This window comes from Bos grunniens, chromosome 3 (genome assembly GCF_055505025.1).
Source record: "Bos grunniens cultivar Pamir isolate PY7600 chromosome 3, Bosgru_T2T1.0, whole genome shotgun sequence".
Lineage (NCBI taxonomy): Eukaryota > Metazoa > Chordata > Mammalia > Artiodactyla > Bovidae > Bos > Bos grunniens.
Genome location: NC_141167.1, coordinates 15,651,506 through 15,723,594, shown reverse-complemented (window position 1 = coordinate 15,723,594; position 72,089 = coordinate 15,651,506). Strand labels below are relative to the sequence as shown.

Sequence of the window (72,089 nt, the reverse complement as noted above, 5' to 3'; positions counted from 1 at the left end):
GTCATAACACTGAAATACTGGTTTGGAGCTGAGTTAACCACTACTATTTAGGAAAACCTCAGGCCAGGAGCAATAAAGAACTCCAGAGACTTTTTACCCAACTGCCTCCCCAACAGATGCTTCTGCTCAGATGTCTACATTCCTTCCCACTCTGGAGGATGGTGCTCTTCCTCCCTCCCACCCAGCAGTCTAGTCTCACCTTCCTCTTTAAACATCTCAGTCACGTCCTCCCACAGGGGTGCCCCCACCACCGTCTTCTCTGGATGGTGCAGCTTCACCCAGGTGCTGGCCTCAGTGGGCAAGGTGATCAGGAGTCACTGTAGGATGATGACTTCAGCACTCCTTTCTGGGGAACTCTGGCTCCACCCACAGGGCAGAGTCCTGACCGGGCTTCTCCACTTTCTGATGAGGAAACTGCCAGAGTCTCTGACAGGAGGCTTTACAACTGCACAGGTGTCCTCCACTCTCAGGAACCCAGGGAACAAACAGCACCAAAATCCAGAGTCTGGACAGTTTTACTCTCTAGGCTCTCAAGGAACACCTCCCATCCTTGCCTCCATCTATCTCCTCAGCAGGCAGCTGGAGGCTCCAAGTATTTATTCCCAATCACCACAATGGGCAGAAAACATCAGTGTTAGTGAAAGGATCTAGGAAGTTCAATCACATGGTCAGAACTTATACCAATCAATGAAAATTTCTTTTACAACAGATACACAGAGATCATGGATAGACACAACCCACATGGTCCAAAACACTGCTGATGTCTAGAAGCATAAAGGAATTAATAAAATCCAATTATTTGTTTAGGCAGTCCTACCTTTAAAGTTATTTAACTTAGTTAACTTCTATGCAGAGTACATCATGAGAAACTCTGGGCTGGAAGAAGCACAAGCTGGAATCAAGATTGCCGGGAGAAATATCAATAACCTCAGATATGCAGATGACACCACCCTTATGGCAGAAAGTGAAGAGGAACTAAAAAGCTTCTTGAGGAAAAGAAAGAGTGAAAAAGTTGGCTTAAAGCTCAACATTCAGAAAATGAAGATCATGGCATCTGGTCCCATTACTTCATGGGAAATAGATGGGGAAACAGTGGAAACAGTGTCAGACTTTATTTTGGGGGGCTCCAAAATCACTGCAGATGGTGACTGCAGCCATGAAATTAAAAGATGCTTACTCCTTGGAAGGAAAGTTATGATCAACCTAGATAGTGTATTCAAAAGCAGAGACATTACTTTGCCAACAAAGGTCCGTCTAGTCAAGGCTATGGTTTTTCCAGTGGTCATGTATGGATGTGAGAGTTGGACTGTGAAGAAAGCTGAGCACCGAAGAATTGATGTTTTTGAACTGTGGTGTTGGAGAAGACTCTTGAGAGTCCTTGGACTGCAAGGAGATCCAACCAGTCCATTCTGAAGGAGATCAGCGCTGGGATTTCTTTGGAGGGAATGATGCTGAAGCTGAAGCTCCAGTACTTTGGCCACCTCATGCAAAGAGTTGACTCATTGGAAAAGACTCTGATGCTGGGAGGGATTGGGGGCAGGAGGAGAAGGGGATGACAGAGGATGAGATGGCTGGATGGCATCACTGACTCGATGGACATGGGTCTTAGTGAACTCCGGGAGTTGGTGATGGACAGGGAGGCCTGGCATGCTGCGATTCATGGGGTCACAAAGAGTCGGACAGGACTGAGTGACTGAACTGAACTGAACCTTTAAAGTAATTTGGAAATTATAAATTTGGAAAACTCAGCAGTGGCCACAGGACTGGAAAAGGTAAGTTTTCATTCTGATCCCAAAGAAAGGCAATGCCAAAGAATGTTCAAACTACCATACAATTGCACTCATTTCACAAGCTAGCAAAGTAATGCTCAAAATCCTTCAAACGAGGCATCAACAGTACGTGAACCAAGATATTCCAGATGTACAAGCTGGACTTAGAAAAGGCAGAGAAACCAGAGATCAAATTACCAACATCTGCTCTTGGGCTCAGACCTAGGTTGTGTTAAAATGGCGAAATGCACCAAGAAAGTTGGAATCATGGGCAAATACACCACCCGTTATGGTGCCTCCCTCAGGAAAACAGTGAAGAAAACTGAAATCAGCCAGCACGCCAAGAATACCTGCTCCTTCTGTGGCAAAACCAAGAAAGAGATGAGCTGTGGGCATTTGGTACTGTGGTTCCTGCATGAAAACATTGCTGGTGGTGCCTGGACCTTCACACTTCTCCTGTCACAGAAAAGTCTGCCATCAGAAGACTGAAGGAATTGAGGACCAGTAGAAGCACCACCATTTGATAACGTTGGTAGCCTATAGTAAATGAGTTGATTTATGTAACTAAATTACTTTGGCTTGTTAATTAAAAAAAAAAATTCCCCAACATCCACTGGATCACAGAAAAAGCAAAGGAATTCCAGAAAAACTTCTGCTTCATTGACTACACTAAAGCCTTTGACTGTGTAGAGCACAACAAACTGTGGAAAATTCTGAAAGAGATGGGAATACCAGAGCACTTTATCTTCCCCCTGAGAAACCTGTATGCAGGTCAAGAGGCAACAATTAGAACCGGACATGGAAAAACAGACTGGTTCAAAACTGGGAAAGGAGTACATTAAGGACTGTATATTGTCACCCTGCTTATTTAACTTATATATGCAAAGTACATCATGCGAAATGCCGGGCTGGATCAACCACAAGCTGAAATCAAGACTGCCAGGAGAAATATCAATAACTTCAGATATGCAGATTATACTACCTAATGGCAGAAAGTGAAGAGGAACTAAAGAGCTTCTTGATGAGGGTGAAAAAAGAGTGAAAAAGCTGGCTTAAAATTCAACATTCACAAAACTAAGATCATGGCATCTGGTCCCATCACTTCATGGCAAATAGATGGGGGGAAAGTGGAAACAGTGACAGACTTCATATTATTGGGCTTGAAAAGCACTGCAGATGGTGACTGCAGCCATGAAATTAAAAGATGCTTGCTCTTTGGAAGAAAAGCTATGACCAACCTGCTGCTGCTGCTGCTGCTAAGTCGCTTCAGTACTGTCCGACTCTGTGTGACCCCATAGACGGCAGCCCACCAGGCTCCTTTGTCCCTGGGATTCTCCAGGCAAGAACACTGGAGTAGGTTGCCATTTCCTTCTCCAAGGCATGAAAGTGAAAAGTGAAAATGAAGTCGCTAGACAGCATATTAAAAAGCTGAGACATCACTTTGCTGACAAAGGTCCATATAGTCAAAGCTATGGTTTTTCCAGTAGTCATGTACAGATGTGAGAGTTGGACCATAAAGAAGGCTGAGCAATGAAGAATTGATGCTTTTGGACTGTGGTGCTGGAGAAGACTGTTAAGAGTCCCTTGGAAATCAAATCAGTCAACTCTAAAGGAAATAAAACATGAATATTCATTGGAAGGACTGAAGCTGAAGCTCCAATAATTTGGCCATCCAATGTGAAGACTGGATACACTGGAAAAGACCCTGATGCTGGGAAAGATAGAAGGCAGGAGAAGGAGGCAACAGAGGATGTGATGTTTGAATGGCATCATCCACTCAACGGACACCAGTTTAAGCACACTCCAAGAGATAGTGAAGGACAGGGAAGCCTGGAGTGCTGCAGAGAGTCAGTCAGACAGGACTTAGCGACTGAACAACACTTTTAAAGTGGTCTGCGATTTGTAATCAAAAAGGATCTGGGTTTGAATACAGCTCCTTCACTTGTCGGCTGTGGCAAGCCACGTAATCCCACTGATCCCGTTTCCTCCTCTGTAAATGGAGATGATAAACCTTTCTCCAAAGATGGACCGGTCTGGCCCAGCCCTCGCAGCCTTTGTGTGAGCCTGACTCAGAGGCTGGGAGCACACCGCGAGCCACAGATGACATCGGGCTGGGCGGAGGCGGCTCTTACCAGTTTGTCCGCTTTCCAGACCCAAGGGAGCCATGGCTCACCCGTCTCACCTGCTCTGACCGCACTCCCTAGCCCTCCGGCGGCCGTGGACCGGTCACCGCGCAGGGACAAGATGCTCCCACGTAGCGCACCCGTGGCCGATGCGCCTGCGCGACAAGCAGCCTCGGCGCGCGGTTCCCAGCGTCCTCCGGGGCTGCGGGCGCCTGAGGGGATGCTCTCCGGGGTGCGCCCCGGGATGTGGTTCCATCACTCTGGTTTGTCTGCAGCCTGGGGCTAGAACCCAGCGTAAGGCAAGCCCGCTCCTGTGGAAGGAGACAGAGCCTGTCTTCTCGCCAGCCCGGACTACTGAATAGAACCAGCTCTCCTCTGCCGGGCATAGACTTGTGAATGTTTCCGCGGGAATATTTGAAACCCTTGACAAAGGAAAACATCTGTATCTCTTTTTTGTAGAAACAACATTGGTATAAAATGACCATACCACTTTCATTTAATATGTACATAGAAAAGACTGAAAGTGGAATGGAATCCAGTGTTTCATTAAAAGAGTCAGACACGACTTAGTGGCTGAACAACAACGATTAGTTTTTTGTTCTAGTATTCAAGAAGTCCTTACGTTAATTGCTTTCCTTATATTTCTGAAATACCACAAAATACAAAACAATTCTTACCTATAATTTCACCAAGTAGGGTAACCATTGCTAACTTTTGGTGCACAGACTCACCTACACACACACACATACACACACCATTTTTTTCATGTCTTTTATGTATTTTCTGCAGAAATGATTATACTCTAATGCTGTTTTATCTTCTACATCAATAGCTTACAAAAGCAACAATTTAGAAAACAGAATAAAGCAATGTCATTGCTAGCTGTTAAGAACTGAATGTCTGTCTCCCCAACCAGTCCCACAAATTCATATGTTGAAACTCTAACCCCCAGAGTAGCTATATTTGGAATAAGAAAGTACAGACCTTCCTAAGCTTATGATGGGATTGCATCTAGATAAACCCATAGTACATTGAAAAATACCGTAAGTCAAAAATGCATTTAATACACCTCACCTAGCTTAGCTTAGCCTACCTTAAATGTGCTTAAAACACTTACATTAGCCAGAGTTGGCCCAAATCATCTAGCACAGAGCCTATTTTGTAATAAAGTATTGAAATATTTCATGTAATTTACTGAATACTGTACTGAAAGTGAAAAGCAGAATGGTTGTGTAAGTACAGAATGGTTGTGAGTGTATTGGTTGTTTATCCTTGTGATTGTGACTGTCTGGGAGCTGAAGCTCACTGCCACTGCCCAGCATCACGAGAGACTATGCTAGCTCAGGAAAAAAATAAAAATTCAAATTATAGTTTCTACTGAATGCATATCACTTTCACACCACTGTAAAATTGAAAAATCATAAGTCAGGGAGGGACTCACTGTAATTAAGACTAAATGAGATCATAAGGGTGGGACCCTGATCCCATAGGATTAGTGTCCTTTTAAGAAGAGACAGCAGAGGGCTTAATCTCTCTCTGAAGGCAGGCACTGAGGAAAGCTAATACGAGGATTTAGCAAGAAGTCACTATGTACAGCCAGGAAGAGAGCCTTCACCAGAAAGTGATGCTGCCAGACCATGATCTGGGACTTCTAGCTTTCAGAATTATGAAGAAATAAATGTCTGTTGTTTAAGCCACCCAGTCCATGATATTTTGTTATAACAGCCCAAGCAGACTAACACACTAGCATGTAGTATTTAGAGTATGAAGCTTTGTTCCAAGTGCATTATATATTTTAACCAATGTGGTCCTCGTAACAACCTCCTGAGGTAAATGCTATTATTATTCCCAATTTGCAGAAAAGAAAACTGAGGTTTGGAGAAGTTAAGTAACTTTTCCTGCATCATACAGCTTGCAAGTGATAAATCCAAGCAGTCTGCTCTTCTACCTGCTACTCAACAAAACCGTGGCACAAAATATAATAAAACGTTAATGGTAAAGTCTAGGTAGTGGTACATGGATGCTCACTGTAAAGTCTTTCAACTTTCCTGTATGTTTGAATGTTTTCATAATAAAATATTGCTAAGAATAAATAAGAATTATGCAGGACCTTATCAATAAAGTCACAAAAATTACTGATTTAAATGGAAAGAATAGTGATGTACATCATGTTCATGGATTGGAATAGAACTTTCTAAATATGTCAGCTTCCTCCACTTTAATGCTCCCCAATAAAAATCTCAACTTTTCCTTTTAATAAGTTAAATGATTCTAAAGTTTACCAGGAACGGTAAGTATTCCAGAATGGCCAATAAAATTTTCCAACAATAATGATGTCAGACTTGATCTACCAATATAACTTATATAAATTGTTTTACCAATATAATACAAGGCTTGATAATCAAGATAAGATAAAACCAGCACCAAAATATACTCTTAAATTAATAAAATTAAACTAAAACCCATTTAATATATTATAAAAGTGGAATTCAAATTAGCAAACTGATGATGATTATTCATTAAGTGTTGTGAAGACAACTAGTTAGCCATTTAGGGAATTAAATACCAAAATTGGATGGCTTGTTGTTCAGTCGCTCAGTTGTGTCCGACTCTTTGAAACCCCATGGACAGCAGCAGTCCAGGCTTCCCTGTCCTTCACCATGTCCTGGAGTTTGCTCAAACTCATGTCCATAGAGTCAGTGATGTTATCCAATCATCTCATCTTCTGTCACCCCCTTCTCCTCCTGCCTTCTATCTTTCCCAGCATCAGGGTCTTTTCCAATGAGTTGGCTGTTCACATCAGGTGGCCAAAGTATTGGAGTTTCAGCTTCAGCAAAAGTCCTTCCACTGAATATTCAGGGTTGACTTCCTCTAGGATTCACTAGTTTGATCTCCTTGCAGTCCAAGGGAGTCTCAAGACTCTTCTCCAGCACCACAGTTCAAAAGCATCAATTCTTCAGTGCTCAGCCTTCTTTATGGCCCAACTCTCACATCCTTACATGAAAGCAAAAATGAAAGATGCTCAGCCATGTCAGACTCTTTGCAACCCCATGCACTATACAGTCATGGAATTCTCCAGGTCGGAATACTGGAATGGGTTACCTTTGCCTTCTTCAGGGGAATCTTCCCAACCCAGGGATCAAACCCAGGTCTCCCGCATTGCAAGTGGATTCTTTACCAGCTGAGCCACAAGGGAAGCCCAAGAATACTGGAGTGGGTAGCCTATCCTTTCTCCAGGGGATCCACAAGGGAAGCCCAAGAATACTGGAGTGGGTAGCCTATCCCTTCTCCAGGGGATCTTCCTGACCCAGGAATTGAACCAGGGTCTCCTGCATTGCAGGCGGATTCTTTACCAACTGAGCTATTGGGGAAGCCCATCGGTACATGACTTCTGGAAAAACCATAGCTTTGACTATGTGGACCTTTGTCAGCAAAGTGATGTCTCTGCTTTTTAATACACTGTCTAGGTTTGTCATAGCTATTCTTCGAAGGAGCAAGCATCTTTTAATTTCGTAGCTGCAGTCACCATCCGCATTAATTTTGGTGGTATTATTTGCATATCTGAGGTTATTGATATTTCTCCCAGAAATCTTGATTCCAGCTTGTGATTCATCTAGTCTGGCATTTTGCATGATGTACTCTGCATAGAAGTTAAATAAGCAGGGTGACAATATACAGCCTTGACTACTCCTTTCCCGATTTTGGACTAGTCCGTTTTTCCATATCCTGTTCTAACTGCTGCTTCTTGACCTGCATACAGATTTCTCAGGAGGCAGGTAAGGTGCTCTGGTATTCTCATTTCTTTCAGAATTTTCCAGTTTGTTGTGCTCTACACAGGCAAAGGCTTTAGCATAGTCAGTGAAGCAGAAGTAGGTGTTTTTCTGGAATTCCTTTGGTTTTTCTGTGATCTGAGGAATGTTTGGAATTTGATCTCTGGTTCCTCTGCCTTTCTAACCCAACTTGTACATCTGGAAGTCCTTGGTTCATGTACCACTGAAGCCTAGCTTGAAGGACTTTGAGCATAACCTTACTAGCATGTGAAATGAGTACAACTGTATGATAGTTTGAACATTCTTTGGTATTGCCCTTCTTTAGGATTAGAATGAAAACTAATCTTTTCCATCTGTAAATTTTATTCAAATCACCATTGCTATTCACATTTCTATTACAATGTTTGGCCTTATTCTTTAGAATTACCATTTTCACCACTGATTTCTGATAGGGTCAAAAAGAAATTAACATTATGACAGAGTGAGGCCCAATTTCAATTTATAATTATTTAACTTTCTAAGTATTTTCCATCACAAATAATTGTCAAGTTCCAGCAGAAGAATGATGGAAAAAATGCAGGAGGAATCTATGCTAGCACTCATAAGTATCTATACTATCAGCGCTTCCAAGCACTTACAATGGTAAGGAGCTGATGCTGTTTGTGTCGTATGCATACCTTTTAGACTTTCCAGTGTGCTTCAGCGATGCCAGCTGCCTGTATTTGCATCTCTGCAGCTGGGCAGGGAATTAACACTGATTACCCTCCAACTACCCCCACCACCAGGCTTCCCAGGTGGCTCAGTGGGTAAAGAATCTGCCCGCAATCCAGGAGACACAGGAGGTGTGGATTCAGTCTCCAGGTTGGTAAGATCCCCTGGAGGAGGGTACAGCAACCCACTTCTTGCCTGGAGAAGCCCCATGGACAGAGGAGCCTGGCAGGTTATAGTCCATGGCGTTGAAAAGAGTTGGACACGACTGAGCAGACATGTAAGCACCCCCACCAGCAGCCTTCGACCAATGATTCTCATCAGTTGGTTTGACAGTACCCAGACTGCTCACCACTAGATGGCATGATTCTGAGGTTATTATGCAGTTTCCCAGAGTTTCAGTGAGATTAAACTCCAGTATCCTACAGAGGGGGCTTCCCTGGGAGCTCAGATGGTTAAGAATCCACCTGCAATGCGGGAGACCTGGGTTCGATCCCTCAGTTGGGAAGATCCCCTGGAGGAGGGCATGGCAACCCAGTGTTCCTGCCTGGAGAATCCATCCCCATGGACGGAGGTGCCTGGCAGGCTGCAGTCCGTGGGGTCTCAAAGAGTCAGACACAACTGAGTGACTAAGCACACAACACTCCTACAGAGGTAACTAGCTTAATAATGTACCTTTTACTGGCTACCTTTCTTTCCACCTTCTTCTCCCATTTCCTATTGGTATTTCCCAAATAAACTACTTGGGCCCAATCCTTTGTCAGAGTATGTTTCTGAGAGAACCCAAATCAGACAGTCACTGAAGGCATGAACAATGATCCTACAAGTCATACGGTCTTTGTATTTTCTGTTTTTGTTTTGGCCACACTGTGTGGCATGTGGGATCTTAGTTCCCGGACCAGGGACCTAATCTTCACCTCCTGCAGTGGAAGAGCAGAGTCTCAACACCTGGGCCCCCAGGGCACTTCCATGCGGTCCCTGTAACGTGAGTGCCGTTCCGAGCAGAGTCTCAATACCTGGGCCCCCAGGGCACTTCCATGCGGTCCCTGTAAAGTGAGTGCCGTTCCAGTGCACATTACCCTCATCCAAAGCAATAAAATCCTATATTCTGTATTTAACATACCAATTCTATTCCTCCTAATACACATGAAAAATAAATACAAGCACATTTACAATTTGTGTACTTTCACATATGGGCGAGGGGGGAGGGACAGACAGGGAGTTTGGGGTTAGGAGATGCAAACTATAACATATTGAATGGACAGACAGCATGGTACTACTGTATAACACAGGGAACAATATTCAGTGTTTTGGGATAAACCATAATGGAAAAGAATATCAAAAAGAATGTATAATCTGTATTACTGAGTTAATTTGCTATGGAGAAGAAATCAACACATTTTAAATCAACCACATTAAAAAATTAAAAATAAAAATTGTCTTTCAGCATCACAGTCACCCCAGGATTGAGCTTCTGCTTCCAATGAATTTATTTGGTTTATAAATGAACTTGTCACTCCACTTAAATAATTCAGGATTTTGCTGGAGTTCTTTCTCCTCAAAGGAACAACCTTCACTAACACATGAGAGTAAATAGATGATCCTCTTTCTTCTCTTGTCCTCTCTGGAACAATCTTCCAGGATCTATTGCTTTCGCTAGGAGGGTGGGTACTCAAAGTTAATGCCCTTTCTCCATTCTGGGAGATAGTGGGACAGAATAAAGCCATCTTCTTCCTGCTTTCCTTAAACCCTCACAGGATTCATAAACCAGACTGAACAGTTTTATGATAATTTTTATAGTAGAGTCAGGGAATTCTCAGAATCACAATCGTAATTAACTTGACCTCTCTTAAAAAGAAAGTACTTGGCACTTTGAACTTCACAGGGACTGTAGTCACAACCCTCATCCTACAGGTGTTCTTTTCCTTGAGGCTGTCAGTCCATGACTCTCTTCCCTGGGAGAACTACACCCCTTTCCAAAAGAAGGGTCTCATCCCCTGTCCTTTCTGCCTTCTTAGTCCTTGTCATATGGTCTTAAGTTCTAGTTAAAGGGAGCAGATGGAACACATGTATTTAGCTCCACTCCCTCACAAAAATCCCATCATAGCTGCAGAAAAAAGGACTCAAAACCAAAGGCATAAACCCAAGGATACATTGAATGCTGCTGCTGCTGCTAAGTCGCTTCAGTCGTGTCCGACTCTGTTCGACCCCAGAGACGGCAGCCCATGAGGCTCGCCTGTCCCTGGGATTCTCCAGGCAAGAACATTGGAGTGGGTTGCCATTTCCTTCTCCAATGCATGAAAGTGAAAAGTGAAAGTGAAGTCACTCAGTTGTGTCCGACTCTTAGCGACCCTATGGACTGCAGCCTACCAGGCTCCTCTGTCCATGGGATTTTCCAGGCAAGAGTACTGGAGTGGGGTGCCATTGCCTTCTCCGGATACATTGAATAGAGAAGAGAAAAACAAAATTCTGGCAACTGAAGAACGAATGGATGAGTGCTGACAGCCTTATGAGTCCTGAAAAGGCTGAATCCTTAGTGAGCAGCAGGAAAGCCAAGAAGCAACCTAATTTACATTCCAGAACCTCCAAAAGCAAACAAACTGGTTGCCTAGGGGTCCCTCTGAAAATGGGGAGTTCAGGCAATGCTAGCTGAAGAACACTGGTTGTAAAACTGTTAGAAGCGGATTCTCAGTGTCTCTACACTACTCCAGTCAGGTGACTGTCCTTTGACCATCTCTGCAGGAGACTGGAGGAGTCCTTTAAGGAAAAGATAAAACAGAGGGGTCTCTGAACTGAAGAAGAGCAGGCAGAGTTGAGGGATGGGCACTATGCTGGGAATACAGGGAACAGGGCAAGGATATGTGAACATTTACACACTAAACTTGAGACTCCCAGTCTTCTTTCCAGAATGCTTCTACCCAGGTCTATACTCCCTGGGCAGCAAATTTGAAAAACTTCTCCAGTGACTCCACCCGGCCAAAGAGAAAAAGATATAAAGATACTGACATTGAAGGTTCTCCAAGGATATGCAGGCAGACCATTACTCGGTTCAGTTACGGGCAGCTCTGGTCCCATGTGCTGTGTGTGCTTAATTGCTGAGTTGTGTCCAACTCTTTGAGGCCCCACGGACTGTAGCCTGCCAGGCTCCTCTGTCCATGGAGATTCTCCAGGCAAGAATACTGGAGTGGGTTGCCATGCCTTCCTCCATGAGATCTTCCCAACCCAGGGATCGAACCCAGGGCTCCCACATTGCAGGCAGATTCTTTACCATCTGAGCCACCAGGAAAGCCCATGGCACCTGGGATCTCCTGATCTGGCATTCAATCCACACCAAGGCCAAGTAGGAAGAGTTGCTTGCCGAAGAGAGCTTAGTTTCGAAAACCATAATTGCCTCCTTGGTGATTCTTTTTTATTTCAAATATTTATTTCTGTGGCTGCACCGGGTCTTCGTTATGGCATGCAGTATCTTTAGTTGCAGCATGTGAACTCTTAGTTGCCTGACCAGGGACAGAACCCAGGCCCCTGCTTTGGGAGTGCAGAATCTTAGCCACTGGACCACCATGGAAGTCCCATTATTGGTTCTTTACTTAGGGCTTGTAAGAGGGTCCACACAGTATCCTGATCTACTACTGATCTACCGAATTGCAAGAGCTGAGGGAAGAAGTGCCTGTAGCCTGAATAAGAGAAACATCTGTCGTTCTGGGCTCTACTTGAAATAGGCAGCTTTTCATATCACTCCCAAAATCGGTTGGGTCAATACATCTGACAATGGTGTATGTGCTTCACAAATCCAAAGGGACTCATCTGGTGCAGCACTTCTTTTTTTAATACAGAGGACAGAAAACAACTTGTTCCTTCCTTTAAAAGGATCAGCCCAACATGCCTCAAATAATTCATTGATATGGCAGGATTCCTTACAGATTGGTTTATATGACAGATTGCCTATTAGTTCCTGCTTAAAACAACAAAAATATTTTATTGTTTCTCACAGTTTCTGTAAGTCAGAAATTCAGACAGAGCACAGAGCAGACAGCGTGTCTTTGCACCATGATGTTGGGAGCCTAACTGGAAGATGCAAAGGCAAAGAACTGGAATCATCTGAAGGTTATTTATTGTTACATGGCTCAGAGGTTAAAGCATCTGCCTGGAATGCGGGAGACCTGGGTTCGATCCCTGGGTTGGGAAGATCCCCTGGAGAAGGAAATGGCAACCCACTCCAGTACTCTTGCCTGGAGAATCCCATGGAGGGAGGAGCCTGGTAGGCTACAGTCCATGGGGTCGCAAAGAGTCAGACATGACTGACTCCACTTAGGCCTGGCCAGAGCCGTTGACCAGAAACCCACACGTGACTTCTCCATGTGGCCTGAGCTTTCTTAAAAATATACTGGCTTGGTATGAAGGGCAAGAGTCCTGAGAGAGAGAGAGAGAGAGAGAACCAAGAAGAAGCCACACAGCCCTTGTATAACCTTAGCCTGGGAAGTGAGGCAGTATCTGCCATATTCTGTTGGTTAAGGCAGTTATAAAGGTCTATTCATGTTCAAAGGAAGAGAAAATAGACCTCTTCAGTGGAAGGCCAATGTCATGATTATAAGATGAGCATGTGGGATGGGGTGTATGCCAGTGAGGCCATCTTTGGAAAATACAATCTCCTGTGGAGAGAGAACCAAAGCCTCTACACGCTGAATTACTGCATAGATCTAAGAGACGGCACATTCCTCAGATTGGGTAGTAAACTCACACTGCTGTTCTATCACGTGGAAGCAGATTGTTTCTGATATTTTTGTTTATCAGGATAAATTACTTCTCCCAAAGTATAATGTTAATAGACCTATGTCACACCTCAAGCATTATCCTGATTAAATTCAAAAAGGAGATGCCTTCCAGAATAGCACCTATAATGAGGATAGCCCAGTTTGGAGGTATTAACCCAGAGCAGTTTACCATAATTTACTGTCATTCTCCCAGACCCATCCATCTTTTGCACCAGCTAGACTTCAAGTTAAATGGACCTGTGGTCTCCTAAATTTCCCCCAGAGATGTAATTCTGTTATTGGTTTGTTATTTCAGTAGGGAAGAGTTCCAGGGGCTTCCTCTTCCTCCACTGTTTCCTCAACAGTCCTTACTTCGCAGGTCAGCAAGTCAATGTAAGAAATCTATCCGTTGCTAAGGACATCTTTTTCCAACTGGACACTCAGAAACTTGGGGGGAACTGCTACAGGAGGGGTTTAAGGTTCCACTTGGCCTATGGTGAGGCTGACTTAGGTCAAAACTCCATCATTACCTGATCACCACATGCTTCCACTCTGACACATGGACAAAAATACTCTAAGTAGGATGTAGCGAGAGCTAACAGTTAATGTCTAACTGCTGCCCAAGATTTGTGGTTTCCCTACTGTATTTACCCAGATAAAATGGTAGTGCATCCCTTGGGGGAAAGCCAGAAGATAAACATTACACATTAATAGGGCTTTTACAAGCTCCATCCTCAAGAATACCTGTCTCTCCATTATTCAATAGGCTGTGAACTCAGGTCTAGCAACAGAATATAAGGCTATATATCTATCTTATTGACATCTGTCTCCAAACCCTGAGAAAATTTGGCTATCCAGATCAAGTGGGGCTTTAGTGAGCTGCCATTTGTCTGGGTCCCTAGCTTCAATTAATTAATCATCTCCAAAAATCTTGGTATCCATTCCGATTATCATAAATTGCAGGTGGGCCACTGTTAAAGGCTATTATTGGAAATGCTCAAGTCCACTGAAAATCGGAAGTACACTTCACTAGTATTCTTGGCCTATAGAGAACACCTACTAAGTCATGTTTTCATGATTCTAGTACTTCTATAACAAAGTATGTCTCACCATTGGGTAAAGGGAATGCCTTCAGTGTTTTATCAGGTTGGGAAAAGGAATGACATATTTGGTAATTCGTCCCAGAATTCCTTGAGTTTTGGAATCTTTTCTCTACATTATACAAAGGAATTTCTGTCCTAGCTTTTAGGATTGGCCAATATAAGGTTTGTATGCATGCTTATATGTTTAGTCGCTAAGTCGTGTCTGACTCTTTGAGACACCATGGACTATAGCCCCCCAGGCTCCTCCGTCCATGGAATTTTCCAGAATGCTGGAGTGGGTTGCCATTTCCTCCTCCAGGGAATCTTACAGACCCAGGGATTGAATCCATGTCTCCTGTGTCTCCTGCATTGGCAGGTGGACTCTTTACCACTGAGCCACCTGGGAATACCCTAATATAATGTTTAGCTTTATCTATTTATAATATATCCAAGGGGACTTCCCTAGTGGTCCAGTGGTTAAGAATCCACCTACCAATGCAGGAAACCAATGCAGGAATCCGCCCTGGTCTGGGCGGATTCCACATGCCTTGGGGCAATTAAGCCCATGCACCACAACTACCGAGCCAAAGCTGGCATGCTCTAGAGCCTGTGCTCTGCAACGAAACCCACTGCGATGAGAAGCCCACACTCACTGCAACTACAGAAAGCCTGTTCGCAGCAACGAAGACCCGGCACAGCCAGAAATAAATAAATAAAGATATTTTCCCTTACTCTGAGATAAACTTTTCTTCTCTCTTAATTAAATCTTTTGATAGTTATTAATTTTAATCTAATCAAGGTATACAGATGGCAAACAAACATATGAAAAGATAGTCAACATTATGTATTAGGTAACTATAAATTAAAACAGCACTGAGATCCCACTACACACCTATTCAGTTCAGTTCAGTTCAGTTGCTCAGTCGTGTCCGACTCTTTGTGACCCCATGAATCGCAGCATGCCAGGCCTCCCTGTCCATCACCAACTCCCGGAGTTCACTCAAACTCAAGTCCATCGAGTCAGTGATGCCATCCAGCCATCTCATCCTCTGTCGTCCCCTTCTCCTCCTGCCCCCAATCCCTCCCAGCATCAGAGTCTTTTCCAATGAGTTAACTCTTCGCTTGAGGTGGCCAAAGTACTGGAGTTTCAGCTTCAGCATCATTCCCTCCAAAGAAATCCCAGGGCTGATCTCCTTCAGAATGGACTGGTTGGATCTCCTTGCAGTCCAAGGGACTTTCAAGAGTCTTCTCCAGCACCACAGTACAAAAGCATCAATTCTTCGGCGCTCAGCCTTCTTCACAGTCCAACTCTCACATCCATACATGACCACTGGAAAAACCATAGCCTTGACTAGACGGAATTTTGTTGGCAAAGTAATGTCTCTGTTTTTCAATATGCTATCTAGGTTGGTCATAACTTTCCTTCCAAGGAGTAAGCATCTTTTAATTTCATGGCTGCAGTTACCATCTGCAGTGATTTTGGAGCCCCAAAAAATAAAGTCTGACACTGTTTCCCCATCTACTTCCCATGAAGTGATGGGACCAGATGCCATGATCTTCGTTTTCTGAATGTTGAGCTTTAAGCCAACTTTTTCACTCTCCTCTTTCACTTTCATCAAGAGGCTTTTTAGTTCCTCTTCACTTTCTGCCATAAGGGTGGTGTCATCTACATATCTGAGGTTATTGATATTTCTCCTGGCAATCTTGATTCCAGCTTGTGTTTCTTCCAGCCCAGCGTTTCTCATGATGTACTCTGCATATAAGTTAAATAAGCAGGGTGACAGTATACAGCCTTGACGTACTCCTTTTCCTATTTGGAACCAGTCTGTTGTTCCATGTCCAGTTCTAACTGTTGCTTCCTGACCTGCATATAGGTTTCTCAAGAGGCATGTCAGGTGGTCTGGTATTCCCATCTCTTGAAGAATTTTCCACAGTTTATTGTGATCCACACAGTCAAAGGCTTTGGCATAGTCAATAAAGCAGAAACAGATGTTTTTCTGGAACTCTCTTGCTTTTTCCATGATCCAGCGGATGTTGGCAATTTGACCTCTGGTTCCTCTGCCTTTTCTAAAACCAGCTTGAACATCTGGAAGTTCATAGTTCACATATTGCTGAAGCCTAGCTTGGAGAATTTCGAGCATGACTTTACTACATGTGAGATGAGTGCAATTGTGCGGTAGTTTGAGCATTCTTTGGCATTGCCTTTCTTTGGGATTGGAATGAAAACTGACCTTTTCCAGTCCTGTGGCCACTGCTAAGTTTTCCAAATTTGCTGGCATATTGAGTGCAGCACTTTCACAGCATCATCTTTCAGGATTTGAAATAGCTCAACTGGAATTCCATCACCTCCACTAGCTTTGTTTGTAGTGATGCTTTCTAAGGCCCAATTGACTTCACATTCCAAGATGTCTGGCTCTAGGTGAGTGATCATACCATCGTGATTATCTTGGTCGTGAAGATCTTTTTTTACAGTTCTTCTGTGTATTTTTGCCACCTCTTCTTAATATCCTATTAGAATGGCCTAAATCCCAAAACACTGATAACACCAAATGCTGGCAAGGATGTAGAGCAATAGGAACTCACTCATCTCTGGTAGGAATGCAAATGGTTCAGCCACTTTGGAAGACACTTGACACTTTCTTACAAAACTAAATACACACTTATCATATGATTCAATAACCATGTTCCTTGGTAATTACTCAAAGGAATTAGAAATTATGTCTACACAGAAACCTGCACACAGATGTTTATAGCAACTTTATTTATAATTGCCGAAACTTGGAAGCAATCAAGATGTCCTTCAGTAAATGAATAGATTAAAATAAATTATGGTACATTCAGACACTGAAATACCCAGCACTAAAAAGAAAGGAGATATTAAGCCATGAAAAGACAAAAGTGCATATTACTAAGTGAAAGCAGTCAATCTGAAAAAGGCCACAAACTGTATGACTCTAGGTATATGACATTCTGGAAAAGCCCAAACTATGGAGACAGTGGGGGAAAAAAAATCAGTGGCTTCCAGGAGTTACAGGGGAGCAAGGGATAGAGAGGCAGAGCACAGAGGGTTTTCAAGATGTGAAACTATTCTGTATGATACTATAATGACTACATGTCATTGTACCTTTGCTAAAACCCATAGATTACACAACACCAAAATGAACCTTAATGTAAATTATGGATTTTGGATGATCATGATCTATTGCTATGGTTCATTGTAACAAATGTACTCCTCTGGTGCAGAGTGTCAAAAGTGGAAGAGGCTAGGTGAGGGACAGAGATAACTCTATACCTTCTGATCAATTTCATTGTGAACCTAAAACTGCTTCAAAAATATATATATTTTTTAAAGTCTTTACCACGGAAATTTCCAGAGCCATTTCTACTTGGATATTTACATTCTAGAAGTACAAGCGCTGATGTGACATGCGCTTTCCCAAGCTCATTGTAGCGTTTCTGTGCTGCACCTGTTAGCATCTCATGTGCCTCATGAGATACTCTTCTGAGCGGCTTCCTTTATCCCACCCCCTAGTAACTTGGCCCTTGTTCAGCTCTTGCCCTTCTCTGGTCCCCTAGATCTGGTCTTGTTTCTCAAACACGTTGTCAGCAAGGCAAGGGTGAGCTGCCTGAATCTCACATCTGACCGTGTCACTCCACTGTTAACCACAGTTCAGGCTAAACTCACTCCTGGGCTGTAGGAAGCCCCCCGTGATCTGGTCCAACCCCAGCTAGGTCCCTCCTCTCACCACACCTTGACTAGTATCAGACCTTAGAAACACAGAACTGCCTGTGCCTCTTGGAGTGTTCTGTGCTCTTGCAGGTCTCTCTCTCTGATCACATGGTACAATCTGCCTGGGCTGTTCTCCCCACCTCCACACCACTCGCTGGTTAACTCCTAACTTGCCCCCAGGACTCAGCTCAAGTGCTCTGTCCTTAGGAAGGTTTCCCCAACCTTCCTAGCTCCCATAAAGCATGTCTAAGAGATTCGAAGTCTGTTGCCCCGTGATTCTGTGAGCGTCTTAAGAGCAGGGACTATGATTCATTTTTTTCTCTTCAAAATGTTTTTCCTCATCTCTTCAAATTCTAAAAGCTGATGGACCTTAAGGCTCAGTCCTCTCCTCTTCATGCTTTCTCCTTAGATGACTTCACCTTGTCTCGTGGCTTTACACACCCTGATGATTCTCAAACCAATACCTCCACCAAACCATTTTCAATGCAGACGTCCACCTTTGCTCTCTTTTTACAGATCTCCACACAACTGGCTCCTTATTCAGGTCTCAGTTGAAATGTAACCTCCTTCTGACTGCTCCACCCAAATGGTCCCACACCCACCCTCTCCCCTAATCTTGCCTTACCTTGTATTAATACCACCTGAAATCAAATCATTCATTTACTTGTTTATTGTCCATCTCCCCTACCACACTATCCTATGAGAGTTTTGATTCACTGTTTTATTCCAGAGCCTAAGATAGTGCTGGGCACATTGAAAGCTTTCTTTAAACACTTGTTGAATGAATTGACATAGGCCTGGCATGTAGTATTTGCTAATATTTGAGGGCAAATACCCTGTGTGCTGAATGTACCACAGGAATTGCTTCATTTTACACAAGCCCCATTTTACACTGATACACAGGGGTTTAGTATCAGCTTTACACTGATACACAGGGCTTTAGTAGCCAGGTCACAGAGCAAGAAGGGATATGAACACTGGCAGCTTGGCTCAGAGCTTTCGGACCCATTGTGCTATCCTCTCACACCCTGAAGTATTCAAAAGGTGTACTCGAAGGACGGGAAGGGGGAGGGGTCTCAGTTTTTCTATTGTGGGGGGTACTTCTGGTTCCGATGAGTTCCGATGGTCCGGGACTCCAGCCGGTACGGACATCCAGAGTCCACTCCCTCACAACTCTAGATGCTACTGGAAAAAGGCCACCTTTCTGACTGCCTGAGTCTTGACCTGCCCCTTGGGTATGCTCCCTATGCTGTTGTTGTTTTTTTTTAATTAAAATACAGTTGATTTACAATGTTGTGCCAATCTCTACTGTACAGAAAAGTGACTCAGTTATACACACACACACACACACATATATATATTTACATTTTTTTCTAAATATTCTTTTCCATCCTGGTTTATCCCAGGAGACTGGCTCTAGTTTCCTATGCTATAGTAGGACCTTGTTTATCCGTTCTAAATGTAATCATGTTTTACAATACAGAAAGTGAGGGAATTGCCCCTGGAAAGCAGAAAACCGGGGCGGAACTCACCCTCTTCCACAAGTGACACACGGCGAGAGCGAGTGAGCGCTGCTTCCCTGCAATGTTTATTAAGGAATTTATACATACACAGGAGAAAGGCAACCAGGAGCTGTGGTTCCCACAGATGAAATCTTGTAAGCAACGTCTTCTTGTTTTAATTTTCAAGTGGGGTGAACGATGACTGAGAGGAAGGCTGCCCAGGCGCCCTGCCTCATACACCTGGACAGATGGGGGCGCAGGGCAGCCTGGACACACCAATACGAAACAGCAACTGGCAGGTTGGAGAGGGGAAAGGAGGAAGGGAGCTACCGATGAGATTGTAAATTTTTTAACTAAAGAAAAACTGGCAACAGTTTTAGGCTGTTGATAAATTAACTCCTCTCTGTTGTAAACCTAAAACTAAAAAACAAAAACAAAAATACCCAGCGCAGACGGGGAAAGAGTCGGAGGTGGAATCCACACACACACACACAAGCAGTACACACGTTAACTCTGCATTCCCACTGGAGGGGCTGGTCCTCCAGCCACAAAGCCAGATCCTACCAGATGAAGTCAGGGAACAGGGTGTGTGTCTTTGTGTGGGACCTTTGAAGAGTCTTTGGTGCTAAGAAAGGCTGACCGAAGCAGCAACTCCTGAAGTCTCAGATCCAGGAAACAATTCAGCATGAAGTAGAGTCATATTTTGCTCATCCTCGCCCCAGGGCTGGGGGCAAACTGCTCTAAGACTCCAGGAGCATTTAATTCGATTTCAGTACTTCCTTAATTTCCATAAATCAGGGGAGCATGATGCCTCCTTTCTCATCCCCAAAATTTAAACCTATGGAAATACTGGGTTGGCCAAAAGGTTCTTTTGGCCAACCCAATAATTTATCAACACATACAGAACGATCTCTAAACTCTCCCCTCTTTGCCTAAAACACAACCCCTACAGACCTTTCTGAGTGTGACAGGAAGTTTCACCTTGTGCGAAAGGTGCTCAAAGGTGTGCACGTCTACCCTGCAGTCTAAGTGCCTTCTGGCAACAGTTCCTAAGGTGCGGCTGCCAGGAGATAACCCGGCTGAGGCTGGGGAGGGAATCAGGACAGCTGGGGGACAGGTATGACAGAAAGCCACAGAGAGGTCTGCAGGTTTGGGATGGGGTTGGGCTAGGCAGGATGCCAAGTCCTAAGTGACCCGGATTGAGCGACTTCTAAACCAGAGAGAAGTAGGAGAGGGGGATGGGGAAAGAGGAAACACAAGGAGAGAGGTTGGCGGGGAGAGTGGTAGTCATCCAGGTGCGCTGTTCCTATTTCCACATCTGAGGGCTGAGCGTCTGATTTGCTGCCTGTCCGTTCCCGCCGTTCATGGACTGTCCATAGCTCAGCATGCCGTTGGTGCCACAGAAGTTCATCCCGGCCATCTGCTGGGTCATCTGAAAAGGAGAGAGGACGCTTTCAGACAGGCTGTGGGCACGGGGCCAATTAGAGCAAAGGGCGGGAAGAAGTCCTTCCGCCTGTGGGGAGAGGAGAGTGAGACAAAGGGGAGCTCTGTCGTGAACAGAACTGCCCTGAACGATTATTCTGGGGACACCAGACCACAGCGATGGAGGCCTCTGCAGAAGGGAGATGCTGTCTGAGACTAATGCTCAGGGAGGGGAAGGGGGAATCCTGGAGTGAGCTGACATAAAAGCGGCACAGGAGGTTATTCTATTTCCTTTCCACTCTGATTCTGAAAAGAAGGAGCCTATTGTGAACTGGCTGGAGCCAACCCTGAGAGTATAAAGAGAAGCCCCCAGCCAGCCAGCACTCCTGTCTTTTCTCCAGCAAAGTCATTATCCAGAGTGTCAGGGAAAGTGCTGTGCATGCTCGAGTAGAAAGAAGACAAAGAAAAGGAAACTGGACTTTTCACAAAGAACAAAGGCAGGCAAAAAAAAAAAAAAAAGACCAACATGTCTTCACTGCATGAGAAAGTAAGTTGCTGGGAGAAAAGGGTTGGTGGCATCAGGCCTGGGTGGGGTTGAAGCCCCTTTAGGAATCTGATTAAAAGACTGGCTCCTGGCAGTGAACAGACGAAACTATTTATCAAAGAAAAATGCCTTAAATTCCCCAAGTCTGGTACATTTTCTGTATAAGATCTTTTCCTTTAAGAGAAAGGCTAACTTTTTTTTCTTCCACCAACTTTTAAAGAAAATTTCAAGTTTACAGAAAGGTTGAAAGATTAGGATAATGAGACCCATACATCTTTCCTTAAATTCAACAATTGGTAACATTTTTGCTTTATCGTTGATATATACATATGTATCAGCTTTAAAAAATTTTTGATAGACACTGAAAGTTGCAGATACTGTGACGTTTCACCTCTTAATAAGTCAGGAGGCATCTCATAAGAAGCTTCCCAGGTGGTGCTAGTGGTAAAAAACCGGCCTGTCAATGCAGGAGACGAAGATCCCCTGGACAAGGAAATGGCAACCCATTCCAGTATCCTTGCCTAGGAAATCCCATGGACAGAGGAGCCTGGCGGGCTACAGTCCATGGGGTCGCACAAAGTCGGACTCTTAGGTCTCATATGAAAGAAGACTTTCCTAGTATCACAATACAATGATCATGTTCAAGATACTTCACATTAATACTATATTCTAATATACACTTCATTTTTCACCTCTTTAGCCTCCTTTTTAGAGGAGTTTCCCCGCCATTTTTTCCTAACACCATTTGAAGAGTCCAGGCCAGTTATTTTAGAGAAAATCCTTTAATTTAGATTTATCTCATGTTTTCTTATGATTGAATCCAAGTTAAATATTTTTGGCAAAAATTCTAATATATATATTTTTTGATGTGGACTACTTTTAAAGTCTATTGAATTTGTTACAATACTGCTTCTGTTTTATGTTTTGGTTTTTCGGCTGTGAGGCATGTAGAATCTTAGCTTCCCCGACTAGAGATCAAATCCACACCCCTTGCATTGGAAAGTGAAATTTTAACCACTGGACCACCAGGGAAGACCCCCAAAATTCTATGTAAGTGATATTATATCCTTCTTAGTATAAGATACCAAGAAATGCATAATACTAATGTGCCCCACTGTTGATAATTTTCGTTTGATCACTTATCTAAGATTGTATCCATCATATGTTCTTTCATTGTAATTAATAAGTAATCTGAAGAGTATTTCTTTGCAAATATGTGAATACCCTGTTCTTTCTATAATTATTAGTTGTCATTCTTCTGCAAAGAAGGCTTTCTCTCCCTCTATCCCACACCCATTAAAAAAAAAAAAAAAATGGACTCACGGATTTTTTTTCTTACCATACAAAGCCTAAAAGTTTACTGGGATATGATCGAGGTGACCATTCTGAGTCAGTTCTTCCAGATACACACAGTAGTTTCTTTCAACATGTTATTCAAGTCCTTTGTTTCTAGGAAACGTTCTTATATTAAGTTTTAAACATATTAATCCTGCTCCACTATTTTACCTTTCTTCTTTGTGTGGGTGCTCAGTCTCTTCAGTCGTGTCTGACTGTGACTCTATGGACTGTAGTCCTCCACGCTCCTCTGTCCATGGGATTCTCCAGGCAAGAACACTGGAGTGGGCTGCCGTGCCCTCCTCCAGGGGACCTTCCCAGGCGTAAGAGAACCTGCATGGCAGGCAGGCTCTTTAGCATTAGTGCCACCTTTGGGGGTCGCCAAACAAGCATATTTATGTTAGATCTTCTTTGCCTAAGTTCTTCCTTTCCTTCTTTCTTTTTAGTGCTCTCTATATTTAGTTTCCTTTCTCTGAGCTATTTCATGCCTTTCCTCTATGCCAAATATATTTCCAGTTGAATCTATTCTCCTCTGACTAACTTGTAATTCAGTCTATTTTTAAGATAATTGTGTTGTTTCTCAATTTGTTTCCTGAGTTTAGGAAACTTTCATTTCACAACTTTCAGTTATTTGTCCATTTTGCTTCTAAGTTTTTCACTTTTTGATTCAAGCTGTTTTGTCTTGCCTGCAAGTGTTTGTTAGAGGACATTTAATTCAGGATTGTGTAACAGTTTTCTTCCATTTCGTGACTGGTTTTGGAGAAAGAATTTTCATTCCTCAAAATGTTTAGATTTCATTTTTTTAGTTTCTTCTCATAATAGTTTTACATAAATGTCACTTGATACTTCATTTTGTGTGTGTATGCGTGTTCAATCGTGTCTGGCTCTTTGTGACCCCATGAACTGCAGCCCCTCAGACTTCCCTGTCCATAGAATTTTCCAGGCAAGAATACTGGAGTAGGTTGCCATTTCCTCCTCCAGGGGATCTTCTCCACCCAGGGATAAACCCCTCATCTCTTGCATCTCCTGCACTGGCAGGCGGATTCTTTGTAGTACCTTATTTTCCTGAATCAGCAATAACACACACAGGTGAAAGGATCTGGGGAGACTTACTGAATTTTTTAGTTCAAGAGCGCCCTCTTCCGTTAGTAAAGTGAAATGACTATTTGGTGGGGAGGAGGATAGTAGATCTGGTTTTGTCGTTCTCAATTTTTACTTCTTCACCACAAGGTCTCCAAAAAGCACCCCCTCATTCTAAGTCATCCTCATCTCTCCTAGAAACAATGCTTTGCCAAAGCTACCCCATATGGTCCTATCTATTTCGAGTCCTTTGCTTTTGATTCTCCAAGTAACCAGAGTTATACTGCACCAGGTCTCAGAACACTTAATCAGGGCAGGGCTTTCTCTTTCTTGGGAGTGTTTTATCTATGCTGTCACCTCTAGCCCCCTACTCCTTCTCCTCTTTTCACACGGTCTCTCTGTGGTGCTGGCTCTGCTTGATTTCGGTGTTTTTAAAAACTTATTTATTTTTGGCTGTGCTGGATCTTCGGTGCTGTGGGGGCTTTGCTCTAGTTGTGAGCAGGTGCTACTCTCTGGCTGCAGCGTGCAGGCTTCCCACTGCTGTGGCTTCTCTTGCTGCAGAGCACAGACTCTAGAGTGCACAGGCCTCGGTACTTGTGGCACTTGGGCTCAGTAGTTGCGGTTCCTGGGCTTCAGAGCTCAGGCTCAACAGTTGTGGCACATGGGCTCAGCTGCTCCTCGGGATGTGGGATCTTCCTGGACCAGGGATTGAACCTGTGTCTCTTGCCTTGGCAGGCGAATTCTTTACCATTGAGCCACCAGGGAAGCCCTGGATTTCAGTGTTATAACCGTGTAATTTGAGGTTTGTGATATTCTATTAGATCCAATAGTCATTGCTTATGGGTGCTTTTATTGGCATCTCTTGTTTATCTGGACAGGTTGTTTTGTTTTGATGAATGTGTGGAGAGTTTTAGAATCAGGCAATTTACCCTTATTCTACAGGAACCCAAAATACCTCAGAAAGTCTGAGGTTAGACAGACCTTCTGTTAAAATAAATAAATAAATGAAGCAAACCCAAGAATGTCTCTGGCGAGATCTCATTTACATTATAAGGATTCAAAGGATAAGGGGCAAACACTAAGTGAGACAGCCTTGAGGGAGGCTCAGAACTCTCGTCCTGAGTGAAATGGAGCAGCTTACCTGAGTTAGGTTCCACTGCAGCTGCTGAGCTGGCTGAACCCCATACATAGTCTGGGGCATAGCTGCCATGCCTGCCATGTAGCTGGCCTGCTGGGTGGTCATCATTCCGTTTGGCACACCCATCATGGAGGCCTGCATGCCTCCCATATAGCCTGCAGGCATGGCCATTGGGGCAACCATCCCAGAAGCTCCTGGCTGAGCTACCATGCCTACAGGTGGGGGCATCATGCTCCCCATTAGGCTGTTAGGAGGTGTAACCCCAGGGAAGCTGGGGTAGGCAGTGGGGTACGCCATCTGAGCAGGAGCCATGAACATTGCTGCCAAGAGAACAGACATACAGATTTGTGAAGGAGGAATGCACACGAGGTCAATACAAATGCTCACTGGCTGCTCCTGCCAGCTAGAATTCCGCAGACAGATTCTCTACAAGACTTGCTCTGGCTTCCAGTGGGCTGCAGAGCCAGGCACTCCCCCTTTAGGGTCCAGATCCAGACCCCGAGTCAGGCTTCACAGGGGCCAGACCCCACAGAAGCATGGCTCTGAGTTACATTAATATCTATCTCCTGATACTCAGTGGTTTCACAAGAAATGTCATGCTTAGGCTTGTTTGGAATATGATGTCAGGGCTCCCAGAGCAACTGCCCCTGGCACAACAAATAATTCCTGCATGGAAGGCCTCCCGTTTCCACCTGGCACACAGCCATGACCCCTGTGAACTCTACCTTGAGTGGGCATCTGAGGCGTCTGGGATCCATACAGCGACAGGATGGAGTCTTTAGACAGCTGCTTCTTGCTTGTTTCTTCTAATTTGCTCCCTGGCTCTGGAAACAGGTTCAGGTTTTCCGGAACTGAGCCAGCACTCCCTGGGGTTGGCATGGAACCTACAACCTTAGGACAAACGGCAGGGAGGAATTGGAATGGTCCTCCTGGGGTTCTCTGTAAGGACCTCCCTCATCTCTCTACTGTTTCTACCATTTGCCATGAGAAAACGTGGCTCGAGTTAGTAGCCTCCTGACACTTTTGCCATACAAACATCAGGAAACACCTGATAGTTACGCTCTGGTACAATTCTTGGCTCTTTAGCAAAAAAATGTGATTTGGTGAAGAACTAACAAATTAAAATGACCTACAAATGATGCAGCCAGAGAGAACTAAGGTCCCAGTACCACTGTTTACTGGTTGTGTAATGAGAGGCTAGTCATGTGACTTTTCTGAACTCTTTCCTCATCTAGAAGACCCATTTTGCAGGATTGTGGTGAATATTTTAAATCCTAAGGGAAATACACAAAATGATACACAAAATCACCTAGCACTGCGCCTGGTGTACACAGCAGGGATTCCACAAATGGGAGTCACTGACGGTCTCAAGCCTTTCCTGTTTACAAACTCTCTGGCAATAACTCAGGCTGAGGAGCTGACTTATAGGATTAGCCTTTACAATCTGACAATCTTCAACAGAAGTTCACATGAAGGGCCCACTCTTTTTGAGCAAGAGACAAAATGGAATGAATAGGCTGTAACAGAGATGACAGGGTTAAGGGAAGAATCAAGAAAACCAAAGTCAAATTTCACCAAGAACGCATGACTTGACTCCAGGATTAAGTTATCAAAAGCACCCTTTACAGAATGCTCTTTCCTCCTGAGTCACCCACAAGACTCACCTTTCTGGAAACCGAAGAAGAGGGAGATGAAACGGAGGCCAGAAGATCTAAATCCTTCTCTAGGGTATTACTGGTCTTACCATTTGCAATGGAGCAGGATACAGGAGCATCTGGAAAGAGAGGCCAAAGTTAAAATGTAGCCCTGCTTATTAAGCCCATTCCTTTCTTCTCTTCCAGACACAAAACAGAGAAGGCCCACATGCTCCAATCACAGACCCTGAAATCTAGGCTCTGGAACCATACAGCTTGGATGAGGCATCTCACAAGATTCCCGAGAACACACTGGAAAAGCCTGTAGCTCAGCAGAGGACAGGAGGAACTTGGGCTTGAAGGCTACATTAGCACCATTGCAAGGGAGCTGGCTGGCTCCCTTCTGGCTATTTGAGGGGCAAAGCTGTGTAGGATTTATTCTCAGAGAGAAATGAAAAGGACAGACATGAGAAGCTGAAGTAGCCAATACTCAGTCCACTCAGCAGGAATGGACTGAGACAAAGTACAGCCATCAGTACTATGAAAAGTAAGAATAGGCTCTGTTTCTGAAAGGGGCAGAACCATTAGCTCAGGGTTTCAAAAGTCTGGAGGAAAATGACCACAAGGTAAGGGGCCGTCTCAGAAACAGGATGCACCTGGAGAACGAGCGGGCTGGGGCAGGGCTCACAGGTGCTGGTCTAGTGAAGCTTGCAAACACTTACTGAATGCTCAGTGTGTGGGGCAAGGAGCTAAGAGCTTATTTATCTCATTTAGTCCTTCCCACAACATCTCTGATGTAGACTCATCATCCTCACTACAGGAGGAAAGTAATGTTGAGAGGCTGAGCAAGCCCCCCAAGAAGTGAGTGGCAGAGCTGGGACTCTGGACTTGACCACTTCTCTATTACTGTACTGTCTCCCTAAAGAATATCAGCACTTTTTAGAACAACTGCTCAGATGAAAAACACCAGGAAGAACAGGCGGGAACAACCTTAGTGATGAAGCCACCAACCGAACAACCCCATCTCTACCTATCTCCCCAGGATCACAGAGAATTCATCAACATTGGTGAGATTAGAGGAGTGGAAAAGTCTGGCTCTTACCAAGGCCCAAGAGATCCACCACAGGAGCTTTGGATTTCGGGGAGGTTTTCCGAGGTAGCTGTGGATCTTCTTTTTTCTGTGGCTAGGGTTAAAATATGTTACAGAAAGAAATAAGCAGGTGTTTTTGAAGCCTCTGTTCCCCTCTCCAACCATAAAGCCACAGGAATTCTTGTGGCATGGATGTTGTTATTCAAAGAGAGTTACCAAAGGAACAGAACTTAGGAACTGTTGTGTGAAAAAAAACCAAATCAGAAGGCATAGTGCAGAAATCAAACCTAAAGTGAAAAACAAAGCTGTCATCTGCACTTGTCTGGCTTTCTAAAGAGACAGATCTTTCCGAAACCAAGACAACCACAGACCAGGGTATTCAACAGAAGCAGTGGTTTTTGGTCCCAGGAAAAGCAAAGAATAAAGGCAGGTGTCTGATGGTACAAAAGGTAATGGCCAACACTTCTCCCAGTGATTAGAAAACCTTTAATACCAAAAGGGACTGTGTTCTGCAGACAATACGATTCAGAATGATGCTAAAAGACTCTCGAAGGAAAACAGTAAAAAGTCTTCTTTCCCAAGATTCCAAACATGTTAAGAGTCGTGACCCAGGGATCGAACCCATGTCTCTTACGCCTCCTACAATGGCATGAAGGTTCTTAACCACTAGCGCCACCCGGGAAGCCCCATCTTAGAGTATCTACTACCACGGCCATCAGGAGTCCAGTGGGAAAAGAAAGGTGCCTACTTTGAGAATACAAGAAGGGATGGTTTAAAATTAATTACTGTGGCCTGGCTTCTGGACTGTTCTTAACAGCAACAGGAAAACAAGGTACAGAAGGCCTAAGGAGAGAAGGACTAACGTAGCATCTGCTCAGAAGGTGTCACAGAGCCTTGGCCTTCTGCCATGAAACGTGCCTCTTGCTCAGACGGGACAGGTGCCGTTCCCAAGCTCCCATCTGGACCTCAGAGGGAGTGTGACAGAGCAGATCAGGCAGCAGCAAGGCGATGGGAAAGCAGCAGAAATGGCAGTGGGTGGTCTAATCTGAATGTGGCCCCCTTTAGTCCCAGGTGCAATGGTGCAGTGTGCTCGCAACTAGCCCGCCCCCTCCCCACCCCTCCCCTCCCGTCTCCTCTCCTCCACTGCCCTCCCCTCCACATGTCAACAAACCCTAAGCCATCCACACAGCACACATACTGCCCCCACTTACCATTTTCACTTTCTCAAAAACAACAGGTTCCATTTTTTTCTCTGGAGCTGGTTCGCTCCCTCTTTTCCACTTGTTATCTTTTTCTTTCTATGATGATTTAAAAAAAAACAAGACAAAGAACAGACCCCATGGTGACTAACAGTTCAACAAATTATAATTCTAAATGTCTCAAAAGGACACACAAATCCCTACTGAATCTGATGCAGGAGCCTGACGGACTGTGGGAGGGTCTTGTGTGGGGCATGAGTGCTGGCTTCTTCCACCCTGGCCTCAAGGCTGTAGAGAGGCATCTTTCAAATTTCTTAAGTATCTCCCTCCTTGTTCTGTCTAATCCACGTATGCCTGTTAGCGTGCAGACCGGGTTATCTATAGAGGTTAAAACGTTTCCCCAGTTCGCTGTCCCTTTTGGACCCAAGTTTAACTCGCTCATCTTGGTACGGTAGTGAAAAATGTTCATCTTACTTGACACGCAGCCTTCAATCAAAGGTTCTCTCCCTTACAAATACGAGCCAAGTGTCAAGTGTTTCCTTATATATCAAACGTGAGTAAGAAGAGCTGTGAACTAACCCCACAGGGCTAGCACCTGGATCAAAAGAATAACAGAATATAAATGTAATTTGCTATATATTAAAGGATACTGTAAAAATACAATGAATAAAGTTTGAAGTCCCCCATCTGCCTCTTCTAGCCAGGGGGTTTCGTTGTTTAGTCAGTCAGTCGTGTCTGACTCTGTGACCCCACAGACTGCAGCATGCCAGGCTACCCTGTCCTTCACTATCTCCCACAGTTTGCTCAAACTCATGCCGATTGAGTCAATGATGCCATCCAACCATCTCATCCTCTGTTATCCCCTTCTCCTGCCCTCACTAATCTTATTTGTAAAATGCAGGACAACTGGAGCTGAAGCTCCCAATACTTTGGCCACCTGACACGAACAGCCGACTCCCTGGAAAAGATCCTGATGCTGGGAAAGACTGAAGCCAAAAGGAGAAGTGGGTGGCAGAGGATGAGATGGCTAGATGGCATCACCAATTCAATGGACATGAACCTGGGTGAACTCCGGGAGACGGTGAAGGACAGGGAGGCCTGGCGTGCTGCAGTCCATGGGGTCACAAAGAGTTAGACACCACTTAGCAACTGAACAACAAATACACGTGAAAAATGGTCGGCCCTGATAATGATCAAAAAGTGAAATTTAAAATGCACTTTTGGGCGGAATTCCCTGGCAGTCCAGTGGTTAGGACTCTGAACATTCAATGCTGAGAGTACAGGTTTGCCCTCTGGTTGGAGAAATAAGATTTCAAGCCATGAGGCATGGCCAAAAAAAAAAAAAACATTTTGGGGAGGAGAAAAAAATCTTAATAGTACTATCTAATATTGGTAGGGATGGAGTAAAACTACTCATCCAATGCTGAGAAGACAGTATACAACAGTACAACTTCTAAAAAATATATTGGCAAAAGTACAAAGAGACAAATACTGAAACCCTTTGACCAAGACAATATTGTATCTTGTAATATACCTTAAGAAAAATAATCCAAAACATGGAGAAAGTTACATATGCCAAGCAGTTCATTCCAGAATAACATATCTTAAGAAGAACTTAGCCTTTATGCCGCAGAGGGGAATAGTAACATAAACTGTGATCCAGCTACTCACTGAACAAGAGGCAATGATTACAAGTTGTGAAAAGCAACAAGCTAACAGGTGACAAGTAAGAACATGATGTGCTAAGTTAAAGGAAAGCAGGAGACGTTCTATCCAACTATGTCACGATTATGCCTCCAAAAAGTAACTACACAGGGAAGAATGGGGGAAACACATGGATGACAGTCATTATGAAGGGAAGAGCAGGCATGGATTTTCCACTTTAACTTTCATATTATCTGTAAATGATATTATAATCATGAAGAACACATGCAGCTATGCTTGTTGCACACATAGTGTAATACTTTAATACAGAACACTTTATTTCTCGAAATTAAAAACATCTCAACTGTCCATTTAAAAAGAATACTCTTCAACAAAGCCAGTTTCTTTTAGATTTGATATTAAATGCCTTCACTTAGCAAATATTAATTCTTGGCATATACATCTTCACGAAGATATTTTTTAAAAGTCTAAATACATCAAATAAAAAGTTTTGAAATAGCTCTTTGGCACACAGGAAACATTTCCTTTCTAAGTGAAAGCATTTAGTGAGTAAAACAGGCTGCTTTCATGGGTATGGTACAGCAGCAACATAATTATGAATGAATACCATCTATTTCCATACAGCAACTCTTTCCTCTTCTCCTACCTTCTGAATTACCTCAGATAACCTTTTGTTCGACCTTGTCTGATTTCATATGTTCTTGTACAATGAACAGAGCTAAGCAGACAGACTACAGTTTTCTACAAAGGAAAGGAAAGGTCTGTTTCTTTTGGTTTCAAACTCTTCTTGATGATGCCATCCAAGCTGTAAATGTACGCTGGGTTAAGTCTTTCTTGGAAGAGTTATGACACATCCCTTTTCTGGATGAGTGTGATGTAAGAGTCCTTCATACAAAGCTGAGAAGGAATTATCATTACCTAACTGCATGTATTGCCCTGCACTTACTTGCCCACATTGAAATCAACTACCGGTTAGTGCCCCTCTTCACACAAGATCAAAAAATCAGTCTTGAGCTAATTCCAATTAGTTTGACTTTATCTGCAAGGGCTTAGAGCCCTGTGTACATGTAATGATTTCACTGGCTAGTACATCTTCCAACAAAATAAATAACACACAGAGGACAGATGATAGGTAGATAGGTCTTTTGCTAGAACTGGAGAATCCCATATTCTCCATACTTCCTTAGCTAGAGAAACAGTCGATTATTTCAAAAATTTATTAGTCTTGTCAAAGGCTTTTTGAAGGTTTAAGTTAGTCATATTTATAGGTTCCCCGCTAGCTGTCATTAGTCAGGCGTATTTTCTTCTTCCAGAAACCATGTTGTATTTCCTCTTGTACACTGTATTTTAGATTATAGCCACATGCCTAGGATGCAAAGTGTATTTGGCAACTGGGCGTCTCCTAAAACTCCTCTCAAGAACAAGCGTTCCATTGGCAGTCAGTTCACTGACACAATGGAAATATATGCTGGTCAAATTTAAGGAAACTCTGGTGATATAATTACACCAATTTAGGTGACTTCATTTACAGAAAAAGAGATGCACACACGTATGTATGCACACACATACTATTCTGTTTGATCTAGTATGCCCAACATATCCATATAAAGAAGTAATTTGGAACTGGGAATCACTGACATCTAAACTCAGATCACGGTAAAGAATTAACTGATGGCTGGTCCATCCCTGAGGCAAAGGTTTGCTCCATGACATCTCATAGTCTTCATTCAATAGCTGGCTTTATTCTACTTTTTTTGTTTTTATGTTCTTAAGAGTATTTTGCCAGCTGTTCTTCAAATTCTCCTCAGGCCTGATTAATAAGCAAATTATTTATTATGAACAAAACTTGAAAGATTTACAACCAACCCTAAAGGCATTGATGTCCAGACTTCGGTCCATGTATTTCTTCTTCTCATATTTATCTCGAATAAATCCCTCAACCGCACTGCAAGAAGCTTATTAAGGATAAAGCAAACAAATCTTTCTCACAGAATGACTATAAAAGGTCAATTTGTATCCCATGAGCATTGTCTCTTCTGGCCTATCCCTAACCAAAACCTTAAAAGGCCTTCTTCATGGCTACTTCAGGGAATCACCATTTCCAACAATCTTCCTTCAGAGTAATGAGAGCAGAAACGGGGTCACTCCCCATTTTGACATCAGTGGAGCCTGTGGCTGTTCTACTGATAGAGTACAGGTAAAGCAGTCAGTTATCTATTTTAAAGTCCTTAAGTCATATGTGAAACGAATCGCCAGTCCAGGTTCGATGCATGATACAGGATGCTCGGGGCTGGTGCATTGGGATGACCCAGAGGGATGGTATGGGAAGGGAGGTGGGGGGGGGTGGTTCAGGATGGGGAACACATGTACACCCGTGGTGGATTCATGTTGATGTATGGCAAAACCAATACAATATTGTAAAGTAATTAGCCTCCAATTAAAATAAATAAATTCATATTTAAAAAAAATAAAGTCCTTAAGTCAACAGTACTGAAACAGACATCTGAGTGCCCCTTAAAAAAAATATACAGGACTCCCATGCCCCACTGCCAGATTCTGATCTGGGGTCCTCTGCAGGGCTCCAAATCTACATTTAGTAGGTTCTCCCTATACCCACCAAAATCAAACTCTAACAAGATGGTCTACAAGCCATATTTTGAGAAGCACTGCCTTCAGGGAGTTTGGTTTTATGAGCTGGGTGCTATCTCCATTTGAGGGGCTGGGGGAAGAAAGTTATGGATTAACTGGTCAACAAGTTAATTCTTTCAGGTAGAGCACAAAAAGGCATTAAAAATTAGTGGCAGTTTTGCTGAATCAACATAGCACAATAAACTATTCTTTTTATCAAACAATAGTTTCAGAGATCAGAAGACTATTGGAGATATTACTCTATGGAAGAATTCACAGTGAACCACAGCAGTCTTAATTTCTGAGTCGCCCCTGTGTGACACCACCATTGTGACATTGGAGAGTATACGTGGGCTTTCTATATGTCTTGGTTGCAGGAGAGAGGAAAAGCCAGACTTCAACTCATCCACATATAAAGATGGCCCAGTCAGATTGTGGGTCCTGAGTCTTCTGTAACTCTCCCAAGACACTACCACCACCACCACCACCACCAATAAAACCATCCAGCCTTCGAAGTTGCTCCAAAAAAGATACTGGTCTATTTGAGGTCGCCGAAAGGTCTCAGGCAGGTAGGCTTCATAAAGTCGGTTTGCCTTTCCATTCCCCATCTCTTGCATGCACTGCAGTCAAAGAGATGTGGAAACAAGGAATGTCACATTAGGAAAGAACCGAAAAACTTCTTATCCAACTGCATCATTTTACAATGGAACAACCAACCTAGGGAGTGGCAGAACCAAGATTTAAACCTGAGTATTCTGATTTACAATCCATGATTCTCTCGGCTCTGCTCCCAACCATTTCCTTCCACAGCTGTCTTTCCTGCCACTCTGTCTCCTTTTATTGAAAGATTTGTCTAACAAGATATATTTGATTCAATAGTAATTTAAGATCCCATTTGAAAGTCCAAGACATAGAGCTGCCAATCCAAATGTCTACTTGGCAGGCAATAATCAGTGCCTAATCAGGCAGGCAGTAATTAGGAATAACTACAATTCTGAGTTTATAGTAGTAATTAACCTATCCACTGTATTACCAACAACTATGTTTCTCATTAGGCTTTTGAAAGACTCCTTAACATTTGTGAGAGATAAATTCCAAGATTTTTAAACAGCTTCAAATATAACTGAAAAATATAACTAATCTTTTAGTCCTTCAGTGAATCTATAAAGATAACCTAAAGTAACTTCTAAAGCCATTTTCTATCAAGAATAACCTCTTACTTACACCATCAACTTTAGCAACTGGTTTTCTTTGGAGCCAGGAGATTTCCCCAAAGCAAAATATGTATGTATTTGTAAATTACTTTAAGAAGTTTCAATGCAGGAAGAGAACAGAAAACAGGGAGCCACATCAAGTTGCAGCTCTCCGGCCAGGCTGGACTCACTAACTTAAGTGTCTCACACTCAGCCCACCAACCTAACGGCAAGCAGGATTCATATATGCACTTCTGCAATAAAAAACATTAAAAGTATATGTGTTGGACTTTTTTAAGTGAGTATCTAAAATTACAAACATTAGATCTGAAAATGCCAAGGGCCTTAGAAAACAATACAAAGATTCTCCTTCATGTCTTCATGGATCCAGGGGGGTCCTAGTCCACAGAGTATTTGTGTTTTGAAGGAGGTAAAATATAAGTGGAATAACTTGTGTCTTAAATATAAAGATAAAAATTTTTTAATGTGGCGTTAGTGTTGAATACCTAAACTTCCCTCCACCTTCACCTTTGTGCCCAGTTTGACTGAAATTCATCTGGAACTACTTTCACATGAAGTATGGGAGCGGTTGACTCACTCTTGGGTTGTGTAAGTACCTGGATCTGTTCTTGAGTCCACTGGTCAAGGTTAACCGATTTTACCCTGGATATGTGCACCCCGAGATTCCTGTGGATTCCAGCACATCGAATGCAGATGAACACACCAATGTTCCAGGAGGCCCATCGTGGCCCTGTGGAGGTCAGGAGCAGGGCAATAAAGTAAAAATTAAAACAACATTCACGACCCAAACCAGAATTATTTAAGTTATCAGATAACATTTCAGCTAGAACATAAATGAGAGAATTGTTACCACGATCACCTTTTAGATTTTTAAAAATTTTGTTTTTAGTCTTTGGGCTGCGCTGTGAGGCTTGCAGGATTTTAGTTCCCTGAACAGGGACTGCACCCCAGGCCTAGCAGGGAAAACTCTGAGTCCTAATCACTGGACTGCCAGGGAATTCCACAATCACCTTTTTTTGGTCATTGTTTTGTTCATTTTTCCAAAAATGAGCTTTTAAAAAAAAAACTTTAAAGATTTAAGTGTACAATATGGTGGTCTTTAGTATATTCACACAGTTATGTATCATGGCCACTATCTAATTCCAGCATATCTTCATCCTCCCCAAGAAGAATTCTCAAGCCCAGTAGCAGGCACTCCTCATTTCCTCCAAACATCCCCTGACCCCAGCCCCTGACAACCACAAATCTACATTTTCTTTCTATAGATTTGCCAATTCTGGACATTTCATAGAAATAGAATTATATAACATGTGAGCATTTGTGTATGGAACAATAGCTTTTTTAGAGTTTCATGAAGGTTGAACTACAAATATTATAATATTGTTACTTATGTTTTTAAAAATCCCAGGAGAACAGTGGCAGGTCATGTCACATTCTATTTAATGTATTTCATGAACAGCCCTCCCTCAAGAAACTTATTAATGGTGGTGAGACCTGGATTCAGTTTTCCTACTAGGAAAAAAGATACAGACATGCCATGCCAGCTCGCAGCTAAGCCTGAAATTTAAAACTCTGTTTATCCTCCCCTCCCCACCAGGACTATAAAATATGCATTCAGATTCACTTAAAAGGATCCCTTCCCCTAGGGTTAATGTCTCTACTTTACCCAACTACAGCATTATCTACATTCAAAATTGCCATATAATAAAGATGCTTATAGCAAAAAAAAAAAAATCTCAGACATGTATTTTAATATAAGTCTGTTACATAATCTCCCATCCCCTGCCAACTTTGCTCACCCTAATAATCACTTTGGAAAAATTTCAAACTCCTCTTCATAATTTTTATACAGGGTAAAAGCGACTTACTTTTATATGACATCTGCCAAAGATTTACTGAAAAATCACTAATATTTCTTTTGCCACTACTCCAGTAGGCAGAAATTCACCAAATAAAAGAAGCATGATGTCAAGAGCTAGAGGTTGTGAAAAAGAAGTGAAAAGACACTAACTGGTTTTCTACAGAGATAAACAGGGCCTGCATTTGGAACAAAAAAGGACATAGGGTTTTGGTTCTGCTGGACACAGACAATAGTGTGTTTAGTCTGAGGGTTTTGACGGAAGTTTGTGTTTTTTTTAATTTATTTTTTTACTGACGGATAATTGCTTTACAGAATTTTGTTGTCTTCTGTCAAACCTCAACATGAATTAGCCATAGGTCTACATATATTCCCTCCCTTTTGAACCTCCCTACCATCTCCCTACCATCCCACCCCTCTAAATTGATACAGAGCCCCTGTTTGAGTTTCCTAAGCCATACAGCAAATTCCCGTTGGCTATCTATTTTACATATGGGGATGTAAGTTTCCATGTTACTCTCTGCATACATTTCAGCCTCTCCTCCCCTCTCCCCATGTCCATAAGTCTATTCTCTATGTGTTTCTCCACTGCTGCCCTGTAAATAAATTCTTCAGTACCATTTTTCTAGATTCCTTGACATAAGTTTTAATGAAGGAATGCTAGAGTTATATGGAAGAAAATTATTCTTAGAGATTTGAATCTGCAGCTATTATATATAAGAAGGTCATTTCTAGATAAAGATATCACTCAGATACTATGGTTAAAAACTGCAAATACAGAAGGCTCAAGTTCTCCTTATAACCACCAGATGGCGTTCTCTGCCTGAAATTTTATCCCAACACCCTCTTACTGCTATAATCTTGATACACTCAGGTTTATCTTCTAAAAAGATTTTCCGTCCCTTCAAATCCCCAGATTTGCACAGTAGATCTGCCATATAACTAACAAGCACACAAATGATCCAACACTTCTTTCAGTGGCAGTGAGCTACACAAATACAAAATGGAAAACCTAAATAGACGGAAATGAGATTCCTTAGGGTGCTGTGGGTCTACTTCGGGTTACAATTTTTATAAAGGAACTCAAGATAAATTGAAATTATACAGGATTAAAAGTGGGACCAAAAGTTACTATTTCATGTCTCTTTACCATTTTCCCTCTGCTCTAGATTCTAGAACTCATAAGACAGTTAAATTGTACTTGTTTGCTAACAAAATCAGAAGCCAAAAACACGAATTAAAAGTTAGCTGTGGAGTGTTACACTATTTGCTTCCTGACCTTAAATTTGGAGAAGGTGATTCCCAAACATCAAAGCCACTGTCACAATTGGGGAATTTCTCCAGATCCCATTCCAAAGTATAAAGTCTCTGAGGAATACAGGACTAAATCCTGATATTCTGAAGCTGCTAACAAGGCCTCAGTATAGAAATACAGGCAATAATATTTTCATGAAAAGTCAAAGGAAAGCCTCCTCTGCCCCACTCCCACATCCCTCCTACGACCTTTTCCCAGTGAAATACAGGCCATTCCATCTCAGACACTCAGCTTCCTTTAGTTTTACGCTGCTGGATTTATTAAGCTGTAACTTTATGCTCCATACAGGATTCCGAAATTAGAGAAAAGGAAAACACAGGAGAGACAGTTACTTATATGGCTGAAAATGGGAAATGGTGTTGTTATTGCAAGCATAATCTTTGCAGCCAGGAAAAAACTGAGGTTTGAAGGTCAGCTTCAATAACAATTAGCTGCGTGACCTTCAGAGAGACACTGAAACCTCCTAGGCCTCAGTTTCCTCATCTTCAAAATGTGTACAGTAATATTCACCTTACAGTGCTGAGACTATGGAGGGATAATAAAAGAGAGCTACGCCTAAGAACATGGTATAGAGTGAGATTTCTGGAACCCACTTACCGTTCATCTACTTCCGGCGATAGCGGCATGTTAACACATTCATATGTATATACCAACACTATGCAAGACCACAGAATGCTCTTGTTAGACAGGAATGCGAGTTCCAGTCCTAAAGCGTCAGAACCAGAATCAACTGACTGAACAGCAGAGAGAAGAAATTTACCCTCGATATAATTTCAAAGTCTTCTAGAAAACATGAAATTTTAGGCAGTTTTCTAAATCTCCCCCCAAATACTTCTTGAAATGTATTCCCTAAACCCCCACCTGCTCCCCTCTTCTGTTATACACTCCCACTCTGCCTTTGGGTCCACACATGCCTCCACTACACACACAGAGGGAGACAGAAGCTGACAACTATGAGGTCCGCATTACACAGCACCCTGCATTGCTGCTGCAAGGCCAGCCTACTGGAACATGGCGTTATAGGCAGATAATCCAATTGTTCCATACACACTGGTCATGGCAACCAAGGAGAAAATATACAAAAGATGCCATTTTGAAGTTGAAAATAGAGACTCTGAGAGGCAATATTCCAAACTGTTTTGAAAGCAAAGAGGAAAGATAGTGACATAAACTGGGTAGTGATTAGCACAACATAAGAACAAAGTCATAGGTAAGTGAACATATTCAACAGGGGCCTATGAGCAGGCTCAGGAAGCATTAAGCAACATTAAAATTAACAAGTAATCACTCTGCAATAAGGGATCAGTAAAAATAAAGAAAGTATTTGGATCTGGCTAATCTGTCAAGAAATCGGCTCTAATAAGTACCAGCCCAGTATCAGGGAAATCTGGGCTTACCCTAACTATTTTCACACCTTCTAACAAGTATCTCGAGTGTTTATTTCTCCATTTGTAAAATGGAAAGCATATAAGTAAATCCAATTTACATTCAACTACTGGATGGCTTCTACATAACTGAGTTAACTACTGATAGTTGGCTGCAAATTTTTCTTGCTGCTCAAATTTCCCTCATCACAAGAGCTGCTGGGCCTAGAAGTGTTGTCTGGGCTTGAGAAATCAGCAGAGAGAAGAGAACTAGACTTACAGATAGCTTGAAGTCACTATTATAATAATTATAACTCATGAATCTCTAACTTGTAGAGTTCCAAAAAATAAATGTTGAGGTGAAAAAAAAAAAATTGCAAAATAGATGGTTACCCATAATCAGACCTGCCAGCATCTTGGAGCTGTTGAAAAGCTCTTCAACAGGAAGGGTCCAGGAAGGGAGAGAAACTCTCTTCCATCTTCCATCCAAGCCCTGTTGAATCTACCTTGGAAACTTTCCCAGAAACTATCCATTTCTACCTAGACCTTCTCCTATCTCACCCATAAGCATTCATTCTCTCTTTTAATGGGCATAAGATTTTTTCCTTGTTGGAGCTTTTAAAAAGTTTTTACTGAAAAATAATTGATTTACAATGTTGTGTTAGGAATTCATTCTTTTAATATTATTTATTGAGTAGATGGTAAAGAATCCGCCTGCAATGCGGGAAACCTGGCTTTGATCCTTGGGTTGAGAAGATCCCCTGGAGAAGGGAATTGCTACTCACTCCAGTATTCTTGCCTGGAGAATTCCATGGGCAGAAGAGCCTGGCAGGCTACAGTCCATGGGGTTACAAAGAGTTGGACATGACTAAGCGACTTTCATTTTTCACTGAGTACCTTTTATGTGCCAAATACTCTGCCTGCTAGGTACCAGGAATACAAAGGCAGAGACAGTGAAGATGAGATTCCCTAATTCAAAGAGCTCAAGGACTAACAACTAATTGGTCTCCAGGCTCCCACTAGAATAATCTCTCTAAACATAAAACTATACAAATCAGGCCCCAAATATAAACTTTTCACACAGTCGTAAACATAGAGGTGAAAATGTAAATTGGTGCAAGTTTTCTGAATAGTATATTCCAAACTGAACTCTCAATCTCTTGCCACAAAACCTTCTGTCTCCATTCTTCTCCATCTTGATCCATTCACCTCCATCTCACCTCCATTCAATCAAATGCAGCAGTCAAAAATTCATACCTCATTTATACCTCTCTCCTTCAACCACCATCTCTATAGCATCACCAAGACCAAATCTCTATCAAATCGGTGTGTCTCCTCTCCATCTGCAACACTATTTCTCTAATTCAAACCCACCAGATCTCTTGGATTAGTTGTGTTAGTTTCAGTTCAGTTCAGTTTAGTCACTCAGTCGTGTCTGACCCTTTGCGACCCCATGAACCACAGCACACCAGGCCTCCCTGTCCATCACCAACTCCCAGAGTCCACCCAAACCCATGTCTATTGAGTCGGTGATGCCATCCAACCATCTCATCCTCTGTCGTCCCCTTCTCCTCCCGCCCTCAATCTTTCCCAGCATCAGGGTCTTTTCAAATGAGTCAGCTCTTCACATCAGGTGGCCAAAGTATTGGAGTTTCAGCTTTAACATCAGTCCTTCCAATGAACACCCAGGACTGATCTCCTTTAGGATGGACTGGTTGGATCTCCTTGCAGTCCAAGGGACTCTCAAGAGTCTTCTCCAACACCACAGTTCAGGTATAGAGTAAAATGAATCTGTTATATATATACATATATGTACTATTTTTTAGATTCTTTTCCCATATGCCAGATTGAGCTCTTAAAGAAGCAAATGTGACCCTGTCACTCAGTTGCTTAAAACCTTTCTAGGGTTTGGATTAAAGTACAAAATCCTTAACATGTCTCCAAGGACTTACATGATCTGGCCCAGCTTTTCAGCTCCAGTCACACCAGCCTTCTTTCATTTCCTCAAAACACCAACATGTTCCTTACTTAGGGCTTTTGGCCTTTGTACAAGTCACTCCCACTGCCTAAAAAGCTCTTTCCCAAAGCACCATCCATTCCTCATAGCCTGGTCAACGCCCATATATCATTAAGGTCTCAGCTGAAAAGTTTCCTCCTCAAAAGAGCTTTTCCTCAGTCCCTCAAGTTAAACCAGATTATATTCTCATTTCCATCTTCTCTTCTGGCTTTTACATTTCATTATGGAGAATTTCAAACAAGCTGAGTGTAATTAACCAGCAGCTTCAGCAATTATCAACCCCTGGCCAATCTTATTTTAGCTATACTTCCACATACTCAAGTCCCAACCCCGGAATATTCTGAAGCAAACCCCAAACATCATACCATTATATCTATCTATACTTTGGTATATATCTCTAGAAATAAGGACTTTTTAAAGGTTAGAAACTTTCACTTACCCTTATTTTTTTCTAAGTCGTACCATACTTTATGATATATTTATTTGTGTGATTGCTAAACATGTCTTTTCCACTAAATTATAAGCGCCACAAGAGCAGACAGATCTGTGCTGTTCACCGTCACGTTCCCAGCACACAGCACAGTTGCTATAGCACATGGCAGGGAGGCAAAATTTGTTTAAAAATTAATCAGAAGTAAGCAAATCCTTTGAACCCTCCTTCCCTCCTTTTCCCCCCTTGTAAGAATTCATCAGGGAAACAACAGGTCAAATACAGAAAGAAATACATTAAGAATGTTCTCAAAAGATTTGTGTTCTAACAAAAAATATCAACAGGTTACATAAAAGAACTATAATATCACTATAAAATTAGGGGGGAAATTTGTAGTTCTTTATTTAATACAGGAACATGTACAAGTTATATTAATTATATAAAATCCGATTTTCTTTTTCCTTTAGCCACGGACTTTATTGTTTGAATATTTGCAGCTATTATTCTATACACAAATTTTAATTTCTTACCAAACTCTATATTTCATATTGCTAGGTCACTTCACTTTCCATTTTATGCCATATTTCCATTAAGAACTATTTCCTCAAATCACAATCTGCCTGACTGTGTGTTGCTGTTCAGTTGCTAAGTTGTGTCTGACTTTTCGTGATGCCATGGACTATAGCCTGCCAGGCTACTCTGTCCATGAGATTTCCCAGGCAAGAACAGAACATTGGAGTGATACAATCTGATTTTAAACAGTATACACAGAACAAATCAAACCATTTTTAAGGATGTGAATAAATGCATATGTATGTACAGAAGAAAATGCCTACAAGAATGTATGTAGAATACTAGAAGCTACTTAATGCTTCTGGGTAGTGGGATTGTGAAATGTTTGTTTTCCTATTGTTTTATATATTCTCTGACTTATTTGCAAGGAACTTGTATTACATGTGCAATGAGAAAAAACAGTAGAGGTATTTTAAAAACAAAATAACACAGCCATCCATGACTCCTTGGTGGCTGCAGGGTATGTTGAAACACCTTGCATGGCAGTAAAGCCCTTTACCAGCCTGTGCTTCACGCAGGATGCGCAAGTCATCATTCTGAAATATGTCATGACTCATGCATGCCTCTCTTTGACTACACCTTGTTCCTACCTGGAATGGCTTTCTCCCCTATTCCCCGCTGGACAAACTCCAAAGTCTAGTCCAATGGCACCTCTTTCTGTGAAGCCATCAAAGGAATAAATCTTGACCTTCGTCATGGCTGCATGCTTTGCTCTTCCCAAACTGAATATCTTATTACAGTTAGTTGCTTACAAGACTCTCTTGCCCTAAATAGACTATCAGCTCTGGAAGGCGACGACCTCATCTCTTCATCATTTACCCCAAACATCCAGCACAGTGGTTGCAGGCAGTACATGCAAAACGTACTTCCTCTGGTAAATGAAGTCACCAATTAGCAAGATAGAAAGCATACCATTTTTTCCTGTTTTGCAAAATAAAGGGAGAAGTTTTCAAACACCTGCAAGGCCAAGATATTACACAGGAAAGGGATTAGGTTACTTTGATGGGGCTCCAAAGGCAGCACCAGTACCAATGAGTAGAAGTTGATTTTGGCACACTCTGGGGAAGAATTTCCTAACTCATAATTAAGGTTGTGTGAAAGCAAATGCAGCATATCTGGAAATAGTGGGATACCACTAAGAGTAAGTGTTCAAGAAGAGGCTGGATGATCAACTCTCGGGGAGGTAGAGAAATGATTCCTGCGCAGTGGGTAGGGTAAACCGTGAACTATAAATGTCCTCCTGCTACTATAGTTCTACTGGCTGATCCTTTCCTGTTGGAAATTCAGTGGTTCTGAAAGTGTAACGTGAGCTAACATACAAAGATGTCTTGATGAATCTAAAAACATGAGATCAAATTCAGTTCAGAAACCTATGACTGACACTGAAATGTGAGACACATAAGGAAGAAGCTCCATCAACATGTTCTGGTCTGAAAAATACAGCTCAATTTCTCTTGGACTTGGCCTGTCATCAACTGCAACATGAAATTAGAGTCAAAGCAAAGCAGAGGCCATATTTGTCTTAAGAACAATTCCAATCCCAAAGAAAGGCAATGCCAAAGAATGCTCAAAATACCCCACAATTGCACTCATTTCTACGCTAGTGAAGTAATGCTTAAAATTCTCCAAGCCAGGCTTCAGCAATATGTGAACCATGAACTTCCAGATGTTCAAGCTGGTTTTAAAAAAGGCAGAGGAACCAGAGATCAAATTGCCAACATCCACTGGATCATGGAAGAAGCAAGAAAGTTCCAGAAAAACATCTATTTCTGCTTTATTGACTATGCCAAAGCCTTTGACTGTGTGGATCACAATAAACTGTGGAAAATTCTGAAAGAGGTGGGAATACCAGACCACCTGACCTGCCTCTTGAGAAACCTGTATACAGGTCAGGAAGCAACAGTTAGAACTGGACATGGAACAACAGACTGGTTCCAAATAGGAAAAGGAGTATGTCAAGGCTGTATACTGTCACCCTGTTTATTTAACTTATATGCAAAGTACATCATGAGAAACGCTGGGCTGGAAGAAACACAAGCTGGAATCAAGACTGCCGGGAGAAATATCAATCACCTCAGATATGTAGATGATACCACCCTTATGGCAGAAAGTGAAGAACTAAAGAGCCTCTTGATGAAAGTGAAAGAGGAGAATGAAAAGGTTGGTTTAAAGCTCAACATTCAGAAAACGAAGATCATGGCATCTGGTCCCATCACTTCATGGGAAATAGATGGGGAAACAGTGGAAACAGTGGCTGACTTTATTTTTCTGGGCTCTAAAATCACTGCAGATGGTGACTGCAGCCATGAAATTAAAAGACGCTTACTCCTTGGAAGGAAAGTTATGACCAACCTAGACAGCATATTGAAAAGCAGAGACATTACTTTGTCAACAAAGGTCCGTCTAGTCATGGTTTTTCCATTGGTCATGTATGGATGTGAGAATTGGACTATAAAGAAAGCTGAGCGCTGAAGAATCGATGCTTTTGAACTGTGGTGTTGGAGAAGACTCTTGAGAGTCCCTTGGACTGCAAGGAGATCCAACCAGTCAATTCTAAAGGAGATCAGCCCTGGGTGTTCACTGGAAGGACTGATGTTGAAGCTGAAACTCCAATACTTTGGCCACCTGATGGGAAGAGCTGACTCATTTGAAAAGACCCTGATGCTGGGAAAGATTGAGGGCAGGAGGAGAAGGGGATGACACAGGATGAGATGGTTGGATGGCATCACCGACTCGATGGACATGGGTTTGGGTGGACTCCGGGAGTTGGTGATGGACAGGTAGGCCTGGTGTACTGTGGTTCATGGGGTCGCAAAGAGTCGGACACGACTGAGCGACTGAACTGAACTGAATGCTAGTTATCTCAGTTCCATTCATTATATCCCTTCAACCCCTGATTTACTACAAAAAAAGAATACACATAAACACCAGTGGCATCTTGGAGAAATTACATAGGGCTACTAGGAGGTATGTTTACCAGCCTATTTCCATCTACCCCAAAGAGAATTCACCTAGTTCCTTATTCCAAAATAACAATAAACAGTTACTTTGAACTTCTGTAAACACAAACATTTTAAGGAACCATGAGGCCAAAACAAGAGCTTACTCAATCAACCTCTGCTCTCAGATTGCTCTGCAAGAGAAGTCAGTCCCTTTCCACCTGGTCCATCTTGCAAAAATGTCGTTTCCTTCTGTCAAAAAGAGACACTGTCCACATTCACATTTTTGAAAACAGAAGTTATGCTTTTTAAATGTTTGAGACAAAAAACAAATTGAAAGATTTCTGAGACTGATTAGAGAATAAAGGAAAATACTATACCAAGGAATTGAAAAATGGGAAAATCAGAGGTGGAAAGAACATTAGAAGTCATTGAGTCTAGGGACTTCCTTGGTGGTCCAGTGGCTAAGACTCTGTGCTCCCAACCGGGGTGGGGGTGGGTGCGGGGTTTGATTTCTGGTTAGGGAACTAGATCTCACATGCCGCAAGTATGACCCAGAACAGCCAAATAAATAAATAAATAATTTATTTTTTAAAAAAGGGAAGGAAAAGTCACTGAGTCTAAACTTCTCATTAGTTACTGAGACCCTTCTATCTGGTTCCTCCCAGAATGGAAGGCCATTTTACTGCTGGATGGCACTGAATATTAGTGATGTCTTCTTTATACTGAGTCCCATTAACCTGCCTTCTTACCATTTTTAACCTCCTGGTGCTGCTTTTATACTCCTCCCAAATTTATATAAAATAATAAATGTAAGATAAAGATAGTTGTTTGGAGATTCTAGAGAGAGCAGCTATTCTACACTCAACCAAAATACAAGCCAGTTGAACCAACTTAATCCAGGAGGTCAACGATAGGACAGACAACGCAAACAAACTGCTACGCCATCCGTGGAAAGGAAGCAAAGCAACACTATCCTCCTACCAGGCAACCAGGAAAAGGTGGTGAGTGAAGCAGAGCACTGCTGGGCAATCACTGATGAAATAAGCAGTCAATCTACATCTCAACCCATTTCAGTAGTTAACTTAAAATGGTCTTTCTCTAAAGACATTAAAGCTTGCAACACTAGGAAGTCAACAGGGAAGCAGACTGGGGACTAGTGGGAAAAAAGAAGGAGACATTCTTCATCTTTCTCTTGTTGTTAAGCAGAGCTTGCTTAGAGACAAAACAACAGCCTTGACTTTGCTCTGGAGGCGGGGTGGTGATACAGAAAGTTAAATATAACTGAAAAAGAGCCTACAGAAAGGAATAAGTCTAAAACAATAAAACAGTCAAAGGGCCAGAGCTAAAACAAGGCACCTATCTACAGATGGGTGCAGCAACTTTCTCAGCTTCTTTACACACTGGCTATCTATCTTCTTTAAAGCCCAGGAAAGCCAGTCCTTGATGAGAACTAGTCCAGTAACATGCTTGTACATGTCTCATGTTATTTAGCTAGCCACAAAGCTATGGCCTAAAAGGTAGTAACTGTATCTCTAAAATTCATTAAACTACTCTGAAAAGATCAAAGGAAGGGCAGTTAACTTTCAGAAAATTTAGCTTATTTGCCTTATTTTATTATTAGACAGCAGGGATTTGCTGTGGCTTAGGCTCTAACTCTTCCTTTCTGGCTATCCCATCAGTGGATGGTAACGTACACTCAGGTGATATTTCTAGTACTAAAGAACTTCCAAACTCCCAAATCAACCAACCTGTACCATTATTACTCAACTCTACTTCCCAGAATACTTCAGAAGGGAAAGCACCAGATCCAAGTTTGAACTTGGTTGTTTGTTTGGCTTTGAAAAGGACATTCTGCAAAGGTACGTTCTAATGATGTCACCGCCCCATTCAAAGACATGTAATTTACAGCCCCACTGTTAACTGAACTCCAAACTTCTAAATGTGGCTTAACTTCTTCCATGATTTGGGCCTTTTGTAGAATCAACTTTTATTACTCCTTTTCTCTCTTCTATACACCAACAAAGACATCACTTCCCCTAAAACTGTGTGCAGCTGCCAGTTGCCAGATTCCAGCACACAGAAAAATTTGAGAGGGTAACTCCCACCCACAGACACTTTTCTGATTTGAGGCAGACTGTGGGACTCCTTCCTGGACAAGGTAAGTCCCTGATTCTGCCCAGAAGGTCTTGCACCGCCACAGAGGTCTCTTTCCAGCCAGTCCTGGAGCAGCAGCTGTGCAGTACTGCTAGTGGTGCTCTCTGAAAGTTTGAGACAAAGCCCAAGTCTCCTGGGCTTTCCCTGGGAGCTTATGGTATGTGATGCTATGGTTGTTTTCATAGGAGAGAGCTGAAACATTCTAAGGAGAGGGAAAGAGCTGGCCAAAACATCTTCTGCCGGGATGAAGACTCTCACACAAGCTGATGCTTCCCTCCACTGGAGCCCAGTCCTCTGCTATTACAAACAGAGTATGGCAAAACGTAATAAAAATCTAAACAGGTCCACCTCTTTACTTGAGGACACAGGAGATTTTCTCTAAAAAGAACTAAACGTGAGCCCCCTAAACTTTCATTACACGGAGTAATGGTGGCTTGCTTTCAAGGACATACATGGCCACTCAAAGATACATCAAAATCTCTCCAAACCCTAGTGACTGGTGCCAAAACACCCTAAAAGCATCTCAGAAGAATGCATAACTTCAGAGGGAAAGAATGGATGGTATGGTTGAATACACTCATTCTAGAAAAACCTAGGATTGCTTTCCCAACAAACTGCATGATGGAGGCAAAGAGTGTGGGAACAGAAGGGAAAAAATGCTTGAGAACTCAAATACATGGATGAAGTAGATTGTAAATGATAAAAAAGAGCCAGCTAAAAATCTGTGACAAATAGGACAAACTTCCCTGCTCTCTTTAGAGATTTTATGGATGACAGTAATTTGGAATTACATAAAAAGAATGGATCCTCTATTTAAAATGGATAACCAACAAGGACCTACTTACAGCACATGGAACTCTGCTCAATGTCATGTGGCAGCCTGAAAGGGAGGGAAGTTTGGGAGAGAATGGATTCACGTATATGAATGACTGAGTCCCTTCACTGTTCACCTGAAACTATCCCAACATTGTTAATTGGCTATACCCCAGGATAAAATAAAAAGTTTAAAAAAAAAGAAAAGAAATGGATCAGAAAATGGAGACCACCTAGACTATGAGTCAGAAGTCAATTCAAAGAAACTCATTATGCTGTTACTTAAATATTTCCTTAAAAAGGTTTGAAGGAGAAAAGCAAGGAACATTTTTGAAATTGTGTGAAGACAATCAAATGAAAAAGAGCTTACAAGTCAAATGAAGAAATTTCCAAACTGAACAAGCCTCTCTGCAATTTGAATATTCATAACTTGAAAGTGAAATTCAAAAGCTTCTGCTGAAACTTGAAATACTGACTGAACCACATCAAGAATATATAATGAAACTTTGCTCAAAGGTAATCAAGCAGGGAATTTACTGCTTAGAAATAAAGAAGAAACTGGACTTCCCTGGTGGTCCAGCGGTTAAGAATCAGCCTGCCAATGCCAGCCGGGGACACAGGTTCGATCCCTGGTCTGTGAAGATCCCACATGCCAGGGAGCCAACTAACCCTGTGTACCACAACTTCTGAGGCCAGTACTCTAGAGCCGAAATAAGAGAAGCCACCGCAGTGAGAAGCCCATGCACCACAACTAAAGAGTAGCCCCTGCTTGCTGCAGCTAGCCCACACGCAGCAACGAAGACCCAGCACAGCCAAAAATAAACAAACAAATTTTCAAAAAAAATTTTTAAAAACCACAAAAACTTAAAAAGAAGAAACTTCCTAAAGTGTACAAAAACATCAGCAGTGTACACCAGAAGTGCAACTCCTACAGAAAGCCGGCCAAAGACCTCGAGAGAGAATTGGAAAGAAACACTTCCTTCTATCAAAGATGGATCATGTCCCATGAGAAAAAATCCTCAACAAAGTTGGCTGGCATCTCCATTGACTGAGAGAAAGCTCAATGAGCTAAGAAAAGAAGTGGAGACACAAATTGGCCAAAGCAGAATTTAAACCCTAGCTTCCCCCCAACCCCCACCCCCAACCCTGATCCAGGACTCCTCTGCCTTGCTAATCAGCAAGCAGAGGCCAGAGAGGTCAGGGCAGCCCTCTCTTTCATCAGGTTCCCAGGGAAGGAGGAGTTAAAGCCCAGGGCTGAGGGACCCAGGGTCACGTCTGGCTTTAATCCCACAGCAGCCACGTCCTCAATACTCAAAACCACAGCAGGACATCTGTCTACGCTTCCTCTCTTCAAAAATCACCTTGTTTTCTCTCTTTTTACTTAATGGCTGTTATTCAATTGATGCTACATTTGCCCTTATTATAATTTCTAAGATAGGATTTAATATAATGCCTGTTGTTAGTTGCTAAGTCGTGTGTGGCTCTTTGTGACCCTATGGACTATACTCTGCCAGGCTCCTCTGTCCACAGGATTTCCCAGGCAAGAATACTGGAATGGGTTGCTATTTCCTTCTCCAAAGGATCATCTCCACCCAGGGATCAAATCAGCGTCCCCTGCACTGGCAAGCAGATTCTTAACGACTAAGCCACTTGGGAAGCCCAATATAATGCTTAAGAACATAGTAGTCCTACTTTATTAGACTCTCTAGAATTAGATAGTATAACTGTTGTACTTTGGCTACAATAAAAGACCCTCTATCACTTAATTCATTAATTGAAGCTTGATATGACAGGGTGGAGGCATTTGAAACAATACAAGAAGTGCAATAAGCTGTTATTAAAGACCTATAAAAGTGACAATATTTATCCCCCAAAATTGATTGGTTTTTAAAAGAATGTAAAAACAAAACAACATCCCCAGCTAAAAACAATACTATTTTTATTGGTTTAGCCATAAATGCATAGATTAGGAGAACTCATTTTGCAACTTTTTTTTGTTTCTTGATTTTTAAATTTCTCTTTAACCTCTGTTATTTTGTTTAGCATATGTTTTGCTGTTTAAATGTTTTAAAATTTTATGCCAACAATAAAAGTTTTACTTTCTTAAAAAAACAAAAACAGTATGTTCATAGTTCATTTTAAATAAATGCTCCCACGAGAAGCCAGTAGGAAAGTTGTGGGTACACAGTGCTGGGCCTCCAAGTGGGAAGACCCTCTCTTTCTGGGAGAATCTTGAGATCCGCCTGGAGGATCAGGTCTCTGACTATGCCTTAGGAAGAGGCCTGGATTTCTCTATCCGCTAAGAAATGAGTAAAAGAGCCTTAAGTGAGCAGCAGCAGCACAAGAAGGCTAGTTTGGCTTTATCCTCTGGGTCAAGCTCTCCAGAGAGAAAATTCCTGGTGGTAGGTCCTTAAATAGCACCTTTCCCATGGAGGTGGGCCTGATGTTGAGGGGAAAAAATCAAGCAAGGTAATTAAGAATCTACACTGGTTTATAAACTAAGGCAAGCAACTTAAGGATTATGAAGCTGAACATGGACTGGGAACAAGTTGAGGCAGGATCAGCAATTAAACTTTCAAACAGTGACTGCTTTTCAGTTTCATATATTTTGTGGTAAGTTCTCTTTTCGCTCCCTCTTTGTACTCAGAGTTCTGAATGGTGCTAACAGGGCTAAGAGCAAAGAATCAAAGGAAATGATCTGTGTCTATGTACGAACCAGAGCTTTAGAGCAGAGGCAGCAGTGTGCTGAGAGCATTAATAATCCAGGAGAAGTATACGACAACAGAAAGAGAAGCAGGGCACGCTGGGGTCACCTGGACACCTTTCCATCTCTACCTGTGGATTCTCTTTCCTGGATTTACGTTTTGGAGGTTCTCAGTTTTGATAAGTAAGGAAAACTGGATTACTTACACTTTCTAGATGAACTTAATATAGCTCACAAACAACTCTACGTGAGCTGTTACTTGCAAAACATCATTTTGTGAAAACCTTGCTCCATCCACTTTCTCCAGCAAGTCTTTTTTCCTTCCTATTCTGACTCTCTCAGTACTCCTATGGCACTCATCTACAGTTTTTCTGTTGCTGGGTTTTATATGTTTTTATTTTGTCATCTCCTTTAGGTAACAACTGCCTAAGTCGGCATACTTTTTAAAAACCTAGTATGAGTATTTCTCCTATGTGGACCTGAGGTTTGAATTCCTTATTATTGAACCACACAAAGGTGATTTAAATATCCTACACAGAAAATTAGGAAGAAGGGTGTCCTTAATGTTCCTTGTATCCCGGTTAGCCGGGATATTTTGGCTCTAGCTAATTTCCTCTACACAAAGACCCTGCTTAAAGCATTTATGAATAAGCTAGAAGAGTGGTAGCTGAGGCGAGGCTTCTCTGAAAAGGGGAGGGAGGAGATAAAAAAGAGCTGCTTTCATTGGGGGCAGGAAGGAGATTATTTCATTAGGAGCTAAACAGTGAGACTATCTGAGTACAAACAATTGTTTGGCTTGAAGGCTCCGTGTGGCCAATTACTCCCACAGAGGCTCAGCTGGAATGGAACAGAGAGCCTGCCAGGACTGAGGGACAGAGACTGACACAGGCTCAAGTGTCATGGATCTGGGATCCCAGAACATCCCAGCAAGGATGCTCACAGAGCACGCTCTACCCCAACCAGCAAACAGCATCATTCTGCACCCAACCTAGTCAAGAGTGTGGACTGAAAAGAGATGAGAAAAAGATGACACTGGGGACAAAGATAAAGTGCAAGCTCAGCCGCTCAGTTGTGTCTGACTCTTCCGTGACCCCATGGACAGTAGCCCGCCAGGCTCCTCTGTCCAGGGGATTTCCTAGGCAAGAACACTGTAGTGGGTTGCCATTTCCTTCTCCAGGGGATCTTCGTGACACAAGGATTGAACCTGCATCTCCTGCTTAACAGGCAAATTCTTTATCACTGAGCCACCTGGAAAGCCCCAGGATTAACAAATACACACTACTATACGTAAGATAAACAACAAGAACCTACTGTATAGCACAAGGAACCTATTCAGTATCTTTAATGATCTATAATGGAAAAGAATCACACACACACACACATATATACACACAAGTATAACTGAATCACTTTGCTGTAGATCTAAAACTACACAATGTTGTAAACTATACCTCAAAAAAATGGTTAAAAAATTTAAAATATTTTAAAAGGATAAAATAAAACCAACATTTTGTAGCAAAAGTAATAAGGATAAAGCCCAGATCTTGTAAGAAAGCTAGGACATTTCAGTCACTAGCTCAATGGCTTTCATCAGGCTGGGGGGAGGAGGCATATAGAGATGGATCACTGAGCTGACAGCTGGGCAATTATTTCAAGGCCAGGTGGACCTGATATTTCAAAACTTGACATTATAATTAAACTAATTTCCTATCGCTCATGACCTCACTTCAGGAAACGGACGTTAACTTGATTCACCAGAAGTTATTGTCTTCACCCTCTGGGGACATTTAGTTCTTTAGGTTACTTCCGGCTAAAGCTTTAACTTCCTCTTTGCAACAACCAGTATCTATTCATATCCTGAAAAAAATACTGAAGATGCAAAGTGAGCCTGCCCATTTGGGGGAGGCATACCTTTAGAATAAGCTACCAAAGAGGGGCGATAGAGCTCTTGACCAATGAGACAGCTCTTAATCCTCCATTCCCACTCTTCTTCCTCTACAGCAGTACTTCTCAAATGAAGTAACTTCCCCCCAAGTGGCAATGTCGGTGTCTGGAGACATTTTTAGTTGTCACAACTGGCAGGAAGTGGGACTGGAATCTAACAGGTGAGGCCAGGGGTTCTGCCTAAGCTCCTACACAGGACAACCTCTCAACAACGTATCCAAACACGAATAGTGCTCAGGTTAGGAAGTCCTGCCCGAGAGAAGCCATCTTTATTTTAAGCCATTTAGTTTGGAGCATGTGAGATATAAGAATATACCAATCCTGTGGAAAAGCTGCCTCTCTTGTTCCATAACAAGGAGATAAACACTGAGATACAGAATTCCAAAGCTGGAAAGAACTTTAAGGATTATCTAGTCCAAGCACAGCTGGAGAATCTAAGACCCAGAGAGGTCAAGTCATTTACCCAAGTTCATGGAAGAAATCACCAGCTGGACTGGAATTAGAATCATCTTTTTCCACCTGAAATGTGTTATACACAGAAGACGCTCAATAATAGTCTCTGTACCGATGTCCTGATCTTCAAGTGCTCTTTTCTCTTACCACATACTTTTTACTCTCTGCTCCTGGAAAGCCCAATGCCTGAGCTTGTGTGTGAAGGTTCATCTCCCACCCCTTCTCACCCACAGTCCTCCTCCTCAGAGGAAGCCCAGAGGTGGAGGACAGTGAAGAACAAGCGGCCAGGCAGAACTCATTTTTCAGTTGTTTGAAGGGAAGCTCATGCTTTTCACACAGGCAGAGAGAGGCTTTACACAAAACCTTCCGAGTCAGCAGATGAGCTCGTACACGAGACCACAGACATGTGAACTTCTCCCTTCCACACCGGTGTGCAGCTTTCCCAGCAGATGGAAAACCAGTGCCAGTTTAATCGCATCACAACCGCATGCAAAAGCTAGAGAACTTCCATTCCTAAACAAACAGCAGAACAGAAATGAATCCAATATCAAAGTACAGCCAGTTAGTTCAGTGACGCACAGAATGTTAGTCATTGAAACAGCCCTGGCTTAAGGGAGCAGAGCAAAGGTGGAGATCTGCCCTTCCAGAGGAAGACATTCACTACAAGCTTTCACAAGCCAGGTGTTTCAGAATTGGGTATAATGAGGTACAGGTCAGAAGGGGGTGGGGCAAGATGCCAGCTGTGTGGATAGAAAGCTCCTGCAAAGGGAACTTTATGCAGGGGAACCCAGGGCAGGTCTCAAAGAAAAGCACAGCTTCAAAAGAGCCAAAGCAAGGTTCTTGGAATTAGACAAACCTGTTCCAGCGGGACAAAGAGAGCTTCTAAAAGCGCTGCAAGGTTCTGATGAATTTCTACAGCACCTGAGAACAGTGTCTAAATATTTACTCCCATCCCACAAAAAAGGCTAAAGGACTACTGTTTCAGCCTTCTGTTTCGCACCGCGGCTACATCCCCCCACCCAGTGATGTGTCACACTAAAACCTCCTATGGGAAGGACAGGGTACTAGCTTTGTGACTGGCTCCAGCTTTCAACGTGGCACAGATGCCAGGAGCACACAGAAGAAACGGCACACAAAAGCAATGGTCACAAAGCCACCAGGAAATTCACCTGCTGGGCTTCCTGCAATGTCACAGAGCTTCAAATATCTGAGTTGAGAGGATAAAGGTGACTTTCAAAAAATAAAACAGGAGAAAGAGTATGACCTGAACATGCATGACTAGGAGAGTGTTCACGATGCCCACAGAACACACTCTACCCCATTCAGCAAACATCATTCTGCACCCAACCCAGTCGAGAGTGCGGACTGGAAAGAGAGGAGAAAAAGATGATACTGGGGACAAATGTAAAGTAATTCAACCTAAAACCAAAATTTTTGTGGGTAGGAAGATAAATTAGGAGTCTGGAATTAAGATATACACACTACTATAGATAAGATAGTAAACAAGGACCTGCTGTATAGCACAGGGAACTATATTTAATATCTTTTAATAACCTATAATGGAAAAGAATGAAAAAGAATGTGTATACACACACACGTGTGTGTGAGTGTCCTCAATCGTTTTGCGGTAGATGTGAAACTAACACAATGTTGCAGATTATACTCCAAAAAAAATGGTTACAGAAGCACAGAGGCTATGCAGCAGATGCTGAGCATCAGGTATCAGGGAAACATGGAACAAGGTGCCTGTCCTTATGGAACACACAGTCTAAAGAAAGCCTTGTAAAACAAAAGCAAAAACCAGTGGCTGTTATCCCCTTTCGACCATAGTAGGGCTTCTAATCCTTCTTCCCAGGGGACTGAGTTTAAGTGAAGGAGGCCTGTATGAACAGCATAAGATGCTGATCAGTGGCCTGACAGAACAGTTCCACATATCAAGTACATAATGTGCAACGTGCACGTCAGATATAAAAATATATCTTGGCCCATCTTGCTATGATCATATCCTGTAAATCTGTTCCTTATGGTTAAGCCTGGATTCTCCCCAGCTCTCTGCTCCCGTCTCAAATGTCCACTACAATAAGACAGTTCAAAGCGACAGCCCCCACAGCAAGGCCGTCTCTACAGGGGCTCAACCGGAGAACCCCCTGACCACTCCTTAAAATTAGAAGGCACACATCACTACTCAACTCTGAACGCATAAATAACCCATCAGTCTAACAGCAACACCAAAATTCACATTGTCTCGTTATAAAAAATTTTATAACCCTGAAAATTTAAGACCCAAATGCCCAACAACTGGGCAAGAATTGAGTAATGATATATTCAAACAATGGAGTACAATAAAGGCATTTAAACATTTTTAATGTCAGGAAAAATGCTTATGATAAATATTAAGCAAAACAACAATGATATAAAACTATATTACAGTAGTATAAGCTTAAGTAAAAATGGGTGATAACGATTATATGAAATATCTTCTACATTACTATACTTTTTCATACTTTCCAATGATTTCCATCACAAATATGAATAACTTTCATAATGAGAAAAAGATAGTTTTTCTTTTTTAGAGAAATAGCATTTAATCATGTTTAGCTAATAAGCACAACTGTCCTGGGAATCTGTTCCCATCGATCCTTAATTTGAGTCACTTGTGTCAGATGCCTATTCACAGACAAGGCTCAAAACCAAGTCAGAAGGCTCAAGGGAGCTGAGCTGGAATCTTCCTGATTCCAATGCTGTATTTAATGATGCTTCCTTTCTCTCACAGGAGAGCTAGGAATGTTCACACAACACTCACACTACCAGAAAGACCTCAAAATTCCCCTCAGTCTGAAACAGTTCCTCTAACTCATCTCCTGACATCTACCTTGGGAGAGACCAAGTTCCCAGTCCCTTACAGCTATTCTCACAATAAAAACGCTTTCCATACAGCAGAAGAGGCTGAGTCTTTTCATTCTTTCTTTTTCAAATCGGCTGTCACACTTCAAATGGTCTCCATTAAGTCCATTGTTTCCAGCTATTTTGAACACAAGCATCATGATAAGAATAGGGAGTTTCCTTCCTCTTTCTCATCAGAGGCCTTGGGTCAGTTATAACCCAAGTGGTAAAGTGTCAACATGAAAAGACACCAATGTCCCCTCCATCAACAGCACAGGATGGAAAATTCTGTAGGTGATTATTTTTTGAAGGCACTAGAACAAAAACCATCTAAATAATATTAGGACAATTTTTAACTCAAGACTTGAAACACTAGAGAACTCATTTCTAAATTTACACACACAAACACACACACACACAGAGGGGACTTCCATTAAGATAAGAAAAGAGGAAGAAGTTAAAATTCACTGTGTGTGCATTCAGGAAATAACACTGTAGGATTAACATGTAAACCCACATCTCAAGATGTAAGCTCTGTGACAGAGGCGCGGGGATATTTACGGACTTCCCACCACCAGCAACCGCCATGAAAGACAGGGTGGCTGTTTGCAATAAAGGGAAAGAAAAGGTGCTCTATTTCCGCACATCTCTATGCGGGGACAGGCTTATCAGCTGCAGCTGAGACTAGGTCTCTCCTCCTCCTGTATTTGCTCTATTATTTTCACTACATCATAAAATGGAAAAGGTTACACGTTTGTTCCTTGGGTGAGGAGAAAGGACATGAAGCCTGAGGGATCTGGTTCTCGTTGTTTCTGATTAAGACAGTTCTTTTTGTAATTTTTGACTTGAAATTAAGTAAGGATAAACAAAGCATTTTCCAAGTGGACTTATGAAATCCAGTACTTTCTAAATAAACCATATCCAACAGCTATTTAAAAAGCAAACCAGAATACCCATAGGAAATATACAAATGGGGAAAAGAGGGCTATGGTCAACAAAAATGGTTAAAAAGCTACTTAACATTGTTTGAAAACAAGCAGCGACAACAAAATCCCAGCAACAGGCTGCAGAGGTGGGAACCCGGGACAAGTTCCAGCCACACAAGAGGGAGCATGGGGGTTTCAGGGGTGTGATGCACAAACTGAAGACGACCACCAGGGTGACCTTACGCTGATGGGTGGCCACAGCTGAAGGCAGATTTGGCTCATCTCTGGGGTTTTCCACTGGGAAGAAACCTGCAGTTCAGCCATCAATGGACCAGCATCCACACAGCCTGTGGGGGAAATACAGGATCCAGAAGAGTGGGGTAGGAAAGGAGAAAGTTTGGAAAATGGAAGAGTCAAATACAGTAGTGAAATATTGCAATTATTAAACACGAGGCTTCAAAACCACATAAGTGTACCTCTTAAGGTGAAAGGGGCTGGCTGGGAAGAACTGGTACTCTGGGAAGAGATATGCTTTTTACACTACCAAATTACACTTCAATCACATGCGTGAATTATAGTAGTACCTGCTATGAGGAAACTAATTTTTGGAAAAGAAGAGAAAAACAATGAAACCTATGCAATTTTTACCACTGGTAACTTTACTCAATGAGAGGTCCTTATCCATAGCTTCTGCAGGAAAAGAACCACCTAAAAGCAAACATACTCACACTCCACTGAAAAACCCTTGCTGGCCTAGTTCCACCAATTCCAATAATGTGGCAGGCGCCCAAAGGCAGGTGACCCGATTGACAAAAAAAGCACTTCTACAAAGCGCTCAACTCGTATCACATAACTCATTAAACAGCTCATCATCAAGAAAACTGGCAGCAATAACCTGAGAAGCCTTGTCTTTACAAGGAACAGCAGCAACCTTCTGAATAAGACAAAATATTTTTCAGGTCTAGTATAGAAGACAGCGAACTTCGGCAAACTTCGGGAGACGGTGAGGAACAGAGAGGCCTGGCAGACTTCAGTCCATGGGGTTGCAGAGACGGACGCGACGAGGGGACTGGGCAACAACAACAGAGAAGACTGTGTGTCCGGTGATCTCCTCTCTCACCCAGTGCTAACTGATCTGAGCTTGCTGAGGGAGGGGAACAGACAAACCAATCAAAACTATTTAAAGAGATACCCAACACAAGGAAAATTGGCTCCAGCGTAACAATCAGAAAAGTCTAATCCGTACCACGTTTTAAGGCTGCAATCCTCAAAACTCTTTGCATATCTTAAGTGATACCGACTCGAGTTTTTAGTTGTGGATGGGACAAACTCAGTGTATACACATCATGCCTAAGTCTTCCCAGAATTAGCAGGGTGGGAACTTATTTTCCAAGTAACCAAACGATAAACTGCTCCTGGTAGAAACAGAAAGTCAAATACAGATTCCACAGAAGTCATGCATCCTAATTAAACAGGCAATGACTGAGTTGTAACATTACTTCCCAGGACTAATTATTGTTTTGGCAACAGTTAAGCTCCTTTAGAAGCACTGGCCTGAACACCCTTCTTATCCTTTGTCCAAAATAACTCAACTGTTTTCTTACAAGCAGAAAGAACTGCATCTTGGAGATTTAAGTGCCTTTGCCTGTCTCAACTTGGATCCTCCCCTTCCTCCACACTATCACGGGGAACTACATCTCCCAGGCTCCCCTGCCAACTAATTTCTTGGTAAGTTCCATCAATGGGAGGCACTGATAAGGATAAGAGGCAGGAGAAGGGGGGAAGCCAGGGTAACACTCTCTATCTTACTTGGTCCGAGTTCCAGCTTCCACCAGACAGCTTTTCTTTCCACTCTTCTTGGTCCCAGCAGATGGCTCAGGCTTCTGGCCTTTGCTGACTTCAGCACCTTCTAATTTCCTTAGGGCATAGGAGGTCCCAGGTGTTGCCAATCTCTGCCTTGTCTCACCAGCCCACTGACCTTCTTGGCCCTTTTATCACCTATGGAACCTATTCGATATTAAAGTCCCTCAGCTTGTATCTCCTGTAGTGTTTTCTGTTTCTCTGAAGGGTCCATGACTTTTAAATATATTTTAAAAACTTAGATTTCCTAAGAATTACACAAATATTCAGATAAGTTATAAAGGATTTCTTTTAATAAGAAACAAAGGATTTGTATCATTCAAGCAAATATTTACTGAGAGCCTGACAGCCTGGCGTGCTGCGATTCATGGGGTTGCAAAGAGTCGGACATGACTGAGCAACTGAACTGAACTGAACTGACCATACTAGGTCCTGGGAATACTATATTGAACAAAACAGGCACAAAACTCCTGCCCTCATGCGGCTTACTTTCTAGTGAACTGTGGCAAATTACAATTTTAAGAAGTTAACTAGCAGAGGAATATTTCTTTAAAAATAGAGGAATTTGGTAAAAGTGAATTAACTTTAAGGGGTTCTGCTCCACAGAGACTTGGTTCCTACCTTTTCAGTGTGGTATGCTGAACTGTCACATTCCAGGGGCCAGTATAGAACTTCTTCAAAGTTAGTATCTACTTAAACTGGCAACTTGCTCAAACAAAAATATAACTGTGATAAGGATTTAGGCAGACACAATAATAAAAGTTAAGCGCTGTATGCTTAAATGAAAAACACATGAGTGTTTGATGCAGAGTCTTGCTGGGTATCTTTTTCAGAGGAGCTATTACTTGGAGGAATTGAGTTTGAGTCCATTTAATGTCACTTTATCTCCTCCCTATGGCGCAGGTAGCTTCCAGTATCACATACAAAGCCAGCCACAATGCACATTAACGAGTCAAGTGTTGTGGTCTCCAACTGCATGACATTATTTCCAAGATGGAATTTTTAGGCTGAACAGAAACAATGACTCATGTGGTGAACAGTTACACAGACGACTCTGCCCAAGAAAGCTGCCACCTACATACCACGATCTCAGAGGAAACATGCAGAAAGAAGGTAGTTTTCTGATTTATTTAAAAGCAATAGATTTGCTGAAAGGTATACTGAGATGTGGCTGCAGCTGCCTGTTGTTTACACATCCGGCTTCCCAAGTGGCGCTCAAGGTAAAGAATCCGCCTGCCAAATACAGGAGACACAAGAGATAAAGGTTCAATCCCTGGGTTGCGAAGATTCCCTGGAGAAGCAAAAGGTAACCCACTCCAGTATTCTTGCCTGGAAAATTCCATGGGCAGAGAAGCCTGGAGGGCTACAGTCCATGGGGTCGCAAAGAGTCAGACACGACTGAACACACACACAAGCACTGAACAGCCAAGGGCTTGCGTGAAATATTCTTAGACTGCTTGAGTGTGAGAGCATGCTCAGCTTCAAAAATCCAACGTCATCAGCTCCAGAAACAGCATGACATCGACGGCTGGCATTTCACTAGACTTCACAAGATAAATGAAGGTACTCATGAAGGGAGATCTAGTGGGCACGATACTCTGACCTTCCTTACCACTCAGCAGTTAGAAAACATTTCATGTTTGCTATATTTACAACTCCATCTGAGTAGCAGGTGGACTTCCAATACTGTGGGTTTCTTACATAACAGAGAGTCTAATGCATATTCATAATTTCAATGCCACACAGCAAGTCAACTACAGAGCTAGTCTGACGTGTCTCTGCCTACCTTAGCCCTTGTCAATCCCCAACATGTAGTGAGACTATACCAAAGAATCTCACACACACATTACAGCACGTCTTGAGGCTTTGCACGTTCTTCTTCCTCGGCTTGGAATGCAAGTCCCCTAAATTCACCTGACAAAATCATGCTTACCATTCAAGACATAGCCTACTTGTCTCTCTGAGCCATGACTTCCTAAGCAGACTCGCTTGCTTTCTTCAGCGCTTTCATTTCTCCCTGTACACAATGCTACAATGATAATTACTACATTGCATCATTTATCTGTTTACACATCTGCTTGCTCATTAGACTATAAAATCCCTGAGACCAAAGGCCCTATCTTTTAATCTACATGTCTTGGTAGTGTCTGACACAAAGCAGGTGCTTAAGAGCATTTTCTGAATGAATACATACAGTGTGGGACTGCACTCTCAGAAGACAAGGCATTTTGTACTTTCTATCCCACTGCTACCAGATGATATTTAAAGGACAGAGAGAACTAATAGGAAAATGTCTCCCAGGGAACAGTTTGAATAAGTGGATGTTAAAGGACAACCTAGGGACTTCCCTGGTGGTCCAGTGGTTACGAATCTGCCTTGCAGGACTTCCCTAGCGGTCCAGTGGCTACGATTCTGCACTCCCAATGCAGGGGGCCTGGGTTCCATCCCTGGTCAGGGAACTGGATTCCACATACCACAGCTAAAGATCCCGAGTGTCTCAACTAAGACCCAGCACAGACAAATAAATCATTTAAAAAAAGAAAAAAGGATCTGCCTTGCAGTGCAGGGCATGTGGGTTCAATCCCTTGTCAGGGAACTAAGATCCCACATGCCGCATGGCACCTAAGCCTGTGAGCTACAGCCAAGATCTGGTGTGCCTCAACCAAGACCCTACGCAATCAAATAAATAAATAAAATAAAATAAATGACAACCTAACAGGGACTTTAATTACTTTCAGTAAAACTCTGTCAGCCTAACTACAATGGTCAGAGTTAAGGTGCATGAGCTGTAAAAGGACTGAGAGTTATTTGATCTTGGCTGGAGAAGGGTGTCTAACTAGAGATGGAAGGAAAATACCTTCTACTGTCCAGGTCTGTGGCAATTAAGATAAAAATCTCTTAAAAGGTGCCACAGATACAGCTAAAATAATTAAAAACTGATAGCAATGTTCATGTTCTAGGGAATGATATTCAACAAGCAATGATTTAGCTATTGACAGAAAACAAAAGTAAAGCAAAACTAGAGATGAATTTACCAGAGTTAGAATCAAATATAGGAAATGGTTTTGGCTTAAAAACTAGATGAGTTTTCTATTCAGTGAGTTATTCAGTGAGTCATTCTAACTGTGGCTTCCAGTAACTAGGGTATTTAAGGGAATAAAGTCTGAAAGTGGAATGAATGAATAAAATTAAGATGAAATAAATGAGTTCAGCAATAGTAATGATAAATAGTGCTTACATGTGTGTAACACTTTAGTTTACAAGGCATTTTTATTTTTCAAATGAGGAAAATTAAACTGAGAAACTTAGGTGGTGTGCTGAAGGTCCCAAAGCTAAAATAAGCAGAATGATAGAGTTTAACTGGATGTTCCAACATCAAAGGGCTTCCCTGATAGCTCAATTGATAAAGAATCTGCCTGCAATGCAGGAGACCCCAGTTCGATTCCTGGGTCAGGAAGATCTCCTGGAGAAAGGATAGGCTACCCACTCCAGTATTCTTGGGTTTCCCTTGTGGCTCAGCTGGTAAAGAATCCACACGCAATGCGGGAGACCTAGGTTCAATCCCTGGGTTGGGAAGATTCCCCTGGAGAAGGGAAAGGCTACCCACTCCAGTATTCTGGCCTGGAGAATTCCATGGACTGTATAGTCTATGGGGTCACAAAGAGTCAGACGTGACTTCCACTTTCCAACAAAAGTCTACAGCTCTGGGACTTCCTTGGTGGTCCAGTGACTTCCATTGGAAGTCCTTCCATTGGAAGAATCTGTCTTCCAATGCAGGGGATGTGGGTTTGATCCCTGGTTGGGGAACTAAGATCCCACATGCCTTGGGGCAACTAAGATCTGAAGAGGTCAAAAATAAATAAATAAATACATATTTTTAAAAGTCTACAGCTCTGATTCTTTGCACCTGAAAGGTGAGCTTACAGGTGCTATGGACGGGGGCTAGGACACTGCCTAAGATGACTTCAGCGAGAGCAGATGTTTCCAAATCATGCATATCTTTCAACTTTAAACCCTGGGGACACTCCTTACGGTGCATGGAGAGGGAATCTCCATGCCCTTCATGTTATACACTTGATTGAAAAAGTGAAAGGTTGGGACTTCCCTGATGGTCCAGTGATTAAAAATCTGCCTGCTAATGCAGGGATGCAGGTTCAATCTCTGGTCAGGGAACAAAGATCCCGTATGCTGCAGGGCAACTAAACCTGTGTGCTCCAACTACTGGACGTGCTGCAACTACTCAGCCTGAGCACCACAATGAAAGATCCCGCGGGCTTCAACTAAGACCCGATGCAGCCAAAAAAAAATAAATACGTAAATATTAAAGAAGAAGAAAAAGAATGCAGGGTGCCATGGACTTTGGGTAACATGCTATTATTTGCATAAAAGCACTGAAAAGGAATATATTTAAATGAAGTTGTCTATGTATGTATCATCTCTTAAAAGTCACGTAATAAATTACCAACAGTGGTTACCTCCAGAAGCACTGGGAAAAGCTGGTTAAGGGATCAGGGACAGGAAAACAACTTTTCACTGAATACATTCCCTTTTGAACTTTTTGAATTTTGAACCACATAAAAGTGGTTTTTCAAAAAGGAAATCTGAATTTAAGAACACGTACTAGGCACTGGAACAAAGGCAGTGGCCAGGTGATTTGAAGTGAAACATTTCCGAGATGGAGTGTAGAAGAACAGAGCAGTAAAAAGGTATTACAGACTTTTTGTCAGACTCCAGAATTCTATGTGGTATTTCACAGTTGAAAGTAAATTTCCTCAAGACCATCAAATTTCTTCCATTCTAATTCTTTGCTCATTAAACAGCTCTATTTTTTTCACGAACCTTGATACTGAGAAAGGAACATCCCAACATTGGACATAAGTATTCAGGTCATCAGAAAGGTAGATCCTTTCATGCTAAATAGGATAGTGTCCAGTTTAAACCACTCTCTGAAGAGGCTGATTAGGAGTTATTCCAGGCATACAGACAAAACGTGGAACTGCAGAGCTACAGACTAAACCTCCAAACACGCGGCCTGGCCTCAGCAAGGTGGAGTTAACCATCAACATATCTGAAGTTTTCAGTATGTTTGTCCTCTCTTCTACCACAACTTCAAGTCAGCCCAAAATTTTACCCTAAAGGTCACAGTAAGTTAAAGGCTTTGGGTGATGAAACCATATCTTTCAGCTTAAAGCAAGTTGAAGCATTTGCTTTAAAGGCAGTACCAAAGTGGCCTCCATTCCCACTTAAATTATTTCAATGCCTTGGAGGTACAGGAAACTTGTGAGTCTTATGCTCAAGAGAGTTAAAAACAAAAACAAAAAAACCCAGAACCAACAAAACTTATACTACACAAAGAGAACACATTTATTCTCTATTCTGATACTCAAATTACGTATCTTATAACATCATTCTTAAATCAGTATACAATGTTTTTTAAAGAATTACTGCCAGAGGTATTTTGAAACATTACAAAAATACCTGTTCATAGGTCTGCAGTTCAGGGTTACATCATCTGATTTTATGTTAATGGATTAGTAAGCAATCACTCACCAGGTCCTACACAATTAAGCTCTCAATTTTCTAAGTAAGAAAGGACATGAGACCTACAGATAAATACCCAAGTACAAACCTCATTTTAGCCTGCAGCTTTAAAATTCCTCCTCCCACTAAAAGTGTTTTTTACCAGAGCTAAGAGATAACTTAATCTACGGATTCAAGTGTCTCTTCCTTCCACCATCTGACATTTGTCCACATGACCATTACGACAACCACAGTCAGGAAAAAGGAGCGGGAAAATGAATGGGAGGAGTTCAAAGAGTACAAGGGCTAGCTAACACATAAACTGCAAAAACTGAGGCCACAAATATCTTACTGACTTGAACCGAACGATGACTGACTGACACATTGTCATCTCAATTTTAATAGAATGGCCAAGTCACTGAAGCCATCAGGCCAAAATGTAAAGCTAATTCATGAAAAGAAGTCATTTCAGGACCCAGGATTCTACTATCAAAATTAGTTAATAAAGTTTACAGGCCAGCAGTTACCATCTCTCATTAAGAATGAACTAACTAATGTTTTATTACCTGATCCCCAGTAATTCTGTCAATAAAGAGCAACAGAAAATTTGGAGGTGATGAATCAACCTCTCTTCCATGTGCTATGTTTTGTTGGAATATGAGTAAGTACAAGAGTGGTATGGGAAATGGGGGGTGGGGTGGTACCGATTATCAAAATGGTATCTGACTCCCCAAACGGAGCAGTGCTCACTCAGTGGGTTGTTCCACTGCGACTCAAGATCTGTCAACTGAGGACACAAGGGAATTTGAGTCAAGCCAAAGAGATATACTCCCAAATTTTAAGCCAAATCTTCCCATAGAGCTAGCAGAAGATCTCATGAAAGTCAACTATAAGAAATTAACCTACTCAACATAACCTTATTCTACAATACTTTTTAAAATGAATTTTTGCCAATGCAAAAATTCAGGAAAGAAGTCGGGGGATCTACTTTCCTAATGGCACATGCCATTTACCCATTGGTAAAGGGCACTAAAATATACTACCAGGGGTCCAAATCAATGTCTCTCTCCGATCTCCTTATATAACCTTACTTCTCCAAAATAAAAGGTAATTAAGTGAAAGTATCAATTAAGCATGTAATTCCTTTCTCAATACTGATAAAGACAAATACATTTGGATCTTTGCTGTGTACTATATGCCCAACATGCTATATGTCAAACAATCCAGGTGAATTCACTGTGTTATGAACAAAAGTAAATTCGCAATAGCTCCCAAACCAAAAAAGGAATTTTCCCAACTCCAATTTATATTCCAAAGAATTCAGAAAGAAAATAAGGAAACAAAATATTTGTAACCTATCAATTTCGAGCGCAAATATTTCACTAATAAGCAAGCTTTGGTTGCATGCTAATTTGTAACTGTACCAAATCATGAATCTTTAAGGGCACAGAAAACAAAGACACTGCCATGATCATATTTCATCTTTAGAAGGATGATCGCCATGGAAGTAACAAATTCGATGAGCCCTTGTTTCCTTCTCTGCACTGATTAAACCGATCCTGCACTACAGCCACAATCTGCCAGTTCCTGCCACCACACACACATCAGGCCTCCAACACTCTCCACAAGCCAGGGCTAGGCTGTCTAGAAATCCGCACTGTGTCACTGCATAAGCCAGTTCCCCCCTCCACACATCCTGGAAGAGGAAAGCCACCTAAGCACTCTGTTAGATCTCAGCAAGGCTGTAAAATGACAGAAGGAACTGCTAACCAAATAGCAGGCAGCCACGCTCACCACCTTTAAAAACCATTTAAGCAGTTTTCCTCCCCGTCATCTCACTTCCCTCTCCTCCCCACCCCCTCCCCACCCCGCTGCAGTTCACCCCCAGCGTTTCAAGTGGAAGGCTGCGAGCCGCACTGACAGTGGGCGCAGAACTCATTCAGAGCCCTGAAATACAGACATTCTCACCTGCACACACCATGCCACTTCCCCCAACCCCGACCATCACCGCCCCCGCCCCCCAGCCTAGCCTCAACCATACAACTCGCCCTCGCAACCTCTCCCCACACCAATCCCGGCGCCCCAGAACACCTAGCAGCTTCCTCAAAGAGGGTAGCACGCGTTACCATTTAGACGGTAGGGGCCCCCTAAGCTCTAGAGACCTCCCCCCTCCCCACACAGGTCGCCTTCCCCGTGTCGCCCGGAGACTGGACCCCTCGCCCGCAAGGAAGGATGCACTACCTTTAGACTGGCAGTCCGCACAAAACTTGTTATCCTCCTCCAGCAGCAGGTTGGCCAGGACTGCCTGGTACCGATCCACGTCCTTCACCGATTTGCCCGTCATGGCCAGGGTGCCGGTGGGGGCAGAGGGCGACGCGCCCTCCTAGCCCCCAGAAACCCCTGCCTCAGTCCGGAGGTGAGGACTCCCGGTCCCCGGCCCAGGGCACCTCCTGAGAACGAGGGAGCCCTCTCCCCTTGCGCAGTCCAGCGCCCCTTCTCCAGTCAGCCGCGCCTGCCCCCCAACTCTGCAGCCCCCCTCAGGGCGGCGCCCCCTGGCGGGCTTAGGGAAAGGCCCAGGTCCCAACGAGGCTGCCGGACCAGGCAGGACCCTCGGCCCAGGCAACAGGGACGCTCGGGCCTCCTGCTTTTGCCGGGCGCAGAGACGACCCCCGGGCCTGCCTGTCAGCGGGCTACGGCTCCCGCGCCTCGGTTTCCCTGGCAGCTGCCGCCTGCTCTGCCACCACCTCGGCCGCCTACTTCCGGCAGCTCTTCCTCTCCTCCTCCACCCAGCCCAGCCCGCGCATGCGCCCCGCCCCCACCGCTCCTGACTGGGCTCTTCCCTCCGCTCCGCTTCTCAAGAACCAATCCGGGCAGAAGTAAGGGGTGGGGCTTGGATGGGGCGGAGGAAGGATTGGGCACGCCCCCTGCATGTCCTTGGAAAAGAATGAATGGAGCAGGCGGAGAGCGGGTGGAGGGAGTGGAGGAAAGTGAAGGGAAACAACAAATAACTGAGCTCTTACACGTGCCAGGCACTGTGCTGAGCGCTTTCTATGAATGATCCCAACATAATCCCCCAAACCTCTCTATGAGTTAAAATTTTACCATCCTTATGTAACCTTTGGGTTGTGAATGCTCCAAAGCTTATTCTTTCCTTCAACAGCCAAATAGAAGGGTCCTACCTTCTAAACCTCTTAACAGAGGTCCATATAGCCAAAGCTATGGTTTTCCAGTAGTCATTATGGGTATGAGAGTTGAACCATAAAAAAAGGCTGAAAGCCGAAGAATTGATGCTTTCCAACTGTGGTGCTGGATAAGACTCTTAAGTGTCCCTTGGACAGCAAGGAAATCAACCTAAAGGAAATCAACCCTGAGTATTCACTGGAAGGACTGATGTTGAAGCTGAAGCTCCAATACTTCGGTCACGTGATGCGAAGATCCGACTTATTGGAAAAGATCCTGATGCTAAGATTGAGGGCAGGAGGAGAAGGGGGTGACAGAGGATGAGATGGTTGAATGGCATCACCAACTCAATGGACATGTGTTCAGCAAACTCCTGGAGATGGTGAAAGGGAAGCTTGGCGTGCTGCAGCCCATGGGGTCACAAAGAGTCAGACACGATGTAGTGACTGGATAACAACAACCACCTCCTAATACAGAATAAGGGAACATCAGTCACAACCTCCCCCTGGTTACCTCTCACTTGGTATGCCTGCTCCTGCTGAATTCTGGGTTTCTCTGTTCATTAGGTCTCCTCTTATGATTATTGACATCTTTGGACATTGTTTTGCCTAAACACTTTCTTGTTTAATTCCTCAGTTCTCCCAAAATAGTGCAGTTTTGTGCAGAAGACCTTTACTGAAAGTTATTTGGAGAGGTGAGGTGGAGAGGAGGGGCTATTACAGTAAAACACAAGAATCAGATCAAAACACAAGAATAGATAACTAATTAAAATGATTATTAAACATCATTGTCTAAAACCACCCTTACTACAGAGGGGATTAAGTACAGAATTTCTCAATGGCTGTCCTTTTCTTTAGGGACTTACCTGCCGTCTGGCAAATGTTTTCCTTCACTCATTCATTCTTTCAATCACCTAGTAAACTGTTACTGAGAAACTTCTAAGTATGAGGCACTGTCCTGGGGCGGGATGAGAGGGAACAATGTGATTCAGTTAATGGTTTTAAGCAGTCAATCTGGCTGCTATGGGAAGAGTGGATTTGGGAAGCTGGTAAGACCAGATGTTCAGAGTTATCTCTAGTCAAATTTTCCTCCATCTCTTTGCCTCCCTGATGGCTCAGCGGTAAAGAATCCACTTGCAATCCAGGAGACACAGTTTCAATCCCTGGGTTGAGGAGATTCCCTGGAGAAGGAAATGGCAACCCACTCCAATATTCTTGCCCAGGAAATCCCATGGACAGGGGAGCGTAGTGGGCTACAGTCCATGGGGTTGCAAGAGTCAGACACAACTTAGTTACTAAACTACCACACCATCTCATTACTTTCCCCCCAAAGCAAAACTTTCATCAGAAAAAAACTAAAATTTTCTATTACTGTATTAATCAAAACAATCTGATTCTCTGTCTAAACGTCTTTCCTTCTAAAGATTTGACTTTCAAAGCATGGTAATGGATTTATGGCAGGTCCTCCTCTGTGGGCCTCTCATAGTGTACCCATGCCAGAGAAAACAGCCTCGAACCATTGCCCAGTCTCTTTACCTGTGGGCTGTGAGCACTGAAAGCGGTTGTACAGGGTGAAGAGAAAAAAAATAAATAAAGATTTGACTTTCATAAACACATAAGTTCATTAAGGTATTTTTCCTAAACAAATTCTCAGTTCTTTCTCTAGAAGGAATTCTGCCTTCCTCTGAAGCTAATATTCTCAACCGACATCCCATTTGTAATCATTTTTCTTACATTAACGTACTTAGATTTTCTTATTTTAACACTTCTTTTACTAATGAGCAAACTGAGACTTAGAATAATAAACTCCTTCATCTAGGGAGTAGTAGAGCTGGGATTTTTAACCTAGATCTCTATGATCCCACAGCCTTAGTACTGTCAGAGTTTTTGCTTATGTTATCTATCATAATCCAGAGAAAGCCCCAACAGGATAAGTAATAATATTAACATAACAATTTTTCAAAAAAATGATGAAACAGAGTCTCAAAAGATGAAAGAAAGGCTCAGGCTTACCCAGTAAATTGTGATCACCGTGCCTTAGTTCAAATTCTCATCTTCATCCCAACACTATGCAAATAGACTTTTTGCTTTAGTCTAATTTTAGTTAATTTGATCCTTCACTCTACTCTTTGGAGTAGTTGTTGTTTAGTCACTACTGCTGCTGCTGCTAAGTTGCGTCAGTCGTGTCCGACTCTGCGCGACCCCATGACGGCAGCCCACAAGGCTCTGCCGTCCCTGGGATTCTCCAGGCAAGTTTTTCTTGGGCTGCAGTCCATAGAGTCACAAAGAGTTGTGACTCTATGGACTGCAGCCCAAGAAAAGAAAATCTGTCACTACTTCTACTTTCCCCCTTCCATTTGCCATGAAGTGATGGAACCAAATGCCATGATCTTAGTTTTTTGAATGTTGAGTTTTAAGCCAGCTTTTTCACTCTCCTCTTTTACCCTCAAGAGGCTCTTTAGTTCCTCTTCACTTTCTGCCATTAGAGTGGTATCATCTTTGTATCTGAGGTTGTTGATATTTCTCCCAGCAGTCTTGATTCCAACTTGTGATTCATCCAGTCTGGCATTTCGCTTGATGTACTCTGCATATAAGTTAAATAAGCAGGATGACGCTATGGAGAGAGCTTTCTAAATGGTAAATCTGGTTGACTGTCTCCTGCTTAAAAACCCTTTAGTGCCTCTCCATGACCTATGGCAATACTTCTCAAAATTTTCCATCTTGAGAGAGATTGTCTAGTCTAGTAGTTAAGCACACAGATTATGGGACCAGAATGACTGGGTTTGAATCCTGAGCTTTACCACTTACTATCTATATGACTTCTACCAGGTAACTTAACCTCTCTGTGCCTCAGTTATTTCATCTACAAAATGTGAACGATAGTGATATTAAACACCTCTTTCATAGGATTTTTGTGAAGCTTAACTGAGATAACGCCTGTAATATATTTAGAAGAGCTCTTGGCACACAGTGAGTGACAGACAATCAATGCTCTTCACCAAATATTGCTGGCCTTCTGCCTTCTGGGCGCAGGGTAGGATTTTATTTCCTGGCTCTCTTACCATTGGGTGTGGCCAATGAGTTTGAGCAGAAAGGTTATGTGTCCCTTCATGCCTTAAGCATTTAATCACTACTTTGAGACTCCTCAGATTCTCTTTCCCTCTGACATGGAAACCATCAATGTTCAAGATGGCGTTTGTCTTAGTACCATAACAGAATACCATAGACTGGGAGGCTTATAAACATAAATATATTTCTCATAGCTCTGGAGACTGGGAAGTAAAAAATCAAGGTGCTGAAAGTTTCTGTGAGACCCCACTTCCTGGTTCACAGCAGGGGATGTAACACTGAGTCCTCATAAGGCAGAAGGGGCAATAGAGCTCTCTGGGTTCTTTTTGTAAGGGCATTGATCTCATTCATGGGGCTTTCCAGGTGGCACTAGTGGTAAAGAACCTGTCTGCCAATGCAGGAGACGTAAGAGATGCTGGGTTGGGAAGATCCCCTGGAGGAGGGCATGGCAACCCACTCCAGTATTCTTCCCTGGAGAATTGCATGGACAAAGGAACCTAGAGGGCTACAGTCCATAGGTCGCAAAGAGTTGGACATGGCTGAAGTGACTTTGCATCCATGCACAATCTCATTCATGAGGACTCCACCCTCATGACCTGATCCCTTTTCAAAGGCTGAACTTCCTAATACAATCACATTAGGTGGCAGGATCTTAATATATGCATTTGGGGAATTATGGACTTAAACATTCAGTCCCTAACAGTGCTTGTTCTATTATCCTAAATTCCCCAGTAGCTATAAGTGAGAGCTCTATGCCAACCCATAAAGGATATGTAGCATGGGCAAGAAATTAGCCTTCTTTGTGTTAAGCCACTGAACTTTGTGTACCCTACCCCAATCGATACACCAAACATGTGCTATTGTTATTATTATTAGCACAGGAGGGAATTCCCTGGTGGTCCAGTGGTTAGGACTCTACTGGAGAGGGCATGGATTTGACCCCTGGTCAGGAAATTAAGATTCCAGGTGGTGCAGTCAAAAAAAAAAAAAAAATGCAGAGGAAAGTGAATGCATATTCCAGGGTCTCAGAATATGGCCAAAGCAAACTTCTTCTCTTCCCAAGTACACATATTTGTATTGAAGTCTTGAGTTTTTCTTTGACAATTCCTGCAAAAATGTTCCCTCCGTTCCATACGTGACTGTGTTATCTTGTCATTAAACTGTTTCACATTAGCTACCACCAGAGAGAAAAGTTTCTAATCTGTCTCAGTGGCTACTGGATACAATTTGATTGCATTATACCTATGGATTTCAGAAAACTGGGATAAATTGAAGAGACTTGACACCATATATACTCAACCTCCAGGTCATTTCTCTTCTTGGTCTTTATATCAGAACAGTTTGAAACCCCAACTCACATAAATAAAAGTACAAAATAGAAACTTGTTTTTAAACTGTTATATTAGAATAGTCACTGTGGTAAAATGCCCAGAATACTACCAAAGAAAAAAATGGTATGGTGAATATTTTGGGACTGTTGTTATTGGAAACTATCGTTAGTGTATCTTCTTGCTAAGAGATCAAATCTCCTGAGTCATATAGTGAAATAAAGCAGCTTCTAATCCCCTGGTCAGACACTTTACCTATTCAAGGTAATACTCAATAAAATGACTTTAGTCAAGAAAACTGAGATAACCAACCAGGACCCACTGTATAGCACAGGGAACTCTACTCAGTACTCTGTAATAACCTATATGGTAA

At 42.6% G+C, this 72,089-nt stretch overlaps 1 protein-coding gene, 1 non-coding gene and 2 pseudogenes across 11 annotated transcripts; 2 read left to right on the top strand and 2 right to left on the bottom strand.

Moving 5' to 3' along the window:
• Positions 1 to 774, bottom strand: part of LOC147375086 (zinc finger protein 69 homolog B-like) — a 14,567-nt pseudogene extending 13,793 nt beyond the window's left edge.
• Positions 775 to 859: 85 nt separating this feature from the next.
• On the top strand, positions 860 to 6,037 carry LOC147375085 (large ribosomal subunit protein eL43 pseudogene; annotated as a pseudogene). Its single transcript, XR_015156565.1, has one exon. The product of XR_015156565.1 is annotated as a large ribosomal subunit protein eL43 pseudogene (transcript).
• Positions 6,038 to 19,498: 13,461 nt separating this feature from the next.
• Positions 19,499 to 66,909, bottom strand: SMAP2 (small ArfGAP2). Of its 9 annotated transcripts, XM_086381116.1 has the most exons (12): positions 58,007 to 58,424; positions 57,656 to 57,904; positions 57,004 to 57,107; positions 34,981 to 35,114; positions 33,705 to 33,790; positions 32,409 to 32,487; positions 28,890 to 28,976; positions 27,691 to 27,772; positions 26,619 to 26,728; positions 25,680 to 25,845; positions 24,958 to 25,274; positions 19,499 to 20,867 (listed from the first exon to the last, which is right to left on the bottom strand). In XM_086381116.1, the coding sequence occupies exons 5-12, from the start codon at positions 33,785 to 33,787 to the stop codon at positions 20,742 to 20,744; spliced, it is 1,050 nt and encodes a 349-aa protein (XP_086237242.1). In that variant the 5' UTR covers positions 33,788 to 33,790; positions 34,981 to 35,114; positions 57,004 to 57,107; positions 57,656 to 57,904; positions 58,007 to 58,424; the 3' UTR covers positions 19,499 to 20,741. The 9 variants fall into 9 exon arrangements, with proteins under 9 accessions (XP_086237242.1, XP_086237250.1, XP_086237200.1 ...); XM_086381124.1 differs by lacking the exon at positions 57,004 to 57,107; XM_086381074.1 differs by lacking the exons at positions 57,004 to 57,107; positions 57,656 to 57,904; positions 58,007 to 58,424 and adding an exon at positions 66,382 to 66,909.
• Positions 66,910 to 68,757: 1,848 nt separating this feature from the next.
• On the top strand, positions 68,758 to 68,891 carry LOC147375083 (small nucleolar RNA SNORA42/SNORA80 family). Its single transcript, XR_015161739.1, has one exon. It is a non-coding gene; the product is annotated as a small nucleolar RNA SNORA42/SNORA80 family (small nucleolar RNA).
• Positions 68,892 to 72,089: the final 3,198 nt, after the last annotated feature.

Coding starts and splice junctions, on each gene's coding strand:
- SMAP2 (XM_086381074.1), bottom strand. CDS start 66,484: ATGACGGGCAAATCGGTGAAGGACGTGGATCGGTACCAGGCAGTCCTG. Junction 35,115..66,381: donor TGCGGACTGCCAGTCTAAAG/GTAGTGCATCCT, acceptor TGACCTCCACAG/GGCCACGATGGGCCTCCTGG. Junction 25,846..26,618: donor CTTCTTCGGTTTCCAGAAAG/GTGAGTCTTGTG, acceptor GTTTGTCCTAAG/GTTGTAGGTTCCATGCCAAC.